General features: G+C 41.9%; 2 non-coding genes across 2 annotated transcripts; one reads left to right on the top strand and one right to left on the bottom strand.

Annotated features, from left to right (window-relative positions):
* Positions 1-30,910: 30,910 nt before the first annotated feature.
* On the top strand, positions 30,911-30,983 carry trnaa-agc (transfer RNA alanine (anticodon AGC)). The gene has a single exon. It is a non-coding gene; the product is annotated as a tRNA-Ala (tRNA).
* A 12,048-nt stretch (positions 30,984-43,031) lies between these two features.
* Positions 43,032-43,104, bottom strand: trnaa-agc (transfer RNA alanine (anticodon AGC)). Its single transcript has one exon. It is a non-coding gene; the product is annotated as a tRNA-Ala (tRNA).
* Positions 43,105-72,089: the final 28,985 nt, after the last annotated feature.

Genomic DNA, 72,089 nt, shown 5'->3' with positions numbered 1-72,089 from the left:
TGTGCATTTTCTTTACGTCACCAAAATGCAAACCACGCCCTCTGTCTCCTCCGCTGCTGAAACCACGCCCACTACCAGCTCAGCAGGCCGGAGCCCCGCCATTGTTTACAAGCGCTGGCTGTTTCCCACCGGTTTGAACAGCGAGGGAGAGTTAAAATGAGGTTTTGCATCGACACGTACCCTCATAAAAGGATCAGATCCCACAGCACGGACCCGGTAACTGCACACGAGTCAGCGGTAAGTTCCGTTTTTTTTTATGTCATTTATCTATGAGTATGATCTTTGCATGGGCTAAGTATTTAGCTTAGCTCCGGAGCCCCGGCGCTGCATACCGTGCTGCGGGGGCTCCTCACCAGACCGGACCGTCGAGGAACTCCGGGCTCGGAGCTCCGAACCCGGAGTTCCTCGACGGTCTGGTCTGGTGAGGAGCCTCTGGGGGGAGCCGGTTCTCCCGGAGACGGCGGCTCAGCCGGCGGCTCTGGGAGAACCGGCGGCTCAGTACCGTAATAAATTTTTCTTCTGTGGTTTCAGATCTTTCAAGCACCTGGAGCTGTTCACATTCAGAAGACGCGCGGTCCTTGCCTGAGCCAGCAATAGTGCATACATTTTATTTATATATTTTAACAATAAAGTTGCCATTTGTGAAAATTCAGTGTTGTGATTTCTTTAGTTAACGTGATTCATTTGTCTTGTAACATAAGAAGGGAAATTATGAGGAATTGGAGTAAATACCCGTGGTGTACCTGTTTAGAGTTAAATTCAATCTTCCTGTGTGAAGACGAGGTGACTAAAGGCTGATTTATGGTTCCGCGTTACACCAACGCAGAGCCTACGGCGTAGGGTACGTGATGATTTAACGCAGAACCGTGGACACGCTTTGCTACGCAGCTGCTGCTGTTCTCCCCGGAGCGACGCTTTGTCTCCTCCCCTGCTACACGTCATTCAAGCAGCCAATCAGCGCAGAGCCTCATTATAATAGCCCCCACCGCCCTGAAAATGAGCTACAGAAAAAGGCTTTATTATCTGTAAAACTATAGACATGGCCCAGAGGCTGAATTTCTGATTTAGGTAGAAAAAACAAGCTTTAGATTGTTTTTAAGACATTCAAGGCCTGTTTAAAATATACATTAAATGCCATAATATGTCTCCTTTGAACCTTTAATATTTAATCAGTGTAGTGTTTGACCCACTCTGACTTCTCCAAAGGGGGACAATTTGAAAAAAAGAGGCGTATCTGGTGTAAAAGTTGGCTTTATTACAATATCCTCTAGCAATATTTATAGACTTTATTACAGGCTCATGGCCCACATGGTAGGAACAATACAACACAATATCATCCGTGCACATCAACCAAACAAGTGGGAAACAGAAAGAAGAGTGAGAAAAGGTAATCTAGCATCCAAGCGTTCACTATCTTAACGTCTATATATTCATCAATGTTAATAATAATCAAGGTGAGGTCTGACATGCTTCTTTTTTTTTACATTTATTATTGTATGTAGAACAATGATCATACCATGGTATGATGACTAGTTGTGTTAGTGGAGCAGGAAAATAAATGATATTTCTATTTGCAGATCAAGGATGAGATGGAGCAGGATCCTCGTCTTCCCAAGGAGTATCTGCAGAAACTGACCCGGGTTCCCCCTCAGCCAGCTCCGAGGACCCGGGGTCCCCCCGAGCCGGCTCCCCGCATCCTGTCTGGCCCGCCCCGAGGGCGACCCCCCGAACGGTTTCGCCAGTCGGCCCGGCCTTGTGGGCGACCCCCCGAACTGTCTGCCCGGTCCCGAGGACGGCCCACGGAACTTTGGCCGTGTGTTGGCCTGGGCCCCCTCCACCCGCCCCGGGGTTGGGGGGTTTGTTGGGACATCTGGGATCTGTCCCTTGAGGGAGGGGGGGGACTCCTGCCTCCTGCTCTCCTGCTTTTGGGTCCTCAACTAATCCACACCGTGACAACCAGAAGTAACAGTCTTTTTTCATATTTTCATTCAGAAAATGTATGCCTATCCAGTTTTTCGCTGCCAGTCAGCCAGGTCAACTCGACTTCTAATGGCACCATCTGAGGAGGCAAAGAGTTTGCAAAAACTTGGGTCTGGAAGGGCTAGACCAGAGGAGGAAGGTGCTGGCAGAGGCCAGTGCATTTGTCTCTGGCCACGGTGGAGACCCAGCTGACGGTTTTTGGTCCTGGCTCACTGTCAGCTTCAGTTTGGGATATACCAGGGCCAGAGATTTAGATGGCTCCTGGAGAACAGTTTGGGCTATACTCTGTATATTGTACAGAGCACGTCAAAAGAAAGAGCACAGGCCACCCCTCTCTCCCAAAATAAACAGATATTCCTGCAGTACACTTCACAAATTAAAGAGGTGACTGAGGAAGTGGAGAAGTTCACAAAGAAGCTGGAAATGCAGGTTGAAGCGCGGGAAACTGGAGACCCGGGTTATTGGATGGTGAAGTTTGGAGAGTTCCAGGGCTGCTCCATGAAGCAGGTGTTTGAGGACCAAAGCGAGAAGGCCCAGGCCCTCATCAAGAACCTGCTTACAGCAAATGCCCGGCCCAACACAGCACTTTAAGGGATATGTCTTGAAGAGACGCACATCTGCTTCCAGCACCTCTGCAGCTCCATCTGCAGCCTCCAGCCATTCTGCTCCATCTGCAGCCTCCAGCCGCTCTGCTCCTCCAGCCACCGTGAAAGCACTGTTTGCACGTGGCAAACATTTGACTCCCTCATGCCTGGCAAAAAAGCTGATGTCCCCAGTTAAGCCCTGTGAGTAGTAGCTTGAATCTTCCCAACAGCAGTTCTACATTTATAGATTCAGCATTTTACCTGATGACACAGACTTGAAACACTTCTTTCCAGCTCCGGCACCACAATGCACCTTACCTCCGCCGTCAAAACCCCCGACGGAACACTTGGACCGACGGCAGCTTTTCCCTTGTGGTAAGTGTGAACCATCTTGAACACTTTTGTCTCTGTGTGTTGACAAAATTACCGCTAATAGTTTTAACATTTATTTTCCAGGCACTTCTGAGGATGATGATGAGGAACTGGTGTCTGCTGCAGTGCAGTATGAAGCACAGCTGAATACAGGTGTGGCAGATGACAAATATATATACTGTGAGAATGTTTAGTGACACTAAAATATATTATTTGGGGGAAAATATCTGTTTTAAATATATTTTTCTTCACAATACAGAATTATATCAGATCAACCTGGATTGATTCTTTGAGTGCACTTCTTGAAGACCTGAAGGATTTGTACAAACGGTGTCTAATTTTTCGTGTTTTTGCTTACCTCCGCTCACCTAACTCTGTGCACCCATGTGCTCTAAAACATGTGCCATTTTTCACAATTACTGCATGTTCATGTCATTCACCCTATAGCTCTCTTTGAACCGATAGGATGGTGGACAATCGTTGTTATTATGATTAGAATAGTAGTCATTACCGTCTCTGTGTGCATGTTTCATATCTGTGGGCATCATTAACACTGCTGAATTCATTTTTTCATCAATTTCCCTACTCTGCTCTAATTAATTGTTACTTTTTAGTTAACACAATTTACTTTCAAATACAGCTGTATTTACTTCATATTCCTTGCATCAAAAACTGTACACTGGGTTCTTTGTGTTCTTTGTGTAGTTTTTCTTGCTGTACTACTGCAAGTGTCTGTTTTTAACATGTGACTATCAAATGCAACAGTCACCTAATACTGTTTTTCTGCCCGTTTGCTTTAATTTCTCTTTCATTAGCTCTTCCAACCGCTGTGCCTGCAGAGGCCTGTGCCGACCCCCCTCCAGCAGCAACAGCAGGTGTTGTTCCTCATCGGCCACCGGCTGAGCTTCCCAGTCACTGGAAGGATCAGCTTCCTCCTTTCCAGCACGAGTGGATTCGCCAGTCCTTATTCAAGGCCAACGCACGAACCGGCAAGCCAGAGCTGCTGACCCCGCTGAAACTTTGGTGGCATCCCCCTCAGCCCCCCCTCATTCACACCCAGCCTCCTGCCTCACCTGACCAGTTCTTCTGTCGGCCGCTGTTTTTGTGGATGCCCCAGAAGATGTGGATGTTTCCACTCTTCTGTGTCCGTCCAGCCTGTGCCAAGCACAGACTAACAGCAGCAGGGCTGTACCGAACTGTCCGCCAGGTGTTGGACATAGATGGGGGGTATGACCTCGCCACCGAGTACCTGGAGTGCAAACGATGCTCAAAAAAATATCCTGCTTGGTCTGAGGACATCTTAGGCCAGCTGGATCTGGGCCATCGCAGCAGATTTCCAGCTCTGCTCACATACAGGTAATTCATGATGAATGTCAACCATTGTGAGGTGCTTACATTTGTTTTGTTTTTTGTTTAGACATTACACTCTTTCCTTTCCTTAGATACTCATGTGACATCCGGGTGCTGAGGATGATGAGGGAGAGGACGTTGGGCAACAGCGTGACTCAGCTCTTTAAAAAGCTCCAGGAACAACACGGCGAGGCGTGGATGCAGCGTGTCCTGCAGTACCCGACGGCTTGTGAACCCTTCGTAAGGTGCTCGGTCGTGCGCCCCGCCGTGTTTGCTGAGCCCCCCCCCCTGCCTGCACTTCCCAAGCCCAAGTGGCTGTTAAGTGTGTATGCCAGGGATGTGTTAGGGCGACTGCATGAGGTGAAGGCCAAGATAACGAGCATCTTTGGCTCAGTCCTCAAGATGGACTCCACCAAAAAGGTATCACAGCCGCTTTTATCTGTAGAATTTTGAATGCAAACATAATGAACAGATCTTTAATCTTGTCTGATTTGATCTTTTCTGAATAGGTCACCAAGAAACTTGCTGGTGCTGCTGCAGGTACAGCTGCCTGGTGCACCAATGTGGGAAATGAGCACGGTCAGGTTCTTGTCTCTGTCCTGACAGCCGGCGAGGGACAAGCACTGGACGCCATGGCAGCTGGCCTGATGAAGCGGTACAGGGATGCAGGAGAGGCTGCCCCGAAGATTATGTACGTGGACAGAGACTGCTGCAGTCTGCATGGCCCTTGTCGGGTGAAGGCCATGTTTGCTGAGTGGGATGAGCTTCAGGTGCGCCTCGACATCTGGCATTTCATGCGCAGATTTGCTGCAGGCGTCACAACGGAGGCTCATCTCCTATATGGCCTTTTTATGGCACGCCTGTCCACGTGCATTTTTGAGTGGGATCCGGATGATGTTGCCGCTCTTCGCCGTGCCAAGGAGGGTGAGCTGGCAGCGAGGAAGATCGGCCACATCTCGGCAGAGGCGGTGACAACTCGCATTACCCGGAGGGAGTTGGCGCTGCACTGCAGGAGGAGGACCAGAGGGGTGGAGGAGACCAGCAGACTGATCGACTCGTTGATCAGTCTGTTTGATAGCAGCAGTGGGAAGGACACCCTGGGCGTTCCTCTGCTGGACCACGAGCGGATCCAGCAGATATGGCAGGAGCAGAGGAAACATGTGGGCTGCATCCAGGACCCAGAGGACATCCCACTGTACGTCAGAACAGGCACCCTGAAGAAAGGCGGTGTGGAGCTGTGCTGCTACAGGTGTGCCCGTGGCTCCACCTCTCTGGAGTCCTTCCATCTCCACCTGAACAGATTTATTCCAGGTATTGCAATATTATGGGTTTCTAGTTAAATATGTCCTTTTTTTGTGTCTGGTTGTAATGTCAACTATTTTTTAACATAGTTCTAAAACATGTTACAAATACCTCATAGCATTGGTATGTACACATATGTGTGTCAAATTTAGTGATTATCTTGTACAAATGTGACACACACCTCTTTGTTTATTGCACCCCCCAGGAACCAGTGCCAGTGATGCACATTTCCAGGCGTATCTCTTGGAAGGGCTGATGCGCTGGAATGATGACCGGATGGAGGACGCCCTTAAAGGAGCAGCTTCCATCCGCTCTTATGGCAGCGCTCTGAGGGAGGCAGTGGACCGGGCTCAGCCAAACGGTGCTCGGGAGGTGCTGGGATGACCACTACCACAAGGCCGGAGCATACACAGGCAAGAAATTCCACATGAAAAAGAACACCTTGATTCATTTTTTCTGTAATAATATTTATTAATCAATTTAACCTCAAAGATAATTGATAAAATATTGATTACTTTATTTTTTCTGTTTTGTTTTTGTAGGTAAATTGCTGGGAATGGAGTACTTGTACAACCAGACCGGCAAAACACTGACGCCTCGCCATCAGCCGACGAGTGGCCGCTTTAAGGCTCCTAAGCGGTCTGGAGTCACTCCTGGTGTGGAGAGTGTCAAGCGTTGCTTGATTGGACATCCTGGGGGGGCAGCTCAGTGGCCCAGCACCAGCCGCTTGGTTGAAGCCATGTGCATAAGGCTGTGCACTTTGCACAAGACGACAACCAAGAAGGCTGGAGTTTCCACCCCAAGATGGACCAAGATCCTACGGGACTACCACCACATCCGGGACTTGGTACTCAACAGTCCAAGGGTTCTGGCGGGGACAACGATCCAGCTCTTTGAGCTGAATCAGCGGACACTCATTCAGTGGTAAGTCAGGTGCATTATTGACCTCCAATTGACTGAATACTTCTCTCATGAAAACATATCTAACAAGTGGTCTTCTCGCAGGTTTCAACGCCGGCAGAAGAACCAGGAGATGAGTGTTCTCTCCCAGGGCATGACTGCAGCCAACCCAATTCCTGTAGCCCCGGGCCACCTTCCACCACCGGAGGAGAGACCGGAGGTTTTTCCACTTACATCTGGACCGAGGCATGAGTTTTTCCTCCCTCCAAATCTCCAAGGACAGGCTCCTGTTCTGCGGCCAGGCCGACGGCCCGCTACTGCCACCAGGGAGCAACCCACTGCACCGGTACTGACACCTCCTGGACCTTCAGCATCCAGTGCAGGCCCAGCTCCACCTGTTCATCCTCCTGTGCCACTGGTACGGTCAGGGGTTAAGGCAGAGCAATGTGTTCATAATAAATACAACATGGAATTGTTATGGCATTAGTCTATTAATATATTTATAACAAAAAACAGATCAGCAATATGCAAGGCATGTAGTTTATTTGTAGAGCATAGTTCATACACAAAAGCAATTCAAAGAGCTTTACAGATACATAAAATCAGAAAGGGAAATAGAAACAATATTTATGAATGAATACAATTAAAAAGTACATATAAAATCAGTACAAAAAAAGAAAGTGATAAGAAGCACAATTTAAAGGAGCTTGAGGCCGGATTGTGGCAAGATTTATGAAAAAAATCCGTATACATTTTAAGTTTTCTAGTAATAATGTCAGATGAAGCGTTCCAAACCCAAAAGAATGAGCCCTCTAGTGTATCTCTCCTTTTCCTTGAACAGGCTGTGTGCTGCAAAATGTGCTGCAATTCGGCCCCGAATTTCCCGCGCTGTCCTGCGGATGTGACGTCACATGACGCTGCATGCACGTTCTCCCCGTTCTCCCGTGCCGGCTTCACTGTTGGCTGCAGTACCCCCAACGGCCGTCGTGGTGAAGGGTGGCGCTAGAGAGCCTCATTTCTTAAAAGGAGCCTCATGCTCCTTTAAAAGCAAATGATAATAAAGTAAGTAGAAAGAAGATAAGATAAAATGACTAGGGGGCGTTGCCGCTACACCCAACCCTGCCTAACACGAACCTTGTTCCGGACATCGCTGGTTCGGTGGTTTTTTTCTGACCAACATGGTCAGCTGTCATACAGCAGGATTTCCCCGCTCAGGCCATTTTGGGTTGTTACACCCACAGACGCTGACCGCAACACGTCTGTGCAAAACACATGAAAACACGCAACTCATGGTCAATGCGCTCCACAGTTGTGGTATATTGCCTACCAAAAGCATCGAAGATATGGCCGACCCAGTCATCTGAGATTCAAAGGCATGTGCTTACAATGAGTGTAGGGAGCACCTCTTCAATGCATATGCAACTCTTAAGCAACCTGGGGAAGCAGAGGTTTGTGTAGCACAATGGACCACAGAAAGGATCCATAAAGAAGAAAAATCCTCCATGATTACAGTCAAGAGGGATCTCAGAACAACAGAGTCTGACCTGGTTAGCCAATTTCAAGAAAGGCTCAGTAGATTTAAGCAACACATCTTCAACATTAGATGGCAATATACAACCTACAGACAGATCAGAGAGACCCTAAACATAGATGAGTGCATGCTGCACATTGATTTTAGCCAAAATTAATTGTGCAAATACAGCCAAGAAATTCAATCAGTCCACTTTGGAGGATCGCACCAACAGGCAACTCTCCACACAGGGGTACTTTACACAGCTTGTGACCAGTCACCTCTCACCTTCTGCTCCATTTCTCCAAGTTGCCAGTACTTGAGAAAAGGCAAAGGTGTCCTGAAGTAAAAAGACTTCACTTCTTCAGTGATGGGCGAACCACCCAGTATCGGCAGAAAGGAAACTTCTACCTATTCTCCACAGAGCCATATAAACTAGGATTTGAAAATGTCAACTGGAATTACTTTGGTCCCTCCTGCTGGCCTGGTTCCCAGCGGTCTGATCTGCAGGTTGTTTTTTTTTTTACATTTATTATTGTATGTAGAACAATGATCATACCATGGTATGAAAATGACTAGTTGTGTTAGTGGAGCAGGAAAATAAATGATATTTCTATTTGCAGATCAAGGATGAGATGGAGCAGGATCCTCGTCTTCCCAAGGAGTATCTGCGGAAACTGACCCGGGTTCCCCCTCAGGCATCTCCGAGGACCCGGGACACCCCCCGAGACAGCTCCCCGCATCCTGTTTGCCCCCCCCCCCCCCGAGGGCGACCCCCCGAACGGTCTCGCCAGTCGGCCCGTCAGGGTTCAACATTTCCCCCAGGTTTTGATTCTCAGTTCTGTCCCTCCTGCTTCCCATCTGCCCTGATTGTCTGCACCTGTGTCTCGTTATCCCCTGTGTATATCTCGTCTTGTCTTTCCCCTGCTCCCTGTCGGTCCGTACTGTTTGTTCCCTCCATGTTCTCCTCTAGTTTTGGATCAGTGTTTCTGTTCTGCCTTTTTTGATCCTGCTAAGCAGCGCTTTTGGTTTTGTCCAATAAACCCTGCTTTTTGTGAACTCCTGCCTCCTGCTCTCCTGGTTTTGGGTCCTCAACTAATCCACACCGTGACAACCAGAAGTAACAGTCTTTTTTCTTATTTTCATTCAGAAAATGTATGCCTATCCAGTTTTCCTCCGCCAGTCAGCCAGGTCAACTCGACTTCTAATGGCACCATCTGAGGAGGCAAAGAGTTTGCAAAAACTCGGGTCTGGAAGGGCTAAACCAGAGGAGGTGGTGTGGCAGAGGCCAGTGCGTTTGTCACTGGCCACAGTGGAGACCCAGCTGACAGGTTTTTGGTCCTGGATAACTGTCAGCTTCAGTTCGGGATGTACCAGGGCCAGAGATTTAGATGGCTCCTGGAGAGCAGTTTGGGCTATGCTCTTTATATTATACAGAGCACATCCAAAGAGAGAGCACAGGCCACCCCTCTCTCCCAAAATAAGCAGATGTTCCTGCAGTACACTTCCCAAATCAAAGAGGTGACAGAGGAAGTGGAGAAGTCTCCAGCAGCCTCCAGTCGCTCTGCAGCTCCATCTGCTGCTGATCTGCTGAGGATGATGAGGGAGAGGACGTTGGGCAACAGCGTGACTCAGCTTTTTAAAAAGCTCCAGGAACAACACGGCGAGGGAAGGATGCAGCGTGTCCTGTAGTACCTGACGGCTTGTGAACCCTTCGTAAGGTCCTCGGTCGTGCGCCCCGCTGCATTTGCTGAGCCCCCTCCCCTGCCTACCCTTCCCAAGCCCAAGTGGCTGTTAAGTGTGTATGCCAGGGATGTTTTAGGGCGACTGCATGAGGTGAAGGCCAAAATTACCAGCATCTTTGGATCTGATTTCCAGCTCTGCTCACATACAGGTAATTCATGATGAATGTCGACCATTGTGAGGTGCTTACATTTGTGTTATTTTTTGTTTAGACATTACACTCTTTCCTTTCCTTAGATACTCATGTGCCATCCGGGTGCTGAGGATGATGAGGGAGAGGACGTTGGGCAACAGCGTGACTCAGCTCTTCAAAAAGCTCCAGGAACAACACGGCGAGGCGTGGATGCAGCGTGTCCTGCAGTACCTGACAGCTTGTGTTAGGGGCGCACGACAGGTCCTCTGTCGTGCGCCCCGCCAGATTTGCTTAGCCCCCCTCCCTGCCTGCACTTCCCAAGCCCAAGCGGCTGTTAAGTGTGTATGCCAGGGATGTTTTAGGGCGACTGCATGAGGTGAAGGCCAAAATAACCAGCATCTTTGGATCTGTCCTCAAGATGGACTCCACCAAAAAGGTATCACAGCTGCTTTTATCTGTAGAATTTTGAATGCAAACATAATGAACAGATCTTTAATCTTGTCTGATTTGAACTTTTCTGAATAGGTCACCAAGAAACTTGCTGGTGCTGTTGCAGGTACAGCTGCCTGGTGCACCAATGTGGGCAACGAGCACGGTCAGGTTCTTGTCTCGGTCCTGACAGCCGGCGAGGGACAAGCACTGGACGAAATGGCAGCTGGCCTGATGAAGCGGTACAGGGATGCAGGAGAGGCAGCCCCGAAGATTATGTACGTGGACAGAGACTGCTGCAGTCTGCATGGCCCTTGTCGGGTGAAGGCCATGTTTGCCGAGTGGGATGAGCTTCAGGTGCGCCTCGACATCTGGCATTTCATGCGCAGATTTGCTGCAGGCGTCATAACGGAGGCTCATCTCCTATATGGCATTTTTATGGGACGCCTGTCCACGTGCATTTGAGTGGGATCCGGATGATGTTGCCGCTCTTCGCCGTGCCAAGGAGGGTGAGCTGGCAGCGAGGAAGGTCGGCCACATCTCAGCATAGGCGGTGACAACTCGCATTACCCAGAGGGAGTTGGCGCTGCACTGCAGGAGGAGGACCAGAGGGGTGGAGGAGACCAGCAGACTGATCGACTCGTTGATCAGTCTGTTTGACAGCAGCAGTGGGAAGGACACCCTGGGCGTTCCTCTGCTGGACCATGAGCGGATCCAGCAGATATGGCAGGAGCAGAGGAAACATGTGGGCTGCATCCAGGACCCAGAGGACATCCCACTGTACGTGAAAACAGGCACCCTGAAGAAAGGCGGTGTGGAGCTGTGCTGCTACAGGTGTGCCCGTGGCTCCACCTCTCTGGAGGCCTTCCACCTCCACCTCAACAGATTTATTCCAGGTATTGCAATAATATGGATTTCTAGTTAAATATGTCCTTTTTTTGTCTGGTTGTAATGTCAACTATTTTTTAACATAGTTCTAAAACATGTTACAAATACTTCATAGCATTGGTATGTACACATATGTGTGTCAAATTTAGTGATTATCTTGTACAAATGTGACACACACCTCTTTGTTTATTGAACCGCCACAGGAACCAGTGCCAGTGATGCACATTTCCAGGCATATCTCCTGGAAGGGCTGATGCGCTGGAATGATGACCGGATGGAGGACGCCCTTAAAGGAGCAGCTTCCATCCGCTCTTACGGCAGCGCTCTGAGGGAGGCAGTGGACCAGCTCAGCCAAACGGTGCTCGGGAGGTGCTGGGATGAGCACTACCACAAGACCGGAGCATACACAGGCAAGAAATTCCACATGAAAAAAAACACCTTGATTCATTTTTTCTGTAATAATAATAATATTTATTAATCAATTTAACCTCAAAGATATTTGATAAAATATTGATTACTTTCTTTTTTCTGGTTTGTTTTTGTAGGTGAATTGCTGGGAATGGAGTACTTGTACAACCAGACCGGCAAAACACTGACTCCAGTGCTCCAGAACCCAGAGGAGGAGGACAGGCTGGTGGAGGCTATCAACGATGAGGACCTACAAGATGAGGGCTTCGCTGAAGAGACCACGGAGGACGTCACAGTTCCTGTCCTGTACGAGGACGACCCCTGCCGTGATCTGGAGAACAGGCCCTCATCGTTGATCCCAGGTCCTCCACCCTCTCCACCTCAGGCCCCTGCACCACCTGTTGAGCAGCCATCTACGTCCCGTGATGGAAGACAACGTCCTGCCGCCGCCCCGTCAGTGCTGCCGGACATTTCCCAGGTTGCACCGGACAGTATGAGGAATCTGTCCAACGAGGCTCAGGTGAGACACATTCATGGCTATTTCAATCCAATCTTACTTACATTTTATTTCAAAAATATTACTATTGATCATTAGGGTGCTCACATATTAATGTTGATCAATCAGGGAGAAGTCATTGGACCGGATGGCATCTCTGGTTGGGACAAGGTCCAGGATCTTGCCATTTACCTGGTGGATCTCCGTGAGGTTTCTTACCTCACCGAGCTACAGGTGACCCAGGTCATCCAGCTGTGGACCGCTCTCCCTGAAGGCGACAAGGAGCGGGTCGACTACCAGCCTCGCCATCAGCCGCGACTGACGAGTGGCCGCTTTAAGGCTCCTAAGTGGTCTGGAGTCACTCTGGTGTGGAGAGTGTCAAGCGTTGCTTGATTGGACATCCTGGGGGGGGCAGCTCAGTGGCCCAGCACCAGCCGCTTGGTTGAAGCCATGTGCATAAGGCTGTGCACTTTGCACAAGACGACAACCAAGAAGGCTGGAGTTTCCACCACAAGATGGACCAAGATCCTAGGGGACTACCACCACATCCGGGACTTGGTACTCAACAGTCCAAGGGTTCTGGCGGGGACAACGATCCAGCTCTTTGAGCTGAATCAGCTGACACTCATTCAGTGGTAAGTCAGGTGCATTATTGACCTCCAATTGACTGAATACTGCAACATATCTAACAAGTGGTCTTCTCGCAGGTTTCAACGCCGGCAGAAGAACCAGGAGATGAGTGTTCTCTCCCAGGGCATGACTCCAGCCAACCCGATTCCTGTGGCCGCAGGCCAGCTTCCACCACTGGAGGAGAAACCGGAGCTTTTTCCACTCTCATCTGGACCGAGGCATGAGTTTTTCCTCCCTCCAAATCTCCAAGGACAGGCTCCTGTTCTGCGGCCAGGCCGACGGCCCGCTACTGCCACCAGGGAGCAACCCACTGCACCGGTACTGACACCTCCTGGACCTTCAGCATCCAGTGCAGGCCCAGCTCCACCTGTTCATCCTCCTTTTTCCCTGGTACTTTCAGCTCCTGGAGCCTCAGCATCCAGGGCAGGCCCAGCTCCACTTGTCCCTGCTCCTGCTGCTCCTGTGTCCCGGTTCACACAGAGGAACCGGCGCCGGCGGGCCCTCGAGGAGGAGAGTGGAGAGAAAAGAAGAAGATATGAGAGAAAGGTCTCATACAACATTTGTAGCCAGTGTGGGCAGCCTAAGACTAAGGAGTTTGCGCACAGCCGTTATGGCAGTGCTACGTTCTGTGCTGGTGCCTCAAATGGCAAATCTCTGGAGGAGTGGTTGGAAGAGCAGAGATCAGCAAAATAAATTTTTGCTTGTATATATTGTACATTTACTTTCATGTATAGTTCCTTTAATATTATGTATATAGTTTTTTGAAGTGTGTGTTAATTTCAATACTCGTTTATTTTACATTTTATATAATAAATCTAAATCATACCAACACCTAAGACTCTGTGCTTCATCAAAAAAAAGGTCCATATTGTCCCACTGTCTTTGAAGACACATTTTATTGCTATCATTATATTAACAGAGACAAAGGAACATTACAAGTCACTGTCTAGCAAGGGGGGGGTTAAGGCAGAGCAATGTGTTCATAATAAATACAAAATGGAATTGTTATGGCATTAGTCTATTATAACAGATAAGAAATATATAAGGTATAGTTTATTTGTAGAGCACAGTCCACACAAAGCAATTCAAAGAGCTTTACAGATACATAAAATCAGAAAAGGAAAATAAAAACGATATTTATAAATGAGTAAAATTGAAAGTGAAAAGTACAGATAAAATCCGTACAACAAAGAAATGCATACAAAAAAGCACAATTTAAAAGCAAATGAGAAGTAAATAAAAAGACCATAAGATAAAAACTTAGACAATGATCATTAGGGCGTTACCGATTGGGGGCAGGCTGCCTCTCAAAGTGAGTTGTGTCGGGTTTTGAGGTCAGTTCATGACGGGGAGAAACAGTTTGGCAAAACAGTATGAAAAGCCTTCCGGACAGGTCCTGCCCTGGCGCGCACCGAGAGACTATTAAATCAATTTAACGTTAAAAAGGTATTAGGTAAAATCTTGATTACTTTAATTTTTCCATTTCGTTTTTGTAGGTGAATTGCTGGGAATGGAGTACTTGTACAACCAAACCGGCAAAACACTGACTCCAGTGCTCCAGAACCCACAAGAGGAAAACATATTTAATTGGTCTGCTCTCAGGTTTCAACGGCAGCAAAAGAATCAGGAGATGAGAACCGTTTCTCAGGGAACGGCTCCAACCAACACAATTCCTGTGGCCCCGCCCCCGGACCAGCTTCCACCACCGGAGAAACCGGAGCCGTTTTCCATCTACATCTGGACCTAGGCATGAATTTCGTCCCTTCAAATCTGCAAGGACAGGCTCCTGTTCTCATGCAGAATCCCACAAGGATCTATTCTTGCCGCAATCCTTTTGTCATTGTATACGTTACCAATTTGGGTAAATTATAGCAAGACAATCTTTACTTTCACTGTTATGCTGATCCCCAAATCTGTCTGCCAGTGAAGCCAAATGGTGCACAGTGTTCTCTGTCTGGATGTATTGCTAAAGTTAAGCAATGATTGGCCCAATATTTCCACATTTAAATGACAAAGCTGAATGTATTGTGTTTGGGGATACTGTGAGGGCTGGTGTCAGCACCTTGACTTCAAAGATCAGTTCAACCATCAGAAATCTGGGAGTGACCTTTGACAAACAAAACAATGTGGTTAGGACTAGTCTTTTTCCCACCAAAGTTAAAATGTTTCAAAGTCGACATCACCAGGAGAAGGCAGTCCATGCCCTAATTAGCTATAAAAAAAAATAAAACCCAAAGGTTGGGCCATTCTACCGAATTGGTTCAAATTGCTGTCCCAGCATGAAAATCATATTTAAAAAAAGTGTTCAGACCTTATATACATACTAATATCATGTTGTGATATATTTTATCACAAGACATAAATTGAGATACCATAAAACAATTATCTTTTATATGTCACTTTCTATTGGGAGGTGGCTGTCCCAACCTCTGACTCTTAAATTTCAATTCATGAAAATAACATTTAAATGATTTTTAAAATGTTCCTAAATATTTCATTTTAATAAATCTTTGATTTCTATTAAAGAGTAGTTGGAATTTTAGATTGATTGTAGATTTTTTTTAAATTAAAATTTGTTATGCAAAAATCCTGTCCCAAGTTTTCATGTCACTACCGAAACAAAGAATTTCAGCATGTAGGCAGGGCTTGGTTTGAGCCACAACCCCTGAAGTTTAACCAAGTAGAGACACTTTGTTCCTGTTAGCTTACATTTTTAAGTACATGCCTTCCAAAATCTAAAAATCAGTGTGTGGTGTTCAGGACTGTAACTACCAAACACATAATTTCTGCAATGAAATAAGCACTTTTGATTTTTATGCTTAATGTTGTGTTTTTTATATCTGTACACATGTTCAAAACTGTTTCTCGTAGCCATGTTGTGCTAAGCATTGTTGAGTTATGCTAAAAACTAGCATAAAACATCACTATGAAACAGTCACTACCGAAACATATGAAAAGGTTTTGGTTGTGACATGATGGTTTCAGTAGTGACAATATGATGTTAATTTTTGATTAAAGTAAATCTTACAACAGCAAAATAAAAGAAGTGTTCTGTCTCTTGTTTTATCAGGAATCGGCTGTTCCTGAGAACACCTATACATCATCAGAATTTGAACCCCCACACACTACAGCTGGGAGGGGGAGGGGAAGGGGCAGAGGAGGGAGGGGGAAAAGGACACCTCAAACCTAGACCCCGTGAGCCAGCAGAGGATTCAGGATCTACAAGAACAGAGAAATGCTGACATGCAGGCCACGGACTTCCGCCGGCACAAAGTCCCCCCCTCGCCGGTGAGCATCCAGGGAACGGACATAGAGATTGTTGACTCTTATAAGTACCTGGGTGTTCACCTGAACAACAAACTGGACTGGACTGTAAACACACAGGCTCTCTACAAGAAGGGCCAAAGCCGACTCCACCTGCTGCGCAGAGTGAGGGACGGCCTCCTGAGGACCTTCTATGACTCTGTGGTGGCGTCCGCCATTTTTTATGGGGGGGTCTGCTGGAGCAGCGGCTATCACTGCAGCAGAGAGGAAGAGACTGGACAAGGTGGTGAAGAAAGCCGGCTCTGTCCTGGGTTGCAGTCTGGACCGGGTGGAGGTGGTGGGGGAGAGGAGGATGGTGGCTAAGCTGTCCTCCATCATGGACAATGTCTCCCACCCCCTTCATGAGACTGTCAGAGCCCTGGAGAGCTCCATCAGTCACCGGCTTCGTCACCCGCGATGCACCACCGAGAGGCATCGCAGGTCTTTCCTCCCCGCTGCCATCAGACTCTATAATAACCTGGCCGATCACTGTAGCTAACAGACAATAATATCATGTAACAATGAGCAACAATATGACTCCGTGCAATAATCATATGTGCAATATCCATGCAACATCTGTCTACCTCACACTCTGTTTACCTGCTTTTTTGCACTGTTTTTCTTCCTTTGCACTATTTTATTTTATCTTATATTTTTTTATCTTTATATCTCGACTACATTATGTATATACTGTCCATATTTTTTAATTTTATATATATATATATATATATATATATATATATATATCTTACTTTTTAAATTTTTACCCCCCTTCCCCGCATGCGTGTGTGTATATGTTAAGTGTACTGCTGCTAACACAGGAGTTTCCCCCATGGAGGGAATAATAAAGGTTATCTTATCTTATCCAGGCATTGGACCCTGATCAAAGGGATCATTTCCTCCAAATGGTCATGACAAGACTCCCTGGCCTAATGTTTGACGCTTTGGCTCTGCTGAGGGACCCTGAACAGCAGAGAGACCCAGGTGGAGGGGACCTCCATTGGTGCTCCTGTTCCAACTGCAGGGAGATGAACACTGACCGGGAGAGACTCTGCTGTAGGCAAACACCAGAGACCTGTATAAGTAACATGGCCCACATGGGCTTATACATCCTGGATGAAGTGGTGTTGCGTCTGGCCCAGGCAGCCTGGAATGACATCTTTGCTATTGAAGATCACCAGGAGCCTGGGGAGCAGCAAAAACAGAACCGACACGCAGCATATCGCCAGTTTGTGCTCTGGCAGCATGGGCGCCTGGGTGTGGGCAACAGAGTGGTAATACCAAGCTGCTGTGTTTGGGAAATAAGAGACACCTTTCCAGACCCAATGGGACAGTACACGGGTTTCAGGGTTCGCCGTCTTCTGTAGAATGGAACCTTTATGAAGATTACTGCAAATATTTTGCGTGAGTCAAGACAGGAGGGATTTACATAGGTCGGCCTCCGCTGCGTGAAACCACGCTCGCAACTAACGCTGGCACCAAAACAAGAACTCCTCAATTTTTTTGTAGCGTTGTATCGTGATGGCGTCACATGCGAATTGCTCTGTCATTGGTTGTAAAAAACCAACAAATGTCTGTATTCTGTCCCAGCTCCAGAAGAGGCTTTGGTTGAGTTTTATTTTTGATAGCAACGTGCCAGCTACGTTGCCTGCTAATTTGTTTGTGTGTGCCAACCACTTTACCTCGGGCTGTTTTCACAACGAGTGACAATACAAATTAGGTTTTTCCATCGACACTTACTCTCATAAAAGGATCAGTACCAACAGTACGGGACCCGACAACTGCACACAAGTCAGCGGTAAGTGACGTTAATTTTTTTATGTTATTTATATGTGTCCACAAGTATGAGCTTTGCTCTGGTGTTACCCGTTAAGGCTGATTTATGGTTCCGCGTTACACCAATGCAGAGCCTACGGTGTAGGGCAAGGGATCACACTTAGTGATCCCTTGTACCCCAAATGCCAGCATCCACTACGCGTATCAAGGGACAGGAGCAAGTGGCTGAGGGCAGGTGTGTTCTCAGACTTTTTAAAATACTATTTTGTTATTTTTTTAAAATCTTTTTTTGTTATTTGTTTATATTGTTCAAGAGTGATTATTGACAACAGAATTTCGCCTTTGGGGGATAAATAAAGTTTATTCTATTCTAGCTCAAAAGTAATTTGCATTGTTGTGAGATACTGCATGATCTTCCCAGGAATGATGGTGTTATTGATATTTAAAAACAGATGTTTGTAAACTTGATTCATGGTCTTTTAGGAACCCCTGCCTTCCATAAGCTGGATAAGATGTTGACTAACAAGCGAATCCTGAAAGATGTGGAGAAGCTCAGCCCCCACCATGAGACATCAGCGCTAGAGGCTTTCCACAGTTCTTCACTTTGCTCCCAAGAATGTGATCTTCCCTTTTCTTGGAATGCTGTGCAGGTAAATAGGACACAATGCTCCCTCTAAATGTCTGTATTTGTTTTGAATTATTTTTGTAATAAGAAATGCCCCACAGGCTGTACCTCGCTGCAATGCATTTCAACGAAAATGCAAACCGCCCACAGAAGACAGCCGACAGGGAAAATCTCTTCAAAGTGAACTTCCCCAAGTCAAAAAAGGGAGAGTGCGTTGCCAAACCAGTAAAAGCAGACCAAACTTTCAGTATGTATATACAAATTTCACAGATATAAACCAACATAGCAAATGCAACATCTACAGAAATAAAAAGAGTATAATTGAACGGTAATATATTGTATAAACATCTGTATAACAGATATGGACTGAAGTTTTTTCAGTCAGTACACAGTGGAACGTGAGACATGTACATAAACGATTGTGTAACTGTGTGTTCGTTTCTCTGCAGATACGTCGCTGAGCTAATGGATCTGGTATTCGACTGTCTTTTATGACATGGAATCATTCCAGAGTGAGGTTTTGAACATCCCCATCCCTGAAGATCTGTGTGCCAATTTTGACAGGCCAGCTAAGGAGGATATCATTGCCAGCTATGTTTCCAGGTTCAATCAAGGGGCAGTCTGAACCCTGTATATATTCCGTCTTCGTCAGGGAACTCCCTGCGTATGCGCAGAACTATACACGATGGTATGACCACCCTTATCCTGCGACCTAAAAATCCCCAGACCCAAGAGACATAGGCTGAATTCCAATCTCCACCCTAAACCCTCAAGCCCTGAACCTTCACATACTTTAAGTGACGGCAGCTGTACGTGATTAAGTGTGAGAGGGTGTGAGGGCTCCAAATGGTATAAATAGGAATGGGACAGCACTTAGCAGAAACCGGAAACACGTCAGACCAAAATGTCACGTACCGGTATGACAGGTTTGGGAATGATCATCCTATGGATGTTGCTGCGATCACGGAAAAGGCACAGAGGGGAGCGACTGCCTGATATTAATATTCTGACTGTTGTCTTACAAGGTGGACAAGAGGTACGTTTACAATAATAGCTACTACTACTAATGATAACTTATTTCTACTCTGATGTACTTCATTGTGTTGTTTTTATTGTGATATGGATCCCCCTGGGTCCAAAATCAAGAATAAAGTAAAGTACTAGGAGCATACAATTCAACAATGAACACACTTTAAATATGCGCACAGTACAATATGCATTTCCTTGTTAATGTAGTGTCTTTCCTTCAATCTACCCATACCAACGCATCCAGTATTCCAGGCTCAATCGCCGAGTGCCAGTCCTCCGGATGTACCTGGATGTGGAGCAGGACATGAAGCCTGTATTCCGCCTTACAAGGCAGGCTTTCCACGTCTCGTGGAGCTGTTGGACCAGGAGAAGGACCACGGATGGGGGGTTCACTTGGAGCTCCTCATTTTTGTTTATTGGCTTGCGCATGCCACTTCTTATAGTGTGACTGCGCAGGCCTTTGACGTCCCAAAGAGCACGGTGTGCCGCCTGGTCCACAGGACCGCAAAAGCGATCCGCAGAAACAAATCCAAGGCTATCTTCTTCCCCAGTGCGGACGCACTCCAAGAAGTTGGCCAAGGATTTGGCAATCTAGCCCAACATGAGGCTTTTAATAAGGCTGGGGCTATGGATGGGTGCCAAGTCCAGATCAAACCACCCAGAATCAATAAACTGGATTATTTTAATTACAAACAGTTTTACTCCATACAGTGTCAAGCCATCTGTGACTCCAATGGGAGCTTTCTGGACATTGTTGTTGGTTATGGAGGTTCTGTCCATGACACCTGCATCTTTAAGAACAGCCCTGTTTATGTTGATGCCCTGTACCCCCCACCAGGTTATTTTCTTTTGGCAGGTGGCGGTTACCCTTGTCTGGAGCTGCCGATCACCGTCATCACTCCATACAGGCACCCATTACAAGGGAGAATTCAGGAGAGGTTCAACACTAGGCACAGCAGAGCTCGCTCGATCATTGAGGAGCTTTGGGATGATGAAGGCAAGGTGGCGTGCCACCTTCTTCAAGGCACGAGAGGTGAGGCCCGAGGTCGAGTTGGCATGTGCATTCCTCCACAACACATGGAGTGCACATCAGGGACAGGCTCATGTGTCTGCACACCTCGACATAACAGCCCCATTACAGGATCACAATTATAGTAGATGTCATGGAAGCGCTCATTGACATTATATTTCAGTTATATTATGATTATGATCTGATTATTATTTCCCGTTATGAGCATGATGTAGCCTAATTTTAGTTTTGTAAGAGCGTGTAAACTGATGGTATCTTAAACATTCCAGCTGTGTTATGACCATCTAATATTACTTTCCATTTTGAGCATGATGTAATTTCATTTTTGTAAGAGAGCGTATAAATTGATGGTAACCTGAGCTAAAATATATATATATATATATATATATCACTATTTACTGCAACATTTTTGTTCAACTTGCTGAAATTGTGGTCATAAATAAATGAATAACCACATTACATTCTCTGGGCTCGAACTGGCGAATTCCCGCTTGAGTCGGCTTTTTTTCGTGCAAGTCCTGTACTCAATCTCGCGATGTACGCAGTGCGATTTAAACAGACCAATAGAAACATGCCTATGCAAAAGGACACCACACATTATCGGATACAAAATAGATCGACCGCTCCTGTTCGTTCACTTTGGCGAAAACAAACAGACATTTCAACTATTGTGGTAAGTACAAAACTAATTTTCTTTATAATTACTCCAAAATACACAAAAATTCGTTGCTGTTGAAACTCGTACGCATTATAACCGAAACACACCGAAACCAACTTTGCGCCAATATTTCCATAATCTCCTAACGCAGTGTCTCCTGACCTGGGGTCCGGGCCCCCCCTGGGGGGGGCGCCGAAAATCTCTGGGAGTCAGCGAAACTTTGTCTACCTTGAGGATATGCAGTTGTACAAATTATATTATATGTAATGGAATACTGTAATCCAAGTCTGTATAAATCCAATTACCATATTTTGGCAACCATTAGGTGAATATTTTTTATTTTTTTTAAATGTGCGAAGAGCCACGTGCGACTGCGACTGCGGGGCGTAAGAAATTCACCTGTAAGTACAAATACATATCCCACTGATGATTTAAATTTAGAAACTGTTGTCCCGTGATGATTTTACAACGGTCCTATTATTTCCTTCACAAACAGGGAGCGACCAACAAACGCTCCACTTTATTGAACTCCGTCTGGAGAATGAGACCCTGTTTACGGGTCACAGACATGCCTCTTCCCACGCGTTTGAGTATGTATTAAGATAGTAATCTGCAGCAATGTCAGTTCATGATTATTGATTTAGCGGGTCATGACTAAACCATAACTTGAGATATATTATTACACACACTCCTGCTGTGGTTCATGTCATGCACAGATAATCAGAATCCCCTCACAACATACATTTTCTACACTCAACAGTGTAATCATTAAAGAGATGGACCTAGTGGGGGTCATAACAGCAACCCAGGCTGCTAAAAAGTGGGAAAACCTGAAGAAGTAGTACAGGGTGAATAAAGTTCGATGTGTCACAATAGTTTGGTGAATGGGTCACTGGATCAAATATGGGATTCTTCTGCATGTGGATATGCTTCACACCATGGTGGATCTTCGGAAATCATCTGTCTCCGGTCCTGCAGTATAAACGGGGTTCATAACAAAATATAATTTGACCTTGTCTCCTTTACACAGGATCTGATTCTGCCGAAGACTGGCTCTGAAACAGAGGGTGGAGGGGTCACAGCCGCAACCTGGCCTTTCTATGAGGCCATGCACAGAGCCCTGGGGCAGAGGGACTCCATCAGGCCCCTCAATCTCATAGCCACTGCAGTGGACTCTAGTGAAGAGGGGCCTGATGAGGGGCCCAGTTCCTCTGCTCCAGGGCCTGATGAGGGGCCCAGTTCCTCTGCTCCAGGTTCATCCAAGAAGAAATCGAGGAAGAGGAAGAATGAGGTGTTATCCTTTCTAAAAGGACTACACTGACAAACAACTCAAGAGGCAGAAGGAGCTGGACGAAAAGGAGGAGGAGAGACAAAAGAAGAGGGATGAGCAATTATCTGAATTAATCAAGATTTTTGGCAAGATTGTTGACAAAAATTAGTTTTCCTCATCATTTGTTCAGTCATAATTTGAGGTTCAATTTATTTTGTTTCATTTCATATTGGACATATCCTTAGTTGACCTTATAATAAACAGACGTTCTTTTCCCTTACCCGAGTACAGTGTTTGAATTAAGATTTCCTGTGTTAACAGAAATGCATACATGTAAATACTAGCAAGATAGTTTTAAATCCAACACAAACAAGTCAGGCAGTGTATTTGTTTATTTGATTTGTTCATTTAATTGGATCCCCATTAGCTGCCACCAGAGTGGCAGCCACTCTTCCTGGGGTCCACACACAACAAAACATAAGACACAATAAGACATCAAAACATCACATGAGACACAATAGATATGTCTGACAAAACATAAAAACAAACGGCATGGGCTTCAAATTAAAACAAACTAAAGTACACTAAAACCAACCATCACAATACATTAAACTAAACAAACAGGTTGTAGAGTTGGTGACCTACTAATTAATCACTTTATGTATGCAGACGACCTGGTCATCTTCAGCCCTTACAGTGCTGGTCTCCAACAGCTATTGAGAACGTGCACACAGTATGGTGCTGACTTTGACATAAAGTACAATGCTGGTAAGAGTAAAGTTATGATTATTAGAAGCAGAGAAGACAGACAGTCAACCTTCCCTGACTTCCATCTGTCTGGTACTGCACTCAGTGTGTGCAGCGAGATCAAGTATTTGCGGCATATTATTGTTAATGACTTCTCTGATGATAAAGATATGTACAGGCAGCGTCGTAAGCTCTATGCACAAGCAAACATGCTGTGTCGTAAGTTTAGCATGTGCTATATAACAATTGCATTGTTTAAAGCATATTGCACACCTTTGTACACAGCCCACCTGTGGTGCCGCTACAAACAAGGTAGTATAAGAAAGCTCACAGTAGCTTATAATGACAGCATGAGGCTACTGTTGAGAGCCCCAAGAAGCTCCAGTGCAAGCCATATGTTTGTTAGTGTCGGGGTACCCACCTGCTCTGCTGTTCTGCGCAATCTGATGCACAGATTTATGTGTAGGGCGTCAGAATCAGAGAATGAACTTATTAATGTGTTGGTTAATCCTGTACGCAGTTCTGTAAGATTTTCGTCCAGACTGTGTAACCATTTTAGAACATGTTTGTATGCAAGCCTACACTGAATAGTGGGGAAAGCTCTGTACTTTGTATTTTGTGTTTGTTTGTTTTTTATTCTGTCTTTGTTTTTATTATCTTATTCTGCTTTTATGGTGATATGGATCCCCTTGGGTCTGAAATAAAGATTTAATAATAATAACAACTCATATCCCACCTAATGCCCTCAGATTTAGATAACATTTGGATACAAATTGATGTATATGGCTTAATTTAGGGTGGCAAATTATGTTTTGTGGATAACCGGGGCAGGGCTACATAAGTTTTCACTTCTCCCTGCTCCATTTCGACCAGGCAAAAAAAGGGAAGAAAAGATAAAGCCAGTGAGGCATGTTTTTGTTCATGATTGTTATTATACTGTATTTATGATTATTTTCTAACTATTGTTATTTGGTTTGAATATATATATTTCATTATTGAGCATGTTTGAAGGTTTTTCATTCAATGTGTTCCTCAGAAAGTTCTTCAAAACCTGTCTCTAGTCGGTGCTTCAATGATTTTAATTGGCAACTTGTTCCACACAGACAGAGCCCGATATATTAGACCTCCAGGCAGTAATGTGGTGATTCATTTATTTATGACCACAAATTCAAACAATTTCAGCAAGTTGAACAAAAACATTGCAGTGAATAGTGATCATATAACTGAAATATGTAGCTCAGGTTACCATCAGTTTACACGCTCTTACTAAACTAAAATTAGGCTACAACATGCTCGTCATGGTAAATCATAATCAGATGGTCATAAAATAACTTAAATTCAATGTCATGAGCGTTTCAATGACATTTACTGTAACTGTGATCTTGTAATGCGGCCTGTGTCTCGAGGGGTGCAGACACATGAGCACAGAGCCTGTCCCGGATGTGCACGCCACTTTGCTCCTGGACCCTGTCATCCAGCTCTGCAGGGGGACCAGGTTCCTCAGGCTGTTCCTCCAGCTCGTCCATGATGTCTCCGTGTCTGAGGCAGATGTTGTGGAGGAACGCACATGCCAACACTACCTCAGAGCAGAAGTGGGGCCTCACTTCCAGGGCCTTGAGGAAGGTGGCACGCCACCTTGTCTTCATCATCCCGAAGCTCCTCTCGATTATGGAGCGGGCTCTGCTGTGCCTTGTGTTAAACCGCTCCTGGGTTCTCCCCTGTAATGGGTGCCTGTACGGAGTGATGACGGTGATGGGCAGCTCCAGGCAGGGGTAACCGGCATCTGCGGGGGGTACAGGGCATCAACATAAACCGGGCTGTTCTTGAAAATGCGGGTGTCATGGACAGAGCCTGCATACCCAACAAAAATGTCCAGGAAGCTCCCATTGGAGTCACAGATGGCTTGGAACTGAATGGAATAAAACTGTTTGTAATTAAAATAATCCGGTTTATTGATTCTGGGTGGTTTGATCCGGACTTGGCACCCATCCATAGCACCCACAGCCTTATTAAAAGCCTCATGTTGGGCTAGATCACCAAATCCTTGGCCAACTTCTTCTAGTGCGTCCGCACTAGGGAAGAAGATGGCCTTGGATTTGTTTCTCCGGATCGCTTTTGCCGTCCTGTGGACCAGGCGGCACACCTGGCTCTTTGGGACGTCAAAGGCCTGCGCAGTCACTACATAAGAAGTGGCATGCGCCAGCCAATAAACAAAAATGAGGAGCTCCAAGTGAACCCCCCATCCGTGGTCCCTCTCCTCGTCCAACAGCTCCACGAGACCGTGGAAAGCCTGCCTTGTAAGTCGGAATATAGGCTTCATGTCCTGCTCCACATCCAAGTACATCCGGAGGACTGGCACTCTGTGATTGAGCCTGGCGTACTGGATGCGTTGGTATGGGTAGATGGAAAGAAAGACAATATTAACAAGGAAATGCATATTATACTGTGCGCATATTTAAAGTGTGTTCACTGTATGCTCCTTTATATGGGCTACCACTTCGTTTTCAGCTGTTAAATGAACTATGACTTAAATGAATAATAGTTATTTATATTATTATTAGTACTTTACTTTTTTCTTGATTTCGGACCCAGGGGGATCCATATCACAATGTAAACAACACATGAAGTACAGCAGAGTAGAAATAAAAAGGTTAGAAAAAAGGTTATCATTAGTAGTAGTAGCTATTATTGTAAACGTACCTCCTGTCCACCCTGTAAAGCAACGGCCAGAACATCAATGTCAGGCAGTTGCTCCCCTCTGCGTTCTCTCCGTGATGCGAGTAACATACGGAGTATGATCATTCCCAAACCCGTCAAATCGGCACGTGACATTTCGGTCTGGCGTGTTTCCGGTTTCTGTTAAGTGTGTCCCATTCCTATTTATACCATTTGGAGCCCTCACACCCTCGCACACTTGATCATGTGACGCTGACGTCACTGAAAGTCTGTGAGGGCTCAGGGCTGGAGGGTTTAGGGTGGAGTTTGGGATTGGGCCATAGACAACAATCCAAAGACCTAACAGAGAAAATGGCAGAAATGGAAAGGACCTGCTGGTGTTCAAATGGTAAATCACTATTTACATTGCATTATGCCTTAAATCGTACACTTAAATATGTGTAATGTATATTACATTTTTCATTTGAACAAAAAAAAACTAAATCTGTATACAGGGTAAACCAAAGAGAAATGTATCAAAAAAAACATAATTAATGGTCAATGACAATTCATTTTATCTTTTCTTCCACAGATCATAGCATTTCAAAGCCCGACAAAGTTTGACAACATTGATGACATCGATGTTCAACAAATTAGACAGTCTACAAATTTAATTTAATACTTCACATACTCTCCAATGATAATGTTTTACTGAAACAAATCTGTGTCATCTCTTACAGTATTCTTGTTGTGACAAACATGTGACACAACAAAAACCCTACCAAGATTGCTGTGAAGTGGGGTCAAAAAACTACATCCTCGTTTCTCACGCTGCGGCCTCGTGTACGGTTGAATCAACCGTTTGCCAAACGGTTCTCAACTGGTTCTTACTTAGAACCAACCACGAACCGGCTCTAGCACCAGCACCAGCCCTGGAACCAGCTTGGTGGAAAGGGGGTATGTGAGGTAGTTAGTGCATCAGACGACAGCTGCATTGGTTACCTGAAGTGCAATTCATGTGATAAGCTGTATAAACACGAGAGCCACAAGACAGATACATCCAGCGTGACAAGACATGTTTGTTGAGGAGGATCTAAGACGTCTCAGAGTGGTATGATTACCTCATTCCTTAAGAGTAACAAAATTCCAGCTCAGGTCAAATCTGAGGTCACAGACGCCTGTGTTAAATTGTGTTGTCAAGATCTCCGGCCCTTTGATTTAGTTTCAGGCGATATATTTTGTGCGCTGGCCCAGTCTCTTATTAACGTAGGTGCACATTATGGCTGTGTGGATGTCACCAGCGTACTCCCTCACAGGCAATGCTGCTGCTGCTTCCACCTGCCTGCTGCTGACGTCCCTGACCCCCCCCCCCCACCCTGACGGTTCTGAAGGGATACCCGCGAATCATCGGCGTGGATTTCTTCAGCTGCTCCGCCCCCCTGTACTAATAAATAAATTCAGAAAAAAGAAAAAAAAACAAAAAAAAAAAACTACATCCTTGTTGGTTAGAATGACCAGACAGATAAGAGCATTAAAAAAACAAAAATGAATATCTCCAATCTGAGCTAAAAACTTATATTGGAAAAACCAAAGACCTCAACCAGAAAATGGAAGAAACTGCTCGTGTTCAGCCGTCTCACAGCAAGAAGGTCCTGGGTTCGATTCCCGCCGGGGACGCTGTGGGCGCTGAAGTGCGTGTTAGTTTCCCCATGACTTCAGCGCCCACACCCTGGGTGGGGTTGGCGAAAGGGCCTTTCTGTGTGGAGCTTGCATGTTCTCCCCGTGTTCCCTTGGCCCCCTCTGGCCAACCGGGGAACAGATGGGGTGGGGAGGATCCGGCTGGAATAACGTGATCCTTCCACGCGCTACGTCTGGCCGGAGAAGCCCCACCCTGTCTGGTGAAAAGATGCGGCCTGCTCACTCCTCAGGTTAAGGAGGAGACCAGTGCAGGGCCCTCCTGGGGTTGGTAGAGGATGGCAATGCCCAGGACTGTTACGTAGGAGCACTGGGTGATAAAATGGGGGGGGAAAAAACCGGGATAAAAATATAAAAAAAAAAAAGACGACAAAATGCCGAAAGTTTTGTCTGATCTGCAAAGAAACGGTAGCAGTGTTCAAAGAATTTAACATTCGGCGACATTATGAAACCCGCCATGGAGAGCAGTGTGCTAGCCTGCAGGGCCAAGTGAGGAGAGACAAGGTGACTAAGCTAAAATGTGGATTAGCCCAACAGAGGACATTACTGCGTCAGACGCAGATGAACGTGGCGTCCGTCCGGGCCAGCTTCAAGGTAGCTAAACTTATAGCACGCTGTGGAAAGCCGTTCAGTGATGGGGAGTTTATTAAAAAGTGTTGGAGCACTGCTGCGGAGGAGGTGTGTTCGGACAAGAAAGATGTCCTAAACGAGGTGAGTCTGTCCGCATCTACAGTCACCAGGTGAGATGAAGAAATGGGGGATAATGTACATTGCCACCCAGCTGAAAGAGAAAGCTAAAGATTTTGTATATTTTTCGTTGTCATTGGATGAGAGCAACGACATGCAGGACACAGCACAACTGTTCATTTTTATTCGGGGAGTAAATTCCAACTTTGAAGTTACCGAGGAGCTGGCAGCATTACAAAGTCTCACAGATACGACAACAGGGGAGGATATTTTTGGTAAAGTTTGCCAAACAATGGAAGAGTTGGATGTGGACTGGTCTAAGCTGGCCAGCATCACAACGGACGGTGCTCCCAATATGACCGGCGCGCCGTGGGGGCACGTGAAAAAGGAAATGGCAGAAAGAGGTCTCACACTCCCGCTACAAGTCCACTGCTTGATTCACCAGCAAGCACTGTGCTGCAAAGAAAGAATAATCAGCCCACAGAGATGTGCTTTATACTGAAGTCTGCTGGTTAAGCCGGGGCAAATCATTTCCTGTTATAGACTAACCTCGGCCCCCCATCACAGAAAGGAAAGTTATTGTGGCCCCCACTGAAAAAAGTTTGGGGACCCCTGATCTAAGACATGCAGGACAGTGGTACTCGAGGACCAGGGTTGCCTACCCCTGGTATAAACTAACACATTTTTAACATTACAATCATTTTACATTCATAATGCGACTGCGCATATGTGACTCAAATCGGGTAGCGACTCACATCGGGTAATGACATGCATCTCCGCAGACTTTTGGAAAGGGAATTACCCACAGTTCATTGCGTTGTGACATAAAAAGGAGGTTACCTCCTTTGCCACCTGCCAACTTAAAATGTCTTAATTCTGTCCATATACACAGGTGTTGGCCGAGTTCCACCGAATAAACAACATGAACCCCGCACTCAATTCAATGTAGACATCATTAGCATTATTTGTATCCTTGAGGGGCTAAACTTATTCTTGTATTTTGCAGTCAGCAGATTGTCCAGACCTCACAGATACTTCGTGGCTCTCCTGAACATTGTCTCGGATGACCCTACTGGTGTGGCCCTCTTTAGCCCTGAGAGCATCTCTATTGTTGTGGAGGATGAAATACTTGTGAGTGGTCCCACGAATCTGGCTGACTCATTTCTACTCCTTTTTGGGTACATCTATGCACTAGACCTTCAGTACCCAAAGAAACTCGAGCTTACACTCACATTTATGCAAAAAGTTGTGATGTGTCTTGAATGAACATGAAAGAAGTATGCTGCTAAAACACTGTGGGAGTGAGTGATCTAGCTATCTACTTGCCAAATATCTGTGATGGGGTCCTTAACCATGGTATAACTACTATTCACTGTTTTCTGTTACAGGAAACTCAAAAAACTGGACCTGGAGGGCAAGGTGACCATAGTACAGGTTTCCAAAAAGTGGGAAAACCTTAAAAAGAAATATAAGGTAAGCAAGGGTAATGTTATCTGATTAAATAGACCATGCTAATTGATGGTATGACTACTCCCCCTAGTGGACGGAAGGCTGACCAAACACAAGATAAACACATTGGTACAATAACACAAATGGCTCTTACAGCTCCGTTACAAAAATGTCTTGAGTTTGCTTTTTTAAGACAGGTCGCCAGTCCATCGCAGGGCCACACACACACACACACACACACACACACACACACACACACACAATTTAGAATCACCAATTAACCTAGCATGCATGTTTTTGGACTGTGGGAGGAAACCGGAGTACCCGGAGAGAACCCACACAAGCACGGGGAGAACATGCAAACTACACACAGAAAGACCCTGCTGGGCCTGGGAGTCGTAAACCATGTAATATGGGAGCATATCAGAAAGGAATGAGATTATAAAACTTAACTATAGATTATAGTTGATGAGAGCACAATTTTAACAAAAGATCACTGCTGACAGTTTTTAATTTCTCCTCAAATCCAGCAGAGCATCAGAAACGTTTCATAATCGGAAACATTTATATTTCTTCTTTTTTTTTTTTTTTAAATCGATGAAATTATTTAATCCAAGTTAGAGAAACTTTTGCAACATATTTTTTGTCTCTTGTTAAACCATTAAGTTACATAGTAAATCTTATGATTGCAATTTATATATAGACTCCCTTAAACTTATGTCAAACCAAAAGAGCAAACACACATTGTCATATTATAGAGACCTTTCTTCTGTCTTTTTTATTTTATTCATTTATACATATAATTTTATATTGTATACTGTATTGCACAAGTTTGTGTATAAATGTTTGGCTGAATGTCTCTATGTTCTAAATCTCTAAAATGCTCAAAAAAAGTCCAGCAGATGGCAGCAGAGCATCAGAAACGTTTCATAATGGGAAACGTTTATATTCTTCCTTTTTATCGATGAAATTATTTAATCCAAGTTAGAGAAACGTGTGTGACATTTTTTGTCTCTTGTTTTTCCTCACTTGACCTGGATTAAATTGGCTTCTAGAGTCAAAAATACAGCGAAATATCTATTCAGGCTTCGGTCAAAGCGAATTTGAGCGTCGTATGGCAACACTTGTTCGGCATTTACCAGGTATAAAAACGTTTGCCTTTAGTAATGAAACGACTTGTCATGGCTAAAAAACACACAAAATAGAGTGTAGTCACATGTAGACAGTTGAAAACCCCGTTTTTCACCCCATTGTTTTCGACGGGGGATTAGCTCAGATGGTAGAGCGCTCGCTTAGCATGCGAGAGGTAGCGGGATCGATGCCCGCATCCTCCAAATATTCTTTATGAATTTTACAAGATTTACAAATATTCTTCTTCCTTATTTTTATATAACAAGTTTCACTTCTCATTATGTCTTATGAAGACAAACTAAACTGCCGGGGTTGCAGGGTTACAAACTACAAATAGTAACTGCAGCATCGTTGTTTATACTGCAGTCTTCAGAAGTAGAGGAGGCATTAAAAAAAAAAAAACCCCACTTATAACACAAATAAGACTTTACACTATACTTTTGACATCTGCTGGACTTGAGAAGTTAAAAAGTTCAGCAGTGATCTTCTGCGTCGTATCTTGTGACATGGTGGATGGAGAGAAGTCTGAGAATGGAGCTCCGAAAAGTAAGCCAGAGAGGGAGGAACGTGATTGGTCAAAAGTAAGCCCAAAGGGGAACGCGATTGGCTAATGTGGGCTTACTTTGGGTTTACTTTGGCGAAGTTGACGGGAGCCAGCTCCGAAAAGTAAGCCAGAGGAGGAGGAACGAGAGGTCGCGGGATCGAAACCCGCATCCTCCAAATGTTTATGAATCTCACAAGTAAGATTGTGTAGAGCTATTCTTCTTCTTTTATATCAAAGTTTAACTTTATTACATGTATGTCTGAAAAGTGGAGCAGCATTTACAGTATAAGGAGCATACCTGTCAAGTTTTGGATTAAAAAAAAAAAAGTACATTTTCCATCCCCTGCCCAACCGACATCCAGTATTACATTTTAAGACAAGTTTACAAGAAACTAAAATATCTACCTGTCAACCACTTACAAACTAAAATTATGTGCTCAGAATCTGATAGTTCTCCCTTTGTTGACACTGAAATTCCTATGTTTGTAATTCCTATAATAGAGCCTAACTGAAAACAAATGAGAATTATAGCACATTAATTTATTTTAAATATTTTCTGTGCATATACACATTTTCTTCAAGTGAAACATTTACATTTTCTTTTAAGGCAAGTGGCTTCCCCAACCACGCATAGTGCGGGGCACACAGGAATTCTGTAATTGAGCCATGTGGATAATTCTTCACATATCTCCATCCAGAATTTCTGCACAGGTGCACAAAACCATAAAGCATGCATATAATTATCAGGGGTGTTCTCTGTGCACTGTGAGCAGATATTAGAGGGTGCAAAACCCATCTGGATTATCTTTTGTCCTGTATAATGTTTGTTTATTTAATAAGGATCCCCATTAGTCTTCACCATGGGAAGACTATTCTTCCTGGGGTCCACACATAGACATACAAAAGATTACAATAATCACCACTCAAAAGGGTGAAAAACATTCACCAGAATTCCTAAAATAATAAATTGTTCTATAAAGAACTTTATTGTAGAATTTTTTTAGTTTGGATTATTGGTCATAGTGAAAGTATTTAAACATGTGACCAAGAAATTCAATTAGTGTTAAGAGATAAGTCAGCCTCCCATTTTGAGATTGGAAGAGAGACAGTTATCTATTTTGATGATGGTTTCATGTCAATCCAACAGTTTATTTTGACTCTGTTGACACTGCCCATTGGAAATTAAAATAAAGCCCAGAATAACTAAAGTAGTTCTTTGTAGATAGATGAAGAAAATTGCATGAAAAGTTTTAAGCAGCACATAGGAACAAAAGCACAACCACAGAGAAACACAACAGACTGAACAATGAACAGCAGAGAAGTGAGAACCAGACCCAGAGCCGGAGCAGCATATGTAGACTCAGAGGCTGACGAGACACAGGTGTGAGCAATCAGGAGATCAGAGGAAGCAAACACCTGAACCCGAACACCAAAAACACATTCATATATATCAATTACTACAGGACTGTTTCAGAAAATTTGAATATTGTGATAAAGTTCTTTATTTTCTGTAATGCAATTAAAAAAACAAAAATGTCTGGAATCATTACAAATCAACTGAAATATTGCAAGGCTTTTATTATTTTAATATTGCTGATTATGGTTTACAGTTTAAGATTAAGATTCACAGAATATTCTAATTTTTTGAGATAGGATATTTGAGTTTTTTTAAGCTGTAATCCATGATCAGCAATATTAAAATAATAAAAGGCTTGCAATATTTCAGTTGATTTATAATGAATACAGAATGTATGACATTTTTGTTTTTGTAATTGCATTACAGAAAATCACAATATTCTAATTTTCTGAGACAGTCCTGTATACCTAAAAGTATCTTGACTGGTCCTACATACGTATGTAAATATACCAATATAAAGTAATATACTTGCAGTCAACTAGTAAATATGCATATTAATTTTGGCAAAAAAAACAAAACATTGTGCAGTTTTCAATAAAGACCGATGTGAACATATTGTGTGGTGTGCACTATATCACAATTCATGGTTAGCACATTAGTATAGGTAGCTATATTGTATTTATTAAACACTCCAGATGGCTTTATTAAATGTTAGGTCTTCAGCTGGAAAAACATTTTTAATTAATGATTTTATCACTGAGCACAGCCTGGATTTGATGTTTTCAACTGAAACTTGGTTAGACCAAAATAGTGCAGCTGTTCTCATCTCTTCTTTGAGAGTACGAGTTCAGTGCACACAAATGTTTCAAAGGCAATGATCTCAAAACGGTGTATAACTGAAAACAGTAGTGAGATCTTTAACCAGGTCTTCTCTCTAACACCCGCCCTGTCCGGGAGTTCACTCAATGAGCTTGTTAGTAGTTTCGATGTTAAAATGTTAAATGTTATGGACACTATTGCTCCCACTAATGTCAAGTGTGTTTCCAGAGCAACTAAAAACAGCTGTAATTAAACCTCTGCTGAAAAAAGACAATCTTGACAAGACACAAATGAACAATTACATCTGAGCAGACAAGAATCAAATGTGGAGTTCCCCAAGATTCCATCCTGGGACCTCTTCTGTTCAACATCTACATGCTCCAACTGTCACGGATTATAACAAAAAAATAAATAAATAAACTACCTTCAATCTATACACCTAAAAACCACCAACCAGGCCAGAAATCTGGGTGTAGTGATGGACTCAGACCTGAATTGGATTTTAATTGAATTGAATTGAAATTTGATTTGGAATTGAATTTTTGAATTGAAATCTTTATTTTGAGCATACAAAAACAGAAAACAAAAAAACTATTTCACAAAACAAAAAAGAATACAAATAAACAGTCCTTAAACAAAATCAAAGGGAAATAAACATGCATGCCCGAAAAGGATTAAGAAGAAGGAAAAAAACTTATTGGGTCCTACCCCTTATTTGTATTTCAATTTTTGCTTGAAAATAAAAATAAGAACAAATAAAACAGCAAGCTTTACTTTATCAAAAAAAAGAAAAAGAATGTATACCTGTTATTACCAGAGCAATTATACATAATATACACAACATATATATATATATATATATATATATATATATATATATATATATATATATATATATATATATGTATATATATATATATGTACATATATATATATATATATATATATATATATATATATATATATATATATATATATACACACACATCTTATCATGAACAATATAATAATTATTCAATATACCATTTTATATACATTATGCTGAATCCCCACATAATCACTACCTCATGTCTCCTCTTCTGTATTTGGCAAAAATCATTTCTTTGTATTTGCTTTTGAATCTATAGATGGTTGGACATAGTTTCAGCTCTTTACTCAGAGTGTTCCATAGCATCACTCCACTGTTTGAAATGCAAAATCTTTTGCTTGTAGTTCTACATGACTGTGATTTAAAATTACCGTAATTGGTTCCCTTAATTCGTATCTCCCCTGTCTTTCCTGAAACATTTGCTGTATTTGTCCGGGTAAAGAGTTATTTCTGGCTTTGTATATTATTTGTGCAGTCCTTAACTCTGCAATATCTAACAATTTTATTATTTTGGATTTAATGAATAATGGATATGTGTGTTCTAGATAACCGGTATTGTGCATAATTCTGATAGCTCTTTTTTGGAGAATGAATACTGGTTCCAACGTACTTTTATATGTATTGCCCCAGACCTCTATGCTGTAATTTAAATAAGGTAAAACCATTGAACAGTACAGAGTGTGGAGGGATTTGCTATGTGGGAAGTGTCTAGCTTTTGCCATTATTGAGATGCTTCTAGCTTTTTTAGTACAGATGTATTTTGTGTGAGATTTCCAGCAGATTTAGTAATTTATTGTCACCCCTAAAAATTTGATTTCCTGTACCCTTTCTACGTCCGTCCCATCTATCTGTATTGAAGCCCTGTTATCCATATTCCTATTACCAAAAATCATGAATTTTGTCTTGCTTATATTTAATGATAATTTATTTTTGTCGAACCAAAGTTTTATTTCACTGAATTCAGATGTGACCATTCCCAAATGGTCATAAGAAAGAAATAAGATGGATTTGAGTAATTTTGTTACTTTACATATGTCGTTGATGTACGTAAATTTGAAAAAAAAAGCATTAAGACAATAACAAAGTCAGCCGACTATCACCTTAAGAATATATCAAGGTTAAAAGATCTGAAGTCTCAGATATTATATTTACTAACATTTTTGAAAATAAATTATAATTGCGATATTTAACATTTTTTAATAAGAAGAAAGAGGGATTTTAGATAAGTTGGTTTGTGTTACAACAATATTTTCTTGTTTCTGACTTTGTGTATAATATTAACCAGTGGCGGCTGCCCAATGGAGGGCGCTAGGGCCATTCACCACAGGAAAAAAATTTAAATAAAATAAAATACTTGGAAATATCTGATTCTATTTTTTTAGATGAGTAAGACCATCGACTCAGTCTTTGTCCAGGAAACATGCAGCAATAACATACAAAATATCAGGTTAATTAATATGTGTGTAATATTTCTGATCTTAAACTCTGAACTTAAGAGTTTTTGTAGTTTTGGTTTAGTTTAATTTATTTATTTAGCAATATAAGACAAATTGAACAATAAATGTAAAAACATTGAAATAACATGCAAGGAAAGGAAGAAGCCTGGTGGTTTATATAGAATCCTTTCCATATATTAATAAAAAACAAAACAAAAGCTAAACAAGGGGGAGTAAAAAACAAAAAACACAAAAGAAAATGTAACTCAGATTAAAATAATAAACACTACAAAGATGAAGAAATAAGAAAGTTCTTTAAATGTTTTTTGAATATTGGCAAGGATGGTGATGATTTAAGAGATTTATTGAGTGAATTCCACAAGTGGTGAAAGATTGATGTTTACATGTTCTACGAAACGGTAAATTAAAATCATCTTTGTGCCTTGTGGCTTAAGAATGAATATCGGAATTAACACAAAATAAATTATGAAAAGAAGAAGGAAGATCTTGTATATCATTTTTAAATTTGAACATAAATAAACATGTTTGAAAAATGTTGATTTTTATTGACGGATAATAATGAATAATTAATGAAAAGGGGAGCAGATGGCTCATATCTGTTTGCATGTGATATCATTCTGAGAAACCTTTTTTGAATTATCAGTAATTTATTAATAGTTGAATGTGTCGAAGCCCAAACAATGTTGCAGTAATTAAGATGAGGGAAGATTAAGCTATAATAGAGTTAAATGAGAGGAAGGAAGAACAAAAGGACAAACTTTTCTCAAAATACCAAGCATCTTCATAGATTTCATGCATACAGTATCAATATGTTGTTTAAATTTAAATGATCATCGATAATGACACCCAATAATTTAGTATGAGTAACCTGGCAAATTTCAGAGCCATTGATTATAATTCTAAGTTTTTCTTTGGGAAATGTTTTGTTTTTGTTACTAAAAATCATGAAGTTGCATTTTTTAATATTAAGAGTAAGCTTGTTCAGTTGAAACCATTTGAAGACATCCAATAAGTCATTGTTTACATGATTGACAAGGGTATATACAAGGAAAGTAAAGGCTAACTGTTCTTTTCTTGTTCTGTTCAGAGGTTCACACCCTACTTTCTCTGGAGAACAGTGCCAGTGTATCTCAGCTGGCAAAGACACATCCACACTGGGCCCAGGTGACCTTCAGAGGGTAGCTACAGTGGTGAGATAGAAGCTAAATATGTGGTGTTGGTCTTTTACAATGTTTTTAATCGTTGTGATGTATTGAGCAGAAAAGTGGGGAACACACTTTAAATTGGCCATGTATAATATAGTAGTCTACATTTATAGAGGTGCTATGTTGCTATGTGTTTGCGTGGGTTCCCTCCGGTTACTCCGGCTTCAGAGAGGTGGAATTAGGGCTGCAGCTATCGAATATTTTAGTAATCGAGTATTCTACTGAAAATTCCATTGATTAATCGAGTAATCGGATAAAACATTTTTGTTTAGTTAAAGAGCAATTATAAATATACATAAGATGTTAGATGTTAATTGACATTACTAAGACTAAATTATATAATACAGTAGGTTCATGGCTGTGCATTTAAAAACCCTGAACTTACACCAGATGAGCAAATTCACTGCCTTCACTCAAAAAACTAAGGATCTTACCAAGAAATGTTCTTATTTCTAACCTAAAAATGCCATTACACCTGATAACACACATCACTTAAAATGTTAGGTGTTATTTTTTGAGATAGGATATTTGAGTTTTCTTAAACTGTAAGCTAATCAGCAATATTAAAATAATAAAAGGCTTGCAATATTTCAGTTGATTTGTAATGAATCCAGAATGTATGACATTTTTGTTTTTGTAATTGCATTACAGAACATGACAATATTTTAATTTTCTGAGACAGTCCTGTATATTCCAATACTTTGTTGAGATGTTTAGTCTTAAGGACTTGTTCATAGTTTGATTATGCTGAGGGAAATGTAGACCATCAATTATTGTATTATGTTATCAAATTAGATTGTATAGGATGGGTTTACTTCTGCAAATTACCATGTTTTAATATATTTTGTTTTTGGTCTACTTTGTAAAGGCAAAACTGAAGGGACACCGACATGAAAGGCTGAAGAGAAGACTGCCAGCTGAGGTCCAGTCACAGAATGCTGTTGAAGAGGACCAAAGCATCAAGAGGAGACTGGTCGAGATTCTGGAAACCTCTGAAAAACAGGCGTCTGATAACTTCAACAGATTAACAGATATTCTTGATAGGCTTACTGCTTCAATTGGTGATGGCTTTGCTCTCCTGCAGCGGGTTGTGAATACACCCCCACCAGTGCCACATTACAGCATGCCATTCGAAGGAAGAGGTCCTTATGGACATCTGTCCATACACACCACTACGCCCATATCCCCCAAATTCAAATTCAGCACTTCACACATTCCCACATAACTCATCGGCCGGCAATAGAACACGGAATGCTGTACCACTTAGCACCATCAACCCAACCCAACAGACACCTGGTGAAGGAATGCAGCAGTTTTCATATACCCGGTCTCTTTTTGAGGAAGATTGATGACCTCCTTTTGTGAGTCATGGCCGTTCCTGCACTGTTAATTTGAGATGTGAAATGGCAAGCTGCAATACTTAAAATGTTTACAGTACAAATTGGTGCCCTAGTTTTAGGGGTTTTATGTCTGAAATGTTTACTTTGGCAGCTCCAAGATTTTGTAACACTGAGGTCAGTTCAAGCCTCTTGAAGTCTTTGTTTACTTGAACAGTATTTTTGCACCATTTTTGTTGAACAGCAGTACAACTGCGTTATTCTTGAAACCTCTTGAAAAGTTTAATTGGATGATGCTTTTATTTAATCATCCAAATGTGTATTATAGAGGCAGCTTATTTGCACTATGTTTGTCTGACAATTTTTTTTGTGACTCTTTACAGTGTCAGATCTGTTCAGAAATAAAAAGTCTGAAAACTAATTCAGGTGTGTGTCTGTGTGATTAATCGCCATAAGAGTAAAACCAAGTCAGATCAACAAAGCTTTCCCACATAACAATTTGGAATATCTCTATGTGAACAATGGCATTCAACTAAACAAAACATCTAGACTTGGCAGTCTCTATTCAAGTGACTTATTGTAAACAACTTTAAATGTAAAAAAAAGCCAAAAAATGTAAACTTAAAACGTTTTAATTACTAAAGGTGCACACAGACATTTTGAACATTTTTGTTAACACAATTGCCCTAACATTAATTTCTTATTAGAAATAATTTTAAGCAACAACACTGGTTCTCTCTCTCAAACACAGTGGAGAAAAGTGTCTTTTATGGATCCAGGAATTGCGTGAGGATTCTCCTGACCCTCTTCCCTTCTGCTGTCAAGCTGTCTCTGACAGCTAGTTCTGAATCCGGTTGGTTGTCCCTGTCGTACTGAACTGCCTCAGTAACACTGTTGTCGTCTATCCTGTCCTTTGAAGCTTCACAATAATTATGCAGCACGAAGCAAGCATAAATAACAAAGGGAAGGTCATTCAGATTAATGTCCATCGCCCTTCTCAGGACTCCGAACCGGGCTTTTAGTCTCCCAAATGCACACTCAATCACCATTCGTGCTCGGCACAAATTTAGTCCAAAGTACTGCTCCTGGGCAGTGTGTCCCCCATTTGCATATTCTTTCATGAGATATGGGAGCAGTGGGTATGCAGGATCGCCGAGTAGATAAACTGGTATGGCCTCTTCGTCATCAACAAGGTATCTTGGACAGGGTGGGATTTTTCCATTTTTCAGGCAGGTGTTCAGTGAGGAGTTGGCAAAAACACGGGCGTCATGCACACTCCCTGGCCATTTCACTACCACGTCCATAAAAGAATATTTGTAATCCGAGGTGGCTTGGATATTCAAAGTAAACCTCCCTTTTCTGTTCAGGTAGTCAGTGGAATTAGCTGATGGTTGCTTGATCTCCACATGAGTCCCATCCACAGCACTCAGGCACTGAGGGAGACCGTGAGCCTGTTCAAATCCCTGCACAAGTTGCTGGACAGCAGATTCTGTTGTGGGCAGTTTCATGTATTTAGGACCCAAGTGCACAGTTATTGCTTTACACACCTGTCTGACAATTATTGAAACGACAGATCTAGATAGACCAAATGCGTTTGCCGTCTTGCGCAGTCTACCCTGGTCAGCTAAATAGTAGAGGGTGCAGGCTACTTTTTTCATTACACTGACCGGGGACCGCATGACAGTTGTCTGCCCTTCTATGTGGGGGCGCAGTAACTCCGAAAGGGACAGTAGCGATGAGCGTGACATCCTGAAGTTCTCACGCCATTCCTCCGGGACAACAACTTCGTTTTCAAAGTTTTCCCACCAGCGAGCGGTCCGCCCTGGTGGGATCCAAAAACGACGCTGACGCCGCTGGCAGGCAACCCTCTGCCTGCCAGCGGAATGAAGTTGATGTAATATCGTTGATACAATTGCAGACCTCCGAGTAGTCCTTCTCCTCTGCTCGTTGACATAATACTGCAGTTGTGAATGCAAACGCAAACAGGCAAAAAGTGTTTGCAAAAGCGTAAAAACCAGCACTGCTTTAACAGCTTCCATCAGTCGCGGTGGCCAAACAAATTGTAAACACAGGTCGCACTCATGACGCTGCTGGTGACGTTTCTGTCGCATAATGTGACGTAAATCTCTGTTTTCCTCCGTTTCCTCTGTTTAGACGCAAACGTGAAAACGGAGTTTTTGAAAATCTCCACTTTGACCGGAGTTTTCAGAAATGATCGTTTTTGGGGGCTTTGACCTCCGTTTTCGTGTAAACGAACGGCCAAAACGCATGAAAACGCCTCCGTTTTTGCCCCGTGTAAACGGGGCCTTAGGCTGTGCACAAGACTGGTTCTCCTTCACCAAGCGTCTGATCAGTGATACACTGGTACAAGCAGACAGATTCCAGCAGTACAACAACCCTGAAGCAGCACTGAACACCACCATTAAAGTTTTTCCTCTGCTGAACAAGTTTAAAACTTAACTGGGCCTCATCTACTGTACAGCAATGATGAGTTCTGTGGCTCTGTACCAGCTCTTCATGGGGAATAATCTTCAGGATACCTTCTCAGATACTTTGTCTCTGCTTAAGATCATCATCCTACCTCCTATGACTACATCTGAATCTGAAGTGAATCTGAAGAGGTTCCTCACAATAACACAGCATCATCTTTATGGTTTGGCCTTCCCCTCTATGGAGAAGAAACTTGTCAAAAACAGGACAAAATGTATGTTCAAAAAATAAAACACTGCATGTCTTTATAATGTTGCTATTTTTCATTTCATTTATTCAAATAAAGATGTGACACTTAAGTAATTATTTGCCCGCTTTTTGGTATATGTCCATTTTGGAGTTTGGTATAGCCCCCCCTAGAGAAAACTACACCAGCCACCACTGATATTAGTGTTACATTTGAGTTTCACTGTCTTCATAACATGTAATGAAAAGTCAAACTTCTGATATAAAAAGAAGGAAGAAGAATAGCTCTACACAATTTTACTTGTGAGATTCATAAAAAACATTTGGAGGGATGTTGAGCCGCATTTTGTAATAAACGTCCAAAATGTAATAACTTTTTAATTTCATTTTGTAATAATGCCGCATTTTGTAATAAACTGCCCCAATGCATTTTGTAATACATTTTGCTGCATTATGTAATAAGTTATTACAGTTTGAGAAGATTATTACAAAATGCACTTGCGACTTTTTCATTTTCTAGGAAATGTAATAACATGTTTACGAATGGATAAAATGTTGATACCCAGAGTTTTGTTCTGTATTATAAGAAGCATAATAAGGTTTGTTGGATGTTTATATAACTATTCTTGATGTGGTTTTGGTATGCCTAGCTTTTACATATACTTTAAAGTAAAATAAAACACAATAAAAAAACAAATAAACTACGCTTTATAATTGTTATTACATAATACACCATGTTATTACATTTTCTAGAGAATAAAAAAGTTGCAAATACATTTTGTAATAATCTCAGAATGTAATAACTTATTACATAATGCAGCAAATTGTATTACAAAATGTTTTGGGGTAGTTTATTACAAAATGCGGCAGTTTATTACAAAATGAAATAAAAAAGTTATTACATTTTGGACGTTTATCACAAAATGCACTGTTATTACAAAATACGGCTCAACAAGGATGCGGGTTTCGATCCCGCGACCTCCCGCTTTGCACCTACTGGCTCCCGTCAACTTCGCCAAAGTAAGCCCAAAGTAAGCCCACATTAGCCCATCACGTTCCTCTTTGGGCTTACTTTTGACCAATCACGTTCCTCCCTCTCTGGCTTACTTTTCTCAGATTTCTCTCCATTCACCATGTCACAAGATACGACGCAGAAGATCACTGCTGACAGTTTTTAACTTCTCAAGTCCAGCAGATGGCAGCAGAGCATCACAAACTTTTCATGTTATAACTTTCCACTTTGAAAATACATCTCAAATACTGCCCTTGTTTTTAACAACGTGTGCTTTTTATTATTTTACCTCTTTTCTTATCATTTTGTGCAACATCTTTCACTCACTGCAACGTGCAATTATGTAAATATCCATCTGTAAATATCCGTCAGTTATCTTTTTATATACTAGTATTTCTTATTATTTATCTTTCTTATTATTATTATTATTATTGTATACCAGTTAACTGTTTATAGTGTGTTATTATTATTACTGTGTTATTACTTTTTCTATTGATGCCTCTTGTTTTTGCACTATCCCCTTTGCTGCTGTAAACTGCAAATGTCCCCTCTGTGGAACTATTAAAGGTTTATCTTATCTTATCTTATCTTATTTTATTTTTATTTTATTTGTTATTTACTGTCTAATTATGTCTGGCCGCTTTTAATGTTGATGTAAAGCACTTTGAATTACCTTGTGTTGAATTGTGCTATATAAATAAACTTGCCTTGCCTTGCCTCAAATACAAAATACATCTCAAAAGTATATTGTGTAAAGTCTTATTTGTGTTATAAGTGTTTTTTTAAGTGCTTCCTCTTCTTCTGAAGACTGCAGTATAAACAACGATGTTACTATTTGTACTTTGTAACCCTGCAACCCTGGCGGTTTAGTTTATTGTCTTCATAAGAGATAATGAAAAGTGAAACTTTGTTATGTAAAAATAAGTAAGAAGAACATTTTTAAATAATATTTCTTGTAAAATTCATAAAGAATATTTGGAGGATGCGGGCATCGATCCCGCTACCTCTCGCATGCTAAGCGAGCGCTCTACCATCTGAGCTAATCCCCCGATGGGGACGTCAGGACCTGTGACGTCACGATATTGCGTACTTTTCCGCCGAGAATATTCACAATATTCGTTTTATTACTATTTTTACTCAAATACAGACGTTAATTTAAAAGTTTAAAGCCAAGTTTAATTTACAAATGTATTATATTCATAAGTTTCATAGTGGCATACTTGTGGCCAACCGTTCCTTGAAAAATTGAAACGTCCCGTATTTATAAACTAAAGTACGAGTCCCGTATTGAGCTGAAAAGGGATGCACTTTGTCGCGTATTTCTGTGAGAGTCAAAAAAATAGTCATAGAATGGCATTGAGCAGCTGTTGAGTTCATAAGTTATTTTTTTCTGTTTTACTAACTGTAGCCTACAGTTAAGGCCTTTGAGGCACAAATATGTTTACAAGTTTTCTACAGACTTTCTGTTTGCACTATTGTTATTGCACTAGAAATGTGCACTATTACAGAATGGATTTTCTGCTTTCTTTCTATTGTTTTACATTAATTTATACAATTTTACGTTAAGCAGGATAGGTTTATGTTTAAGAAAGATACTTATTTTATTCAGTTCATTATTTTCGTTAATTATTAAAGTGAACTGCTGGATAATAATTTTCCCATGGCATTCAAAAATATGCATCTAATCCAATTCAGGTTCGAGTCAAATAGTTAAAAAATCGTTTCACTCACAAAAAAGGGGCTAAAATAATTCACCACGCCAGGAAGGTTGAAGGCAATCGGGTTGATGAGGTGTTTTATTTTTCAGGGATTTGGCAACCCTAGTTCCTACTGAAAAACAAACGTCTTTGTCGCTGAAGTTACCTTTTCATTTAATCCAGGTCAAGTCATAAAAACAAAACACAAAAAAAAATTGTCACACAATACACAAGTTTTTCTCTAACTTGGATTAAATAATGTCATCGATAATATGGAAGAAATATAAACGTTTCCAATTATGAAACGTTTCTGATACTCTGCTGCCATCTGCTGGATTTGAGGAGAAATTAAAAACTGTCAGCAGTATATGAGGAAGGGGTGTTTATGTCATTCTCTGATATAAAAAGAAAATACAATCTCCAAGGAAAAGGACATTTCTGGAAATATCTACAGATCAGAGACTGTATCACATCCAGGATTCTGTAAGGATGGAAATCACATCATGGACAATTTCACATTACCTGCAGAGTGTCACAGAGCCGGTATATTCTATAGAACAACCAACCTGTTGCTCAGTGATGACTGTTGGAGCCTGAAAATAACATGGGAGAGAGACCTGGGATGTTGGATGGATAAAGACGAGCGGCTGAGAATCATATCTAACAATGGGAAATACATTAGGGAAGCTAAAGGGAAATTTACACAATATAAAATAACACACAGGTGTTACTGGACTCCACATAGACTCAACAAAGCAGGTATAATAAATAATAACTTGTGTTGGAAATGTCAAACTCACATAGGCACTCTACTACACTGCATCTGCAGGGGCGTCAATTGGGTATGGCAAGGTATGGCAGCCGCCACACCTTGGCTTCAAGGGAAAATGTAAATATTTGTTTTTTAAATACATTTATGGAATTACTCTGTCTATTTGTATTGATTATTCTATTATTTAATACTTATAAAATAACTACAAATGCAAATCAGAACAACATGATCGATTTCACAAGTTATTACACTGCAAAAACTCAAAATCGTAACAAGAATATTCGTCTTATTTCTAGTTAAAATGTCTAATTTTTAGTCAAAAAAATCTCATTAAATTTAAGACAAGACCCAAAAACTCAAAAAACAACAATTTTCACCTGTTTCAAGTAGATTTTCACTTAAAATAAGTAGAACATTTTTTTTGCTTGTAATAAGAAGATAAATCTTGACACACTGGCAGATTTTTCTACTTATTTCAATTGAAAATTTACTTGAAACAGGCGAAAATGGTCAAATAAGTTATTTTTCTGGCGATGACTCTTGTTTTAAGTGTAATGAGACTAAAAATGACTAAAAATGAGACATTTTAACTAGAAATAAGACAAATATTCCTGGTAAAATTTTAGTTTTTGCATTGTGAGCGAGACTGCATTTGAAAAAGTTCCAATTTTCTTGACCACACAGATAAGCTACATAAACTTCTGTGATGAGTATTTGCTGGACGTGTTGATTGATACTCTAGTTAAAGTTCTGTGACTCGTAACCTTGCCATACCTTAGCTTTGACTGAATTGATGCCACTGTGGGATTGTCCTGTCATTCTGCCTTTCTGGAAAACGGTCGTGAACAATCTGAGCAACTGGTTGGTAAGTGACACCATTATCTCCCAGATTATGCCTACTAGGGGACAGAAGCCAAATACACAACATAACAAGCGGAGAATTCTCTGTAATCATGGCAGGGACTACAACGGCTGCCAGGACGATACTTAAATTGTGGAAGGTTGAAGGCAATCGGGTTGATGAGGTGTCCTGTATTTATTTTTCAGGGAGTTGGCAACCCTAGTTCCTACTGAAAAACAAACGTCTTTGTACCTGTAGATGCTGAACAGGTGTTGACACACGACGCTGAAGTTACCTTTTCACTGAAGCCTAAAGAGAGATTCCGCTGTATTTTTGACTCTAAAAGCCAATTTAATCCAGGTCAAGTCATAAAAACAAATCACAAAATAAATTGTCACACAATACACAAGTTTTTCTCTAACTTGGATTAAATAATGTCATCGATAAGAAGGAAGAAATATAAACATTTCCGATTATGAAACGTTTCTGATACTCTGCTTCCATCTGCTGGATTTGAGGAGAAATTAAAAACTGTCAGCAGTATATGAGGAAGGGGTGTTTATGTCATTCTCTGATATAAAAAGAAAATACAATCTCCAAGGAAAAGGACATTTATGGAAATATCTACAGATCAGAGACTGTATCACTCACAGGGGTGCACTATGACTGCACTATGCACTATGAACACTTTTTCATTTTATACTTAAAGTACTTTTTCGGATGATACAGACTTTTATGTAAGTGACATTTTCAAAGAACAAGAATTTTCACAGTGGGGTTATACAAACTTTACAAAAGTAGAGGTTGTGAATACTTCTCCCACCTCTTAGGCAGATCCACCAAGGCAAGGTTTGATAATACATTACAGCAAATTAAAGATTTTCAAGTATCTCATTTCTTAGTAGTGAATACAGTTCTGCTGCAGCATATGCATCCAAAGGAGCATCCCAGCCATTTTCATCCATAAGGAGAATGCAAAGCTCAAAAACAGTTTCATCACAGGGGTACTGCCCTTTTGGGGTGCATTCCTCCTTGCAAATAGCTATTTCCTCCTCCAGAACAGGCTGGAGTTTGTCCTCTCCTGCATACAGCTGTGGCATGCTGAACATGAGAACAGGGCGTCCTCCACGCATCCCATGTGCAGGCCTTGGTCTGATTTGGTGCCACCATTGGTGGGTATTCCATGTTCTTACAGCCTCATCCAGTTCATCCTGCATGACAATAAAATTCAATTAAAACTCAAATTAAAAAGGATAGTATATTTTAACAATCTAGACTGGTACGCACTGGAGAAGCCATCCTTATGTCACACTGGGTTTTTTTTACTTTTACATCAACAATATGTTTGAAGACACTGCTACAGGAAACTTTTTGTGCACACCTAAATAGTGTGATGAGCCTCTAACTGTGCAGGCATTTGTACAAGCAGTAGGTGTCGCTGATAAGACCGGTGTGTACACGTTGCCATGACAATACAAAACAATTTTGATTTTCAGCAGCATGCGGATTCTCGGATTGTATGAATGTTTGTTATTTTGATTCATAAACAGAATACCGTAAATAATCATGTCTTTTATTTAGCAATTACCTGGATAAGGTTGAAGAAGCAGAACCGCATCAAGTTTTTGTCCAATAAGTCACCTGTGAAATATCCATCATCTCTGAGGGCCTGAAAAATGTCCATCCAAAATTGCACACTCTGTTTACGCAAGATCCCCCACCATGACTCTATCCGATGATTGGCCGTGCTGCATCCGTAAATAAAGCTTCCTTCTTCCGCATAATGGTCCTGGTGATTCCTCCGCAGGAACAGCTGCATTTCTCTCACATGCCCATTTTCCGTACCTGGGTCTGCTCGCACCCTCTGTGGACAGCCTCCGATGTGTGTCACTGTGTTTATAAAGTAGTCTGCGATTACTTTTGGGTCACTGTTTGTGTAATATGCTTCCATCCACATTATGTGACGGCTAAATCCGTCAATGCAGCCATTAATTCCAATGCCATACGGCTTCAGTTTATCGTAAGAATCCATATGCCACAGTGCGTTGGGACCCCTGCTGTTGTACTGCCGACGTCGGAGACGCCGTGATCGCCGGAGCTCCACTCCCTCTGGATCCAAAATCTTTATGATCATCCTCATTGTTTCCTGAGAAACAACAAAACCTCTTTGAATGGCACGCAGATGTAACCACCGATAGCCTTGCAGTCGACCACTACCAGACAGCTCCTCTTCCACAAAAGACGGAATTTCTTCCAAGTCTGTGTGGTTCCTTCTTCGAAATAGACACAGTCGTTTGCACAATCGCTTTAAAGTCCTTATACTGATAATAATTCCATGCTGATGTGCCAAAAGGTGAAGTATTTCCTTATTTGTGAAACCGATACCAAAATATAACTTCACAAGATGCTCAATATTCCTCATTTTAACACAGGGAGAAGACTGCTCAGAGTTCTCATAAATTACGACTTTATTCTCGTAATATTACGACTTTATTCTCGTAATTTTACGACTTTATTCTCGGAATGTTACGACTTTATTCTCGTAATATTACGACTTTATTCTCGTAATTTTACGACTTTATTCTCGTAATTTCAATTTTTTTTTGTCTTAGTTTGGCCCTAATACTCCGTCGTAAATACACAACATAACAAGCGGAGAATTCTCTGTAATCATGGCAGGGACTACAACGGCTGCCAGGACGATACTTAAATTGTGGAAAACACCCAAACCCCTTGAACTGAAAGAGTGGATAAACATCATGATAAAGACGGCTTCATATGAACTCATGCTCAACAGGCTGAACAATACAAACCAGACCAAGGCACCAGTCTGGGACTCGTTCTGGGCTCACATCACATTGCCTGATGAGCCTACAGTATAAATACCTCCCTCCGATTGGATTGTAGCACTATAATCCATTGTATGGATCTGCTCTCCAGCTATGGAACCATCAATAGGCCCTCTTTTTGAACAGTAACGTTCACACTGTATCTTTAGTTTACTTTGGTTTTGCTGTGACACTGATACTACATGTAATGTATATAATAAGAAATGTCTCACAATGTAAAGTTTTGTACTGTCAAACACCAAAGACTAAGAAATAAAAACTTGAATTACAAAAAAAAAAAAAAAACTGTCAGCAGTGATCATTTGCGTCATATCTTGTGAAATGTTATTAACTCTGGGACAAAACTAAATTAAAACTTTGTGTATCTCTGATGAGACGTTGACGTCTGTTGCTACTTGAAAAGAAAAACCAAAGTCAAGACATTTTTGTATAAACACATCACTCCCCCTAAGAAGTTCTCCAACCTGCATGTTCTTTTTCAGTCTTGAGGAAAAGGTTTGTTCACGCTGCCCATTCTTGTTCTTGCTTTATAAAACTAAAAAGGCTAAGCCGTAAATTAAGAGAAATAAAACTTATCAAAACTGGATTCTGGAAGTTGTCAAATTCAGCAGGAGGAGCCCGGCATCAATCCCACTTTTCGGCATTCTGTTCTCAGGTAACGGCGTCGATGCCCGCATCCTCCAAATATTCTTTATGGATCCTACAAGTAAGATTATGTACAAATATTCTTCTTCCTTCTTTTTATGTCAGAACATTCACGTTTCCTTACATCTTATGAAGACAGCAATTTATAACTCCTGTTTCCAAACAAAAATTTAACCTAAGTGCAATTATAATACATTTGAAAGCCTCACGCTTAGTCTGAAATTTCCGAGCTGGAACTCAGAGAAGCCAGTTGTGTTAGTGGTAGTGTATCGGCCCCCTGCTGTCGCTTATCTAGAGTTTTTGTCTGAATTTTCAGATTTCCTTTCTGGATTATTGATCAGTATAGATAAATTCATCATAGTGGGTGACTTTAATATTCATATGGATGTTGAAAGCGATAATCTTAAATTAGCTTTCAATTCTCTTCTAGAATCAATGGGTATCTCACAAAAAGTGGACGGGCCAACGCATTGTTTTGATCATACTCTCAATCTCGTTCTCACCTACGGTGTTGAAACTGATGATCTGTTGGTGTCACCTATAAACTCCCTTTTATCAGACCATTATTTAATAACGTTTGAATTTAATGTTGTCGATGTTGAAGTGCAGGGCAGGATGTATTATTTTGGCAGATGTTTGTCTGATGAAGCTATTGCTAAATTTAAGGAGGCCATTGCTCATCTTGCGACAGTGGAAAATAGTGAAGCCTCTACTGAAGCAATAGAGGCCAGTGACCTGGGTCCTACCTCTGATGTTGGTGTTGATTTTCTTGTTAGTAACACTGCTGATCTGTTGCACTCAGCTTTAGATGAAGTTGCTCCTTTGAAAAGGAGGGTTTCTAGCCACAGGAGCTTAACTCCCTGGTATAATTCCGGTATTCGCATGTTGAAACAAAACGTGCGTAAAATGGAAAGGAAGTGGCACTCTTGTAAGTCTGTAGACTCCTATCGTGAATGGAAAGATATTCTAATAGTACCGGTATATAAAAAAGCCATTTGCAAAGCCAGAACAGTTTATTATTCAACGTTGATAGAGGATAACAAAAGTAACCCACGTTTTCTGTTCAGCACTGTAGCCAGGCTGACAAAGAGTCACAACTCTGTGGAGCCGTGCATTCCTGCAGCTCTCAGTAGTGAGGACTTTATGAGCTTCTTTAACAGTAAAATCAAGAGAATTAGAGAAGAAATCAACCAGCCGGTTGTGGGCGTTTCTTCAGCTTTAGCGACTTCCCTACGCTCTGACTTATCTCTAGACTGTTTTGATCCTAAAGACCTCCCTGAGCTGACTTCACTCGTTAATAGAGCTAAGTCAACCACATGTATGTTAGACCCCATCCCGACTCAACTATTCAAAAATGTTTTTTCTCTTATTGGTGCAACAATACTGGACCAAATCAACCTATCCCTAAGCTTTGGATATGTACCACAGGTTTTCAAAGTCGCAGTAATTAAACCTTTACTTAAAAAACCTTCTCTTGACCCAGACACCTTAGCTAATTATAGGCCAATTTCTAACCTTCCATTTGTATCTAAAATTCTGGAAAAGGCAGTTTCAGGCCAGTTATGTGACTATTTGTATAGAAATGATCTGTTTGAAGTCTTTCAGTCAGGGTTCAGAATGCATCATAGCACAGAGACAGCACTGGTTCGAGTCACAAATGACCTCCTTATGGCCTCAGATAAGGGACTAGTGTCCATACTGGTTCTACTGGACCTCAGTGCTGCTTTTGACACTGTAGATCATGGCATTTTACTGCACAGGTTAGAGCATGTTGTTGGGATTAAAGGGACAGCTCTACGTTGGTTTAAATCATATCTATCTGACAGGTTCCAGTTTGTTCATGTACATGAGGTTTTTTCAGAACAGTCAAGGGTCTGTTATGGTGTTCCGCAGGGTTCAGTGCTACGGGCAATCTTGTTCAGTTTATACATGCAGCCGTTGGGAAGTATAATCCAGAATCACGGCATACACTTTCATTGCTATGTTGATGATACGCAGCTCTATTTGTCTATGAAGCCGGATGAAACAGAACCGTTAGTTAAACTTCAGGCATGTATTAGGGACATCAAGGACTGGATGTCCAGAAATTTCTTGCTTCTAAATTCAGATAAAACAGAGGTTATCATTCTTGGTCCAGACCATTTTAGGAAGGGATTAGATGGTGTTGCGATGGCTTCCAGTACAACTGTGAGAAACCTTGGTGTTATTTTCGATCAGGATTTGTCGTTTAAACCATATGTTAATCAGGTTTGTAAAATAGCATTTTTCCATCTCCGTAATATTGCAAAAATTAGGAAAATCCTCTCGCAGAGTGATGCAGAAAAACTAGTTCATGCGTTTGTATCTTCTAGACTGGATTACTGTAATGTGTTGTTAGCAGGATGTCCAAGTAATTTGCTGAATAGGCTCCAGCTGATCCAGAATGCAGCAGCACGAGTGCTGACAGGAATCAGCAGGAGAGACCACGTCTCTCCAGTGTTAGCGTCGCTCCATTGGCTACCTGTAAAATTCAGAATCCAATTTAAAATTTTATTACTTACTTTTATTACTTGCATATAAATGACCGCCGTCAGGTGGTGAGGATGGGCAACATAACATCGGACCCACTGACCCTCAACACAGGAGCCCCCCAGGGCTGCGTCCTGAGCCCTCTCCTCTACTCACTGTACACACATGATTGTACATCCACACACAGCTCCAACGTCATAATTAAATATGCGAATGACACGACAGTCATAGGCTTGATTGATGACGATGACGAGTCGGCCTACAGGGCAGAGGTCGGGTCACTGACACAGTGGTGTCGAGACAACAGCCTGGCTTTAAACGTCAGCAAGACCAAGGAGCTGATCGTGGACTTCAGGAGATCAGAGAGAGAGTACGCACCTGTTATCATAAATGGGGCTGCTGTGGAGCAGGTCAAAGACTTCAAGTTCCTCGGAATCTATATATCGAGGGACCTGAAGTGGGCTACACACACCACAAAAGTGGTGAAAAAGGCCCAACAACGGCTCTACTGCCTGAGGCGTCTGAGGAATTTTAAAGTGAGCCCCCGCATCCTCAGGGCTTTCTATACAAGCACCATCGAGAGCATCCTGATGAGCGGCACCACGGCCTGGTTCGGAAACTGCACCGCCGCAGAAAAGAAAGCACTGCAGAGGGTGGTGCGAACAGCACAGCGCATCGTGGGAGGGGAGCTTCCACCTCTCCAAGAACTTCACGTGAGACGTTGTGTGGCTAAGGCCCACAACATTATCCGGGACATCCATCACCCCAGCCATAGCCTGTTCCAGCCACTGCCTCACCCACGGCCGGGCAAACGGTACCAGTGCATAAAAAGCAGCACCACCAGATTTCTGAACAGTTTTTATCTGTCAGCAAACAGATTACTGAACAAGACTTAGTTCTTGTGAAAGACTGAACTGAAGATTTTTTTATATCACATATAGAAGCCCAAGACTATTTATCTGTGTTTCTATCCTCTTATTCCACATACTGTTTTTATGCTTTTATTCATGCACTATGCACTTTGTTTGTATGTCTATCTTTTAACTGCAAATGATGATGAGCCTGCACAAACAAGTTTTTTACCCATGTTACTACCAGTAATATGATGTGACAATAAAGTTGATTGATTGATTGATTGATTGATTGATTGATTAAAGCCCAAAACGGCTTAGCTCCGCATTATTTACAAGATTTGATAGTGCCTTATGTTCCTGGCAGAGCTCTCCGCTCCCAGAGTGCAGGTTTACTCGTAGTTCCTAGAGTATCTAAATGTAGATTTGGAGGGCGGGCGTTCTGCTATCAGGCACCATTACTTTGGAACCAACTTCCAATCTGGGTTAAGGAGGCTGACACCACCTCCACCTTTAAAACTAAACTTAAAACCTTTCTGTTTAGTAAGGCCTATAGTTAGTGTTTAGTAAACCTCTAGCTGGTGTTGGTAAATCTCTAGGTAGTGTAAACTCTAGTGTGTTAGAGTCAGTAGTCATAGTTGCAGCTATAGAACAAGACTATAATAGTTAGTCTCAAATATAGCTTCGCGGTAGATATGCTGCTATAGTCTTATGCTGCAGGGGGGCACCGACATGATCCGCTGGGCGGTGCCTCTCACCCTTCTTCTCCTCTCCTTTTCCCTTCCTCTCTTCTCCATTACCATTTTTATTTATTATAAATATCTCATAGCTATCGTTTTGGGCCATCGTTTCTGTAGTTTCTTGTGCCGGCCCCCCTTTTTTCTCTTTTGTGCATGTTTGCAGGCCGGAGCCTCGGGAGCTGCGTTCTGGCCTGCGGTCCCGGTCCCCCCCCCCATCCCCGGTCATCCCATTGCTGCTTCCGCCTGCCTGCGCCCCCCCCTCTGGTCATCCCGCTGCTGCTTCCACCTGCCTGCTGTGTGCTGCTGACGCCCCTGACTCCCCCAGTCTGGCCCTCGGCAGGAGGGTCCCCCCTTATGAGCCCGGTCCTGCTCAAGGTTTCTTCCCTCCTAAAGGGGAGTTTTTCTTGCCACTGTTTGGCTTAAGGCTTTTCTCCCACTATGGGAGTTTTTACCTGCCATTGTTTATGTAATAACTGCTCGGGGGTTTATGTTTATGTTCATGTTCTGGATCTCTGGAAAGCGTCTAGAGACAACATCTGTTGTATTAGACGCAATATAAATAAAATTGAATTGAATTGAATTGAACAATGAAATTCAAATGTAACACTAAGTTAGTGTCTAGTTAGCCTAGAGCAGGGGTCAACAACCTTTTTTAAACCAAGGTCTACTTCCTGGGTGCTGATTGAGGCAAAGGGCTACCAGTTTGATACACACTTTTGAAACAGCCAATTTGCTTAATTAAGCTTTAATTATGCTATTATTATGATTAATGGTATTTCGCTATGTGAAGACACTGACCATGTTAATGGTTTCTCAAATAAATATCAAGAATTTGAAAAAAATGAATATCAATATGCAACATTTTATTTCCATATTTTCAAGTTCCAGTGCTTTTCAAATTGAACATTTTCAACCCATCACTTCTACAACAGTCACAATGTCACTAGGAACTCACATTGTACCTCTCAAGAACCTTTTGACATTTTCAACAAACATGCTGCATAAACCTAGGAAAAAATACACTTAACAGTCTATCAAATGTTAATTTTAACAAACACATTTAATAAATCATAAATGAATGACACATTTTTTAACTGTACACCAAATCTGGTATCTTTTTCTTTGTCAGTTAGTGGGAAGCCATGCATTGCATGCCAGGCATGCACTGCCTGCATGCATTGCAGCGTGTTGTACTCTGGTGTATAACTTGACACTGCAACTCTGAGTGTGTCTTGCAGATGTGCATCAGTGAGGCGTGTTTTGTGTTTGTTTAGTTTTAGTTTTTAGTTTATTTAGTTTATTTCAAACATGTAAAAAAAACAAGAAAAAAGACCAGTAGACAAATACAGGTGGGCATTCCACCACATAAAGAAAAAAACAACATCAAAACACATATTTCAAGTTACATGTTCGAAAAGGAGTGGGATGAAGTATACATTTATTTAATCCCACCACCTTTACACAACTAAACATAAATTGTATGTCTGTATTTATTTTTTATTACTTACTTAATCCTCTTCGTGCTAGGTAGCACATAAGGTCTTCACCAATGAACGCCAATGCTGTCTGTCTGTCTGCTGCCCAGTGCTGCACTTGGCCCCAGGTCCATCCAAGTTCTTTCATTTCTTTCTCGACCGATCTTCTCCAGGTCTCTTTGGGTCGGCCTCTTTTTCTCTTTCCTGGTGGTGTCCATCTCATGGCTACCCTTGGGATGGCGCTTGGGTCCATTCTGCATACGTGGCCTATCCACATCCATCTTTTAAGTTTGATGACACTTGACAGTGGGGTGAAGCCTGTGCTCCTGTAAAGGTCTGTGTTTGACACTGTCATGGGCCAGAATATCCTCAGTATTCTTCTAAGGCATCGTGTCTGAAACACATCCAACTTGTGACAGATGGCCTGTGTCACCTTCCATGACTCTGCCCCATACAGTAGGACCCCAAGGACGTTGCTCTTGAAGATTTTCAACTTTGTTACTGTACTGATCTTTGATGATCTCCAAATGGTCTTTAATATGGCGAAGGCTCCCCTTGCCTTGGAGATCCTGCTCTGGACATCTGCCCCCGAGTCTCCGTCTGTTGTGATCTTGCTACCAAGATAGGTGAATTCCTGAACTTCCTCCACTGTGTTGTTGTTGATGATGAGGGGTTGGACCGATTTGGGGTGTAGCTTCATCAGTTTTGTTTTGTCTGTGTTTATGTTGAGACCGATTTGTTTGCCAAAAATTACTAAGTCTTCTGTTTTACTTTGGATGTCCTGGTGGCGATGGGCTAGCAAGGCAATGTCGTCTGCATAATCGATATCTTCCAGAGTATCTGTAAATGTCCATGTTATTCCTCTTTTATTTTCTTTCGTGGTCTCTTCCATGAGCCAGTCTATGCATAGTGAGAAAAGTAGTGGGGATAGCAAGCAACCTTGTTTGACTCCGGTTTTGATAAATATTTCCTCTGTGAGGTTGCAACCACATATTACTCTAGCGTTATTTATTTTTTATACTATACACTAATTTGTATAAATATATATCATTTTTACAAAAATAACCTGTTTAATACAAGATGTAAGCTCTAGAAATAATATAGCTAATATACAGTAACTATGATATCAATATAATACGTATATCTAAGTATGTAAACATACAAAGACAACGTGACAAAATACCAGTACACACACAGCTGATGATCTTTAAACACAGCCTTTACTTTTATACCTCAAATAAACCATTTCTTTCTATTTCTTCTTAAATTGTTTTATGTTTATAAATTTTTTCAACTCCAAATTCAAACCATTCCCCAGTTTAATTCCACAAACTGATACACAAAAACCTCTTTTTGTCGTACGCACGAATAAAGATTTGAAGTTTAGGTTTCCCCTTAAATTATAATCGCCTTCCGTCCCAATGAATAATTTCTGAATGTTATCCAGTAGCGTAAATGCTCAGAGAAAATGCTCATCTTGGCTTTAAATGCATTCAGTAGTTTCTCAGTAATGTCCGCTAAAGACGCAAGGTCAAGAGTCCAGAAAGTGTCTCCTATCAGTGAGGTGTCTTCCCCTCTGGACTGCATGAACATTTGGATTTCACCCAAAAGTGACAAAAAACGATGCAGAACCCGTCCTCTGCTGATTCATCGGATTTCTGTGTGTAGCAGCAGGTCACCATATTCAGCTCACACCTCCTCCAATGGTACCTTGAATAATCTGTTGGAGCTCTTAATGAGGCTTGGGTTTCTTTTTTGGAGCTTTTTGCAGGTCTCGTGAAAAAAGATTGCTGTTTGCTCAGAGCTGATTTTAAATCGCAAGCTTTTTGTCCTCGTACTGCGCTGCCCGGCGGGTAGTTAGCATGGTAGCTTGTGTGGCAATGTCTCTGCACATTACGTCGCTTTGCCATCGCTACAGTCGCGCCACAGATGAGACACTCGCAGGCTACTTTCACAATAGTAAAAAAAAACTCTACCTCTCATTCATCGTGAAAATGATTTCTTTTATTTGTTTTTTCTGCCATCTTTTTTGGGGTCAATCATCATGTTTTTGCTGCATCACAAACGCTACCTTTTGAGCAATCGCACAATACTGACCGTTGAGCTATAGTAGGTTAGAGTTATTATACCGTATTTTTTGGAATATAAGGCGCACTTAAAAGCCTTAAATTTGCTCAAAAATCAACGGTGTGCCGCTATATATAGTGCACCGAAACTAAGATCTGGTGCGCCTTTTGCAAAAAATACAGTATATTTATCATTAAAAAAAATATATAATATAATAATAACTAAATAATATATTGTAATTTCCAGTTCACATGTAACAGTGATTTAATCAAGAATAGCAAAAATAAAATAAAATAAAATAAATAGATTCCGCTCATTGATAAGTGCCGTTAATTGTGCTAATTTTAGAACAGGCTCGTGGGCAATTCATGTGGTCTTTACGGGCGACCTGGCGCCATGTTAACCTCGTCTCCCTCTTTTAGTCTTTGTAAGATACAAACATATATGAGCATAAATGACCACAAGAAAACTGAATGGTCCAGAGTTAATTTTATTCACAAATTTGACATATCATACAAAGTCAGAAACAAGAAAATATTTTTTGTAACACAAGACAACTAATCTAAAAGTCCTCACTTTCTTATTAATAAAACTTTAAATATCATAATGATAATTTATTTTGTAAAATGTTAGTAAATATAATATCTGACACATCAAATATTTTATCCTTGATATATTCTTAAGGTGATAGTAGGCTGACCTTGTTATTGCCTTAATGGTTTTTTTTTTTTTCCAAATTTTCAAATATTTCAAATATCCAAAGATTTCAATTAAGAAATTCAAATTCAAATTTCAATTCAATTCAATTCAATTCAATTCAATTCAAATTCAATTTAGGTCTGAGTCCATCACCACACCCAGATTTCTGGCCTGGTTGGTGGTTTTAGGTGTATAGATTGAAGCTGTGTGGTGACCTGTATCTCTTTGGCGCTAAAAGACAATTATCTCAGTTGCATTTCCAATGCAGTTACCAAGAGCCTGTACAGGGCCTCAGTCTCCTGGTGACATTGTAATATATATCTGAGTATCATCTGCATAGCTATGGTAGTTTATTTTATTTTATTTTTTTATAATCCATGACAGTTGGAGCATGTAGATGTTAAACAGAAGATGTCCCAGGATGGAATCTTGGGGAACTCCACATGTAATTCTCGTCTGCTCATATGTAGTTGTTCATTTGTGTCTTGTCCTTTTTCAGCAGAGGTTTAATTACAGCTGCTTTTAGTGGCTCTGGAAACGCGCCTGACATTTACTTTTACTTTTTTTCCTTTTTTTATTTGCACCATAAAAGAGAAAAACAAAAACAACAACTAACAGACAAAAGTAATATGTGCGGGAGAAGTTAAAAAACCCTGTACGGGCTTATAAAAAGCACCTCCCCAAGGAAATAAAAGAATTGACAAATAAATCAACAACAACAATAATACTGGTATTCACAAAATAAACAAGAAGCTATAACAACCACGGATGTATTATATTAACTGGATACCGGACCGGAAAATGGCCGCCGTTCATTTCAATGGAAGTTGCTCGCCTGGCGCATACGCCGAAAAAGTTCCTGACTTCCGGGTTTACTTCCGCGTTATGGGGCCCATAGAGCATGCGCAGTTGAGTCACCTCCCATGATGCTCTGGGGCCTCCCATCATGCCCCGGGGCAACATCCATGGCATGGACACAGCCGAGACGTCACGCCCAGAAAGAGACTTTTCTTTGACTTTTCTGGCCGCTAGAAAACATTTTTGACGGATATAAAGTCCATGACTTAAAAATATAGAATACAAAGATTAGTAATTGCCGGTGATTACAGCTGGAGGTGTCCTGTGAACAGTTTTAGAGGCTTCTCTTTTACTATTGCGGTCTATGGGAAAAAAGCTTTTTGGGCCCCATGGGATTTTTTGTTGCAGTACCGCGGCTGGCCACTGGGACAAATCTGCGTGCTTGCTGAGTGCGAGACCGGGGGCCTGATAACAACAGACAATAAGAAAGCAAACAACATGAGCAGGGAACGCAAAAAAAAAAACATGAGAGTATGTAGGGTAATAATCCACATCTAACATACTGTGAAATAAATGTTTAAGAGTCTTGATTTAACAGAATATATTTAAGTCTTAAAGGAGCTTGAGGCCGGATTGTGGCAAGATTTATGAAAAAAATCCGTATACATTTTAAGTTTACTAGTAATAATGTCAGATGAAGCGTTCCAAACCCAAAAGAAGCCTCTAGTGTATCTCTCCTTTGCCTTGAACAGGCTGTGTGCTGCAAAATGTGCTGCAATTCGGTTCCGAATTTCCCGCGCTGGGCTGCGGATGTGACGTCACATGACGCTGCATGTGCGTTCTCCCCGTTCTCCCGTGCCGGCTTCACTGTTGGCTGCAGTACCCCCAACGGCCGTCGTGGTGAAGGGTGGCGCTAGAGAGTCTCATTTCTTAAAAGGAGCCTCAAGCTCCTTTAACTTAAACATTTTGATAGAAGAAGATGATTCAACAATGAACTGATAGGAATTCCAAATTAAGGAGCCTCTATAAGCAAAAGAAAACTGGCTGTGTGTAGTGCGACAAAAAGGGGGATGAAGTTTGTTACTGTGTCTTGTGTTGTAAAAATGGACCTGAGAGTTGGCTGTAAAGAATTCATGAAAAGATTTGGAAAGCAAGTGGGAGAGATGGATACATTTATAAATAAATATGCATGATTAAAGTATGTTTATATCGTATACTGACAATACTGACAATATACTGAACATAAGTTTCCTAAACAGAGGGGCAGATGGAGCCAAATAATTAGAGAAGGTGGCTAATCTAACACATTTCTTCTGAGTGAATATTATCTGAGAGAATATTACAATAACTGAGATTTGGATAAATTAAACTGTAATAAAGTATGTTTAAAGAACTCTGCGATATAAAAGCACAAATTTTTCTGATGATACCAATTGATTTCAATACTTTGTTGTTGACAAGATTAATATGTTCGGACCATGATAACCTTGCGTCAATTAAAACCCCTAAAAATTTGGTAGAGGAAACCTGGGTTATGTCGTTATCCCCAATAGTGATCTTTGCATTGAAATTTACAGTATGTTTTATTTTTTCCTCTAAATATAATAAAATTATTTTTTTTTACATTTAATGTTAACTTATTTATCCGGAACCACTCACAAAATTTAATAATGCCAGAGTTGGCTTCACTAATCAAAGAATCAAAGTTACTGTGTGTCGAAATCAAGTTAGTATCATCAGCAAAAAGAATGGGGAGCATATTGGAGGAAACAGATGCAAGATCATTAATATATACAAGGAACAATAACGGGCCGAGTATGGACCCCTGGGGGACACCATATGATAACTGGGCTCTGGAAGAAGTACAACCATTGACAGAGACAAATTGTTCACGATTTGAAACATAATTGACAAGCCATGTATATGAATACTCATGAAAACCATAGCGATGTAACTTAAAAAGTAAAATAGCATGATCAACAGAATCAAAAGCATTTCGATAGATCTAAAAAAATTCCCAAAGCGTATTCATTCTTGTTTATGGCTGTATAGATTTTTTCAACCAGTTGTAAAAGAGCCATTTCTGTAGAATGGTTTTCCCGGAAACCATATTGGTACTCATGTAAAATACTGTGTTTGTTTAAATGTGATAACATTCTTTTTTGAACCAGTTTTTCTAAAATTTTCGAAAAACATGGTAAAATAGAAATCGTCGATAGTTATTAAATGATTTTGTGTCCCCAGATTTATGAAGGGGGATAACTTTAGCAATTTTTATATCCATAGGCACACATCCTGTCTGCAATGATAGATTAAAGATATGTGTTAATGGTTCTACAATAGATAAAGACACAGATTTAATCAGCGAAGCACCAATATGGTCATGCCCCGGAGCAGATGGTTTCAGTTTATCAATAATTTCGAACACTTCTGCTGTATCTGTATTTTCTAACTGTAAAAGGGGTGGGTAGTTGCCCTTTATGTAGTCCAAAGGGTTTCCGTTAGAAGGTTGAATGTTCTCTGCCAAGGAGGAACCCACTAGGGCAAAAATCTTATTAAATTCACAAGAAATAACATATGGATCGGTAAATGTTACACCACCTTCATTGAACTCAGAAGGGTAAGAAGCAGAGGATTTTTGTTTGTTCATGAGTTGATTGATGACCATCCAGGTAGACTTAATATTAGTGGAATATTCTTTGAATTTGTTGCTAAAGTATTTTTTTTGGCTACTCGTATTAAATGATTATATTTGTTTCTATATGTTTTATACTTAGTTGAATTCAGAGGTGTAGGATTAGTAAGAAACCTCTTATATAGCTTATTTTTGATGAGGATTTATGAAGGCCGGATGTATACCAAGGTTTTTTGTTAATTTCAATAGATTTATTTTTTGATTGTACAAGTGGAAAGCATAAATGAAAAGCCAAATTAAGGTTTGTCATAAAAGTCTGGTAAGCAGACTCAGCATCCATACATTTGTAAACGTCTTTCCATGAAGTATCATCAATCCACTTTTTAAACCTTTCAGTATTGTGCTGATTGAATAATCAACGTTCGGTATGAGACCAGGGCCGGTTCTAGAAAATGATGACTAGGGGTGCATCTCAGATCAGAGGGGGTGCACATGCCTGGCACGTTATTCAACACTAAATTATGCATTTTCCCATCATTTCAAGCGGAATAATAATAGCAAAACAAGAATATTTAAAGTGTATTTCAAGTGCATTTTTGCAGCAATATCGCTGCAGAACAAAGAAAATGCTACATTTAGTCTGGACTACCTCACCCATCAGACAATCTAGAAACAGAAAATAAAACATAACAACAAAAATAAATTTAACCATAAATATACAAGACTCTCTCAGAAAATTAGAATATTGTGATAAAGTCCTTTATTTTCTGTAATGCAAAAATGCTATACATTTTGGATTCATTACAAATCAACTGAAATATTGCAAGCCTTTTATTATTTTAATATTGCTGATCATGGCTTACATCTTAAGAAAACTCAAATATCCTATCTCAAAAAATTAGAATATTCTGGGAATCTTAATCTTAAACTGTAAACCATAATCAGCAATATTAAAATAATAAAAGGCTTGCAATATTTCAGTTGATTTGTAATGAATCCAGAATGTATGACTGTTTTTTTTTAATTGCATTACAGAAAATGAAGAACTTTATCACAATATTCTAATTTTCTGAGACAGTCCTGTAAACTTGCTTGCGTCGTTGTGCTTGAACCACTTCCGAATATCCATCGTTACTTTGTGTTAACGGAGCAGCAGAGAGCAGCGTCTTGCTGGTACAGGGAACTGCTGGAAGCAGATAAGTGACGGACACTGTCTGGTTTATGGTTCCGCGTTGCACCAACGCAGAATTTACGGCGTAGGATACGCGGTGAAGCGAACGTATGGTGTGCGTCGACGCGTATACTACGCCGTAGGCTACGCCGTCAATTTAACGTGGAACTATAAATCAGGCTGACGCGCGCGCATTTGTCAGTTTTCTTTTCGTCTTTTCAACTGAGCATGCAAACACATAAACTGAGGGTGCAATGCATGCTTATGCACCCTCGTAGACCCGGGCCTGTATGAGACTCTTTACCAGCAGAACCAGTCTTATTAGGGAGCGAGAAATGAAAAATGGGGAAGTGATCTGAAATATCAGTGAAAAGGATACCAGATTTAGTTGTATCATTCACAAAGTTAGTAAAAATGTTATCGATTAAGGTGGCAGATGAATTAGTCACTCTTGTTGATTTGTTAATAAGGGGATAAAAAGAACTTGAAAACAAGATATTAAGAAAGTCTTAGGATCGACATTAAGGACAAGTTCACAATCTAACTGGTCTGACTCCAAAATCTTGAAGACCTTTTAAAAAAAACCTGTTGTCTGGATGTCTAAACAGGAAGAGGACAAGTTCATCTGATGTAAGATGTCCTCCAGGTCTTAGCTGTTAATGGGTTGAAACTGTTTCATGGTGTTTAAACCGGTTTTCGGTGGACACGGTACATATGCTGAACCTGCTGCTGATGCATCAACCGCTTGTCTATGTTTTGCATTTTGTCTGTGAAGAATTGAGAAGTGAAGTCATTGGAAATAATTTCAGTTGCCATTGAATCAGGAAGGTTTGTTAGCCTGTCAACTGTAGGAAATAATGCCCCAGCGTTTTAGTGATGATGTAAGAGAAGTAAGACTTCCTGCATTCCTCATTTGTAAATTATAAGGTTGAAGTTTCTCTTTACAGATGTCACAATGAACCTGAAGGTTTGTTTTTCTCCATCTGCACTCAGCTTTCCACTGACTCGATGAGAAAAGCTGGACTGATGTTTTGGTCTCACCAAGTTTCAGTTAAAAACATCAAATCCAGGCTGTGCTCTGTGATAAAATCATTAATTAAAAATGTTTTTCCAGCTGAAGACCTAATGTTTAATAAAGCCATCTGGAGTATTTAATAAATAAAATATAGCTATTTATACTAGTGTGCAACCATGAATTGTGCTATAGTGCACGCCACACAATAGATATGTTCACATTGGTCTTTATTGAAAACTGCACAATATATAGTTTTTCTTATAGCCAAAATTAATATGCATTTGTACTAGTTGACTACAAGTTTATGACTTTATATTGGTATATTTAAATACATACTGTATGTATGACCAGTCAAGATACTTTTCAGGTATAGTCATTGATATGAAAGTGTTTTTGGTGTTCTGGTTCAGGTGTTTGCTTCCTCTGATCTCCTGATTGCTGACACCTGTGTCTCGTCAGTCTCTGAGTCTACATATGCTGCTCCGGCTCTGGTTCTGGTTCTCACTTCTCTGCTGGTCATTGTTCAGTCTGTTGTGTTTCTCTGTGGTTGTGCTTTTGTTCCCATGTGCTGCTTAAAACTTTTCATGCCATTCTCTTCATCTATCTACAAATAACTACTTTAGTTATTCTGGGCTTTATTTTAATTTCCAATGGGCAGTGTCAACAGAGACAAAATAAACTGCTGCTGGATTGACATGAAACCATCAGGGAAACAAAGCTTGTGCGTGTAGGGGATATTGACATCCAGACTAGTGTAGAAAGATGCCAGTGAATGATGTTTGCATTAAAAACTTGCTGTTGTTCGGCACCAGTGTTACCAACTCCTCAGTATGGAAAGTAACTATTGACTGTCATGACATCACCTAATATGCTATTTGTATGTAATGGGAATAAAGTGGTGGGAAAGATTAGAAAGAGCCCAAAAATCCCAGTATATGTTTAAGAGCTACTGATTTCTTTTTGAATAGATTTTTCTATTTTTTTTTTCTCACAATTCCAACCCCCTTCGTTTAACCTGACTATAGGACACTGCAGTACAATTTTAAATAATTATTACATTTACATTTATTTTTTTTTAATTAACCTTTTTATTTTCCCAGACAAGCAATTTAAGAAAAAAATCTTATTTACAAATGTAGCCTGAAAATAATTAAAATGATATATGAATAATCTCTGAATTGAAGTGAATATTTAAGTAATGGTTTTATTGTGTGAAACTTGAAATTGAGACCTCGTGTGTCAATCAGATAAACCTGTATGTATAAATATTATCCGCTAGCGCTCGGTCAGTACAGGAATCGGCTAACAGTGGCTTCGCGCATGTGCAATTGATCAGCAGGATGAGACGGGCTGAACTTCTCAAGCTCCGACTGGAGCAGGGAGGGGCTGCTGCACTGGGCTTTAAGAATTTGTGGGGGGGTGATGAAACTGCTCCGCGCTGAGAAATGAGCGTAAACGATAGGTGCTCTGGTGTTAGATCACCAAGAGTTGCTAGAGAAGTCTGAAAACTATTTAAATACACTAACATAGCCACTGAGTTGGCATAACTATATCAGTCAGGTGTATTAACCTTGACTCATGGTTTTTATGTCTTTACCATTGGACATACCGCATTGTCTGTACTTTGTTTTAAAAAGAAAAAAAAGCGCAGTCCTGCCTCCTATTCTCATTAGTTCAGATCCAACACCTGCAACCCTGGCGCTTTAGTTTGCTCTTTTGGTGTGACCCACCGTGAGCTCAAACTCATCTTCCTCGTTTCTGACCACAAAAGGCCACCATCCTTTGATCCTCTTCTGTTTGAAGATGGACAACGTGGGCATCTCTCCTTCGTTTGTCACCATTTCAACGGTGCGCTGCTTGGGAGTCTTTGCAGAGCGTGGGAAATGGTTCAGGTCCAGCTCGATTGCAAGTGATGACATGTCGGGATTAAAGTTTTAAAGGAGATGTATTAAATCCATTTTTTTTTTTCGACAGACTGACCCAATTTTTAATAGTCATGAAACATCTGTGACAAAAAAAAAATCTGTCCTAATCTGTAGTGGGGGGCAGAGGACGCATTGACGGTAGAACAGGGAGGGAGTTGAATCTCCAGACAGCCTGGTGAAAAACTGTCCTTGAGCCTGCTGGCTTTGGCCCGGACACTGCGCAGTCTCCTCCCTGACGGCAGGAGGCTGTGAGATGGGTGGTTGGGGTAACCTGCAATCCTGATGGCTATGCTGGTGTTATAAATGTCCAGAAGGGAGTGGAGAGAGACACCTATGATCTTCTCAGCAGCTCTCACTATCTGCTGCAGAGTCTTGCGGCAGGACATGGTGCAGGTGCTGTACCACGCGGTGCTAATGCTCAACAAGATGCTCTAAATGGTGCCTCTGTAGAAGGTGTCCTGCTCTTCTCAATTTACGGGGGAAGTACAGGCGCTGTTGGGCTTTTTTGGCCAGTGACGTGGCGGTGTGATGTTGTAGCACTGCAGCATCGTTGTTAGTGGGGTGTGCACTCTCCTGAAGTCCAGAATGAATTCACATTTAGGTGGCCATTATTGTCCTTGCACCACGTGGTCAGTCTGCTCACCTCACTCCTGTAGTTTGTCTCATCAGCGTTGTTGATGGGACCCACCACTGTTGTCATCGGCAAACTTTATGAAGAGGCTGGAGCTGAATGATGGTGTGCAGTCGTGGGTCAGAGTGAAGAGGAGGGGACTCGGCACACATCCTTGGGGGACCCCTGTGTTCAGAGTGATGGTGCCGGAGGTGTTTCTGCCAACCCAAACTGCATCTGGCCTCCCCTTCAGGAAGTCCAACAGCCAGTTGCACAAGGTGTTGAGCCCCAGCTGGTCCAGTTTGTGGATGAGCTGCTGGGGAATGATTGTGTTGAATGCCGAGCTGAAGTAGATGAACAGCATTCTCATGTAGGAGTTTTTAGTGTCCAGATGGGTGAGGGCTGAGTGAAGGGCAGCGGAGATGGCATCATTGGTCAAGCGGTTACACCCATATGCAAACTGGAAAGGGTCCAGGGGCCTCAATTATCAAGCTTGCGTATGCACAAAACAGGGCTTGAAAGATGCGTACGCCACCTTCTACGCAAAGGTTGGGATTTAAAAAAAGGGAGGTGGAGGTGTCATGCAACGTTTGTAAGAAGACAAGTATGTTACATTTTCTTCACATGTTCTTTAATTGAGTCGGCAATGTCAGACATAACGTCACACACCTGTCGCAGACACGCTCTGACGGTGCCGGGCCACTCCTCTTGGCCTCCACCTTCAGATCGCACCACTTTTTTTTTTTTATCTCTGCCACAGATCTCTCCGTGGCACTATCAGCGTTTACAGCAGCAACGATGTGCTGTCACTCACTCGCTTTCTTTTTCAAGTCAGATTTATTTATATAGCACAATTCATGCACAAAGCAACTCAAAATGCTTTACATAAAATCAGTGTGGGACAAGCAGCAAGAGCAATGCATAGCACAAAATGCAAAGAGATCAACAACATATCAGAACCTAATGTTCGATTAGGCTTCTGGAATTACAAAATCAAAAGGTCAACATCATATCAGAACCTAACGTTCCAATAGGCTTCTTGAATTCAAATTTTTGTTAGTTATGCCACTACTGTGACCACCAAATGTTTTTTCCTGGCCTCTCACCTCATCCACGAGCACCTCGATCTCAGTCTCTGCGAAATTTCGCTTTCTGGTCTTCCCTGCCATGATTTTTGTGTAAAACACCATTGATCGGCAGGCTCATTTATATGCAAAAACAGTCGTGAAGTACTTTGCATTGACCATTCATGGTATAAAGTGGGCTAGTTTATCCACGGTGATAACGGCCCTCGCTCCCTCTGCCATGAGCTTCTTCCGGATCGGGAACAGGACCCGGCGACGGTCCAGGATCCCCCGGGGGAACTGGTCGTTCACGGAAAACGGTAGTCCGCGTAGCTGGGGTCCCTGGCTCCTCACCTGCTCCTTCTGCTTAAAGTGTTCAAATTTTGCAACAATGGGTCTAAGTCTTTGGCCCTCTGGTCTTCTTCCTCCCAGATGATGGACGCGATGGAATGTGATGGTGTCTGCCACATCCTCTGGTGGGTTCGGATGAAATCCTGGATGGTCACTTCCGGATCTTCATCCGTCCGCTCCGGGATCCCTGAGAACACTAAATTATCCCTCATGCTGCGGGCCTGTTGGCTGAATTCCAGGGAGCTTTGAAGCGCCTGTATTTCCTTGTGTAGAACCTCAAGGAGGGACAGACGGGACTCGAAGCTATACAAACGGCTGTCGATGGACAGCATAATGTCGGCGGTGGTGGTAACTGGAGTAACACCTGGAATGTTAACTATTGGAAAGATATAAAAAAAAACTCTTTTTGTATTTGTAGGAAATAAAGACCAAGTGAAATATGCATTATGTCTTTTATTTGACTGCTGTGGTGGTGATGATGGTGACTTAATCTCGGAAGTGATTTTGGCATATGGTGTCTCTGACTGCTCTGCCATCCTGGATAGCTGGCAGGTGGATGGGGTCATCATCAGGGTCTTCAATTTGTAGGGCAGGGTGTTCTCCTCTAATAGTGTCAATATTATGAAGAACAACACATGCCACAATAATGTCGCAGGCCCTCTGGGGTCACCCTGAGGTGACGTAGGCACTGGAAACGGGCTTTCAGCAGGCCTATGGTACACTCCACCCGGGCTCTCGTCCTGCAGTGAGCCCGGTTGAAGTTCTGTTGGGGGTCAGGGTCAGGGGTCAGCAGCCTAGGTTGGCATGGGTAACCCGTGTCACCCAGCAGAAAGCCATCAAACTCCTGTAATGTATAGTGGATACATTATGTATTAAAGGAGGGAAACAAGTGGATTATATTGTGCAAATCTTTAGGCTGCTTACCACGCTGCAGTCTGTTGCTCAGGTTATACTCACGATATATCCGTGAGTCATGAACAGACCCAGGCCACTAGGCCACCACATTGGATATTATGTATCCAGCATCACATATGATCTTGACAGTGCAGAGAGTGACAGGTGTTAGTTAGTAGTAGAACTGTGATGCATTCTTAACATTTTGAAACGGTAGTCAATCTACATGTACCTGCACATTTATGCTGTGAATAGACTTCCTATTCACATAATCTGCTTCATTATGTGAGGGAGCTGTGATTGGGATGTGTGTGCCATCTATGCAGCCAATCACACTGGGAAATCCTAAAAGAAATTTAAAATGACTAATTCCAGTCTGAGGTTGCAGCACAATGTCATTAACAGAATATAAAATTAATTTAACAGATCTCTACATCAACCTGCAATCCTGTGGAACTCCTTGATGGCTTGGACAGGTTTATGTCCAGGGAAAACCATAATAGGTAAAAGCCGTTTCAGGGAGAGGCACACTTTTCTGACCGCCCCGCATACCGTTGCCTTGCTCAAGTGCTCTGCATCTCCGACATTGTACAAAAAACTTCCATTGGCAAAGAAACGCAGCGCAACACACAATCTGCTGGGATGTGAGAGCATAACTGCGACTGGTTATGTTACAAATGTGAGGACGGATTAGGTTGTGGATGTAGTTGATGGACTGTGTGAAACGGTACCGCTCAAAAAGAAAATTGTCTGGAAATGAGAACATCGATACGCGGTCTGATAACCATCTCCCGACGAATATTTAATTCAGACGGCAGAACTTCGCCAAAAATTGCCTGCTGACTGAATGAGGAAATCAAATGTGCGTGTGGCTCTGAAAGAGGGTGCAAGTTTTAGCAACGAAGTTTGCAACTCACCTTGGTTGGCTGCCTGAAATCCGGCATCCACCCCGTTTTGTCCGGCTTGGGACAAGGGTCGACTCCCAAGCAGGTCATCTAAAATTGCAAAGTGTGGACAACTGGCCGGATCGTGTCCACTTCTATTATTCTTGTTTTTGGCGCTAATATACGCCGTGCGTAGGTTCTTCCACTTAATCTTCAGCTGCTCCGGTGTCCTCGCGAAGCCAGCCTCAGCCATCTCTCTGGCAATCTTCTTGTAAAGGTCCGCGTTACGGCTTTTCCGCCCATTCATGAACCTCAAAATGTTTAACTCTTGCATCTGCCGTAGCAGAAAACGCGTCTCCTCGTCCGACCAAAAATGAGTTCTTCCTGTAGACAGGAATTAAAGAATTAAAGAATGGCCGCCTCCTTTTCAACTACTGAGCACGCGTCGTCTCCTTTCACTTCTGGGTGAATCCCCTCCCCCGGGGGAAAACCCCACCCGGGGGAAATTCTCGAGCATGCGCAGACTGCAATATCTATGTCCCCGTATACATGGCGTTAACAACCCGATTGCGACTGGGTTATCTAGGTGCTCCAACCCGATTTTAATAAATGTCCCACATAGGTCTGAACTAGATCGGGTTCAGGTGTTTACATGCAGTTTAAAAGTCTGAACGATGTCTTATATGATCTGCAACCCGATTGAATTGCTGCATGTAAACGTACTGACTGTGTCAATCAGTTGAGGGATGCTCCTGCTGCTGCCCAGCCATGCTTTGTTAAAGGATGAAAATGTGTTAATACTTCAGTGTAGACTAAATGTCACACTCTATATTACACCAGAATGTTAAGAAATGTGAATGGAAGAGAACTATCAGTAACATATCAAGATGTTACCTCTATAGGCCTTTCTAAATTCACCTCTGTAAAGGCAGCAGACATTGTTTCCTCATCCTATTCATCCTAGATGAGTGATATGTTTCAGTATACTTTAAACTACCATTTGGCAAAATCTTTGGAGTATTACCTACTTACAGTTACAAGGTCTGTTGTGGCTTGAGGGGGCTCCACCAGGCAGATAGCACCATCAGAATCTGTTGGGACAAAAGAAAAAAAAAACACATGAAAACACATGATGTTTTTTGTTTTCGGCTTTTGAGCACACGTACACTTTTAGTATGAATCCTACGCACTCTTTCATAAATGAGGCCCCAGTTTCCTGGGGGCCTCAGTAGGTTGGATTATTGCAATGGCATCTTTACAGGCCTTAACAAGAAATCTATCAGGCAGCTGCAGCTGATCCAGAACGCTGCCGCCAGAGTCCTTACAAACACCAGGGGTCTCATGATCAAAACGTGCGTGGATTTCAACATGAATCCGTGTGTGGAATTTTTGCGTGGCTGCGTCCGTAAACGCTGTGGGCTCTGAACACCGCAGCACAGAAGAAATCAAAAAGAAGTGGTCGGACATGAATGTGGAGGTGAAGAGGAGAGCGGCTGCAGACTGGCAAAGCGCGGCCATGACGAGTGGTGGAGCAGGCATGGAGGACCTCACTCCGTTTGAGGACGGAGACTCAGGCGATTCTGGAATCCCAGAACAGGATCAGTCAGGGAATGTATGAACTCAATAGAATCATGACACGCATGGCTGACACACTTGAGCACATCTTTACTAAGTTTCCCATTCATAGTGTGTCAATGACACGTTGTTGGGCCCAAATGGCAGCTGGATGGGGTTGCACAAGGAGGGGTGCTGGCTCTGGCTCGCTTGCTGGCTCCTCGACCTATGACAGTGGGATGCCACAGCGACGCGCCAGATTGTGCAAAGTGGCACATGCAATGATGATGCGGGCCACCTTGTTGGGGTGGTACAACAGCATCCCCCCGCTCCTGTCCAGACAGCGCCACCGACATTTCAGCTGCCCAATCGCTCGCTCTATAACAGCTCTAGTCATGTTATGAGCGTGGTTGTAAGCATGCTCTCGGGCAGTCTGGGGTTGGTGAGGGGGGTCAACAACCACCCCTTCAATGGATAGCTGCTGTCACCTGACGGGTTATTGTCAATGGACACATTAATGAACTGTAAAGTGGCTTTATTGTTGACATTGTAAACGATCACTTACCAAGGAGCCATCCATCCTCCACCCGGCCAGCTTGGAGCCCCATCCCCAACATGCTGTTGGTGAGGATGTAGGAGTCGTGGGTCGAGCCAGGCCATCTTACCACAACATTTGTGAAGCGCATCTGTGTATCACATTTGATCTGCACGTTGATGGAATGAAAATTTTTGCGATTGACGTACGTAAATTCATCCACAGATGGCGCCTTTATTGTAATGTGTGTGCAGTAAATCACACCGATTACCTTAGGGAAACCGGCAATGGCTGCAAATTGCGTTTTAATATTTGCAAGGTCAGCTACACCATACGGGAATCTGATGTACCTGGCGGACATGCGGATGATCCCGTCCCATACAGCTGGCATTATACGGCTCATTGCAGACTGGGTTATTCCTGAGGGGTCTGCCAACTCGCGCTGGCAGGACCCGGTTGCCAGGAAACCAAGTGTAGTGAGCACTGGGGGACAGGTAGTGTGTGGTTCCTCCTTGTGCCCCTCTCCAAACTCGGACCCAACTCAGCACAGAGTTCCAAGAGGATGGCTCTTGGAAATCTGAAACAGCTGAACAGCCAGTCATCGTGGTCCCTGAAGATGTGCTCTCTCCTGATTCTGCCATTAGTTGTCACGGAGTGGTTGGATGAGGACCCAGATGCAGGACTTCAGCAAAAAGGGTTTATTTAAAAAAAAAGGCAAGAACCAAAAACGCTGCAGAGCAGGATTAACTGAGCAAAACCTGAAAGCTTGGCAGGACACATGGAGGAAGGAAACAGGACAGAACCACAAGGAGCAAAGGAAAGACAAGACCAGATAAGGGGGTAACGAGTAGTGATGGGACGATGATACCTCAAGGACTGTATTGACACACTAATGTCCCTTTTGCACTAGTCCCGCCTCAGCCCGGCTCGACGCGGCTCCACCCGTTTTGTCCCCGTTTTGTTTTTCCACAGCCATGGGAGAAGTGGGGGGGTTGGGGTGAAGCTGCTGTGTCGTACTCGATTGTGCAACCCAAACGAGGACGTAAGTAGGCGGAGTTGGAGCGAAGCCGCTGTGACATACTCATTTGTGCGACGCAAACGAGGAAGTATAGACGCGAAGATGGAGAACGTTGCTGTTTTGGTAGAGCTGCTGCTTTTTATGTGGCTTTTATTTTGTACTAATATGCAAAATAGGGAGCATTAGCGAGTAATAGACATTTATAAAACTTTATATTCCCCATTTTATTGTACATTTTATTCCGGGTTGTGCATTTTTTTTTTTTACAATAAGACAAACTATTTGTATTTTTCCACTTTTTAGTGTACATTTTTTATAATAGACATTTATAAAACTTTATCCCCTGTTTTATTGAACATTTTATTCTGGGTTGTGCATTTTTTACAATAAAACTATTTTATAAAACTATGTATTTGTCAACAATTTATAAAACTAT

The sequence above is a fragment of the Cololabis saira genome, chromosome 16, assembly GCF_033807715.1.
Source record: "Cololabis saira isolate AMF1-May2022 chromosome 16, fColSai1.1, whole genome shotgun sequence".
NCBI classification, from domain to species: Eukaryota; Metazoa; Chordata; class Actinopteri; order Beloniformes; family Belonidae; genus Cololabis; species Cololabis saira.
The sequence above is the reverse complement of the archived record's forward strand: the minus strand, read 5'-3'. Positions and strand labels throughout refer to the sequence as shown.